This window comes from Cajanus cajan, chromosome 7 (assembly GCF_000230855.2).
Source record: "Cajanus cajan strain Asha chromosome 7, NIPB_CcT2T_4, whole genome shotgun sequence".
In the NCBI taxonomy this organism is placed as follows: Eukaryota; Viridiplantae; Streptophyta; class Magnoliopsida; order Fabales; family Fabaceae; genus Cajanus; species Cajanus cajan.
The window spans coordinates 36,808,927-36,880,754 of NC_138523.1; the positions used below are offsets into that span (position 1 = coordinate 36,808,927).

The 71,828-nt window shown below is 35.0% G+C and overlaps 5 protein-coding genes across 8 annotated transcripts; 2 read left to right on the forward strand and 3 right to left on the reverse strand.

Moving 5' to 3' along the window:
• Positions 1-27,575: 27,575 nt before the first annotated feature.
• On the reverse strand, positions 27,576-29,587 carry LOC145949991 (uncharacterized). Its single transcript, XM_083060902.1, has 2 exons — positions 29,143-29,587; positions 27,576-29,098 (listed from the first exon to the last, which is right to left on the reverse strand). The coding sequence occupies exons 1-2, from the start codon at positions 29,585-29,587 to the stop codon at positions 27,576-27,578; spliced, it is 1,968 nt and encodes a 655-aa protein (XP_082917028.1).
• Positions 29,588-35,409: 5,822 nt separating this feature from the next.
• LOC109790753 (Zinc finger C-x8-C-x5-C-x3-H type family protein) lies at positions 35,410-40,023 on the reverse strand. The gene is made up of 8 exons (XM_020349970.3): positions 39,616-40,023; positions 39,406-39,490; positions 39,144-39,284; positions 38,951-39,039; positions 38,541-38,729; positions 38,328-38,458; positions 38,012-38,114; positions 35,410-35,939 (listed from the first exon to the last, which is right to left on the reverse strand). Exons 1-8 carry the CDS (start codon positions 39,784-39,786, stop codon positions 35,772-35,774), a joined length of 1,077 nt encoding a protein of 358 aa, XP_020205559.1. The 5' UTR covers positions 39,787-40,023; the 3' UTR covers positions 35,410-35,771.
• A 4,677-nt stretch (positions 40,024-44,700) lies between these two features.
• RHL2 (Spo11/DNA topoisomerase VI, subunit A protein) lies at positions 44,701-47,138 on the reverse strand. Its single transcript, XM_020349969.3, has 2 exons — positions 46,574-47,138; positions 44,701-45,725 (listed from the first exon to the last, which is right to left on the reverse strand). Exons 1-2 carry the CDS (start codon positions 47,087-47,089, stop codon positions 44,979-44,981), a joined length of 1,263 nt encoding a protein of 420 aa, XP_020205558.1. The 5' UTR covers positions 47,090-47,138; the 3' UTR covers positions 44,701-44,978.
• A 6,929-nt stretch (positions 47,139-54,067) lies between these two features.
• Positions 54,068-57,692, forward strand: LOC109790754 (putative adenylate kinase 1, chloroplastic). The gene is made up of 4 exons (XM_020349971.3): positions 54,068-54,468; positions 55,982-56,122; positions 56,631-56,903; positions 57,144-57,692. The coding sequence occupies exons 1-4, from the start codon at positions 54,169-54,171 to the stop codon at positions 57,285-57,287; spliced, it is 858 nt and encodes a 285-aa protein (XP_020205560.1). The 5' UTR covers positions 54,068-54,168; the 3' UTR covers positions 57,288-57,692.
• Positions 57,693-64,209: 6,517 nt separating this feature from the next.
• On the forward strand, positions 64,210-67,004 carry LOC145949286 (putative alpha,alpha-trehalose-phosphate synthase [UDP-forming] 10). 4 transcript variants are annotated; one of them, XM_083059570.1, is made up of 5 exons: positions 64,225-64,486; positions 64,757-64,863; positions 65,842-65,876; positions 66,229-66,508; positions 66,584-67,004. In XM_083059570.1, the coding sequence occupies exons 3-5, from the start codon at positions 65,842-65,844 to the stop codon at positions 66,911-66,913; spliced, it is 645 nt and encodes a 214-aa protein (XP_082915696.1). In that variant the 5' UTR covers positions 64,225-64,486; positions 64,757-64,863; the 3' UTR covers positions 66,914-67,004. The 4 variants fall into 4 exon arrangements, with proteins under 4 accessions (XP_082915694.1, XP_082915695.1, XP_082915697.1 ...); XM_083059569.1 differs by having other exon boundaries at positions 64,215-64,486; positions 64,757-65,876; XM_083059571.1 differs by lacking the exon at positions 64,757-64,863 and having other exon boundaries at positions 64,220-64,486.
• Positions 67,005-71,828: the final 4,824 nt, after the last annotated feature.

Below are 71,828 nucleotides of genomic sequence, written 5' to 3' on the forward strand. Positions count from 1 at the left end.
GAAAAAAAGATAACTGGAGAGAAGAGAATCCTAGAGAGAGAAAGAGGAGAGAGAGAGAAAGAAAGAGAGGGGAGGAGAAAAGAAAAGAGGAGAGAGAAAGAGGAATCCAGTAGAGGAGGTTCTGCTAGGGGAGAGAAAAGAGGAGGGAGAGGAGGAGATTCTGCCCGAGTTTCGATCCTTGTTTAAGGAGAGAGGTGGAGATTCTGCCCGAGTTTCGGTTCTTGTTTAAGCAAGAAAGAGGAGAAGGTTCTGCCCGAGTTTCAGTTCAGGTTTATCCAACTAAGGGTAGTGCTTATAAAATTAATCTAGTACATATGAACATGATAGGAATAGTATAATTTTAATATGCTACTTTATGTGGAGATTTTCATTTCACATAGTATAATTTGGATCAATTGATGGTTGTTTTAAATATTTAATTATTTATATTATTATTATATTGACAAATTGGCATGGTTATGGTTATGTTTAATTATGGAATATGCTATGTGTATGTGGTTTGGAAAAGTAAATAGGACTTAAAGGAGTAAGGTTATGGTATGGATTGGATAGATCTCTTGGTGAGATCAGGATATAATCTTTGGAAAAATATGAAATTTGGGAATCCCATGGTGAGGATTCCAATGTGGAACTTTTCCAAAGGTTATATAATAAACCACTTCAGATGTTAGGTGGATTCTGAAGTACTCCTCTAAGTATTCTATTTGCTACCGGTATGGGTCTAGGCCGAGTCATACCAATGGATGAGGTGGCCCCACCAGGGTTACGTGACGACGTAATCCAACTGTATATTTTCCATGAGAGGTTAGGCGTGGGACATGGGTTGCTGACATGTTTCACCGTATCAACACTTGGTTTGGATGGTGTTGAGGCCAACATTTGGTTTGGATGTGTTGGTTACATCATGGATTATACAGTGGTGTGACTTTGTTTTGGATGTGGAATATGTATACATATGGTATGGATTGTATACATTGGTTATGGATTATTTTATTATCATAAAATATGTATACATTGGCATGGACGTGTATACATTATATTTTGGGTTGGTCTATATTTAGCTTGAAAATGACTTGTTGGTCTAGATAAATACTGTGGAAAAATATCTGTTTAATGATATTTTATTATGATGTACTATGATTGGTTTTATATGTGCTAACCCTTATATTTTCATGATGTGGACTGTGATGATCTCACTATGTGGGGGAGCAGATCAGGTATGAGGCTTTGGGATAGCAAGGAGTCTTTTGGATAGCTGCTTTGAGAAGTGGCTAGGTTTAGAGCTTGACCAGCACCTAGGGTATCTTATTTTGATGTTTTCATGACGTTGTAATTATATTATCTTTTTGGATTACTGTATAACTTTACTGAGGATGATGACTCTGTTATAAAAGATTATATTATATATTTTGGAAACAATTTATATGTTATTGTATATTTACACTCTAGCGTAGCTGGCTTTTGCTCTATTTTCTTTCTTTTATATTATTTTATTTTGGTTGGTTATTGATGTGACGGCCTAGGGTGGGTCGTTACAAATTTCAATTTAACTTAAATTTTTAACTATAATTCAAACACCCTACATATGTAACATGATGTTATAAGAGTGATAACTATAATTCAAACACACCACATATATAACATGATGTTATAAGAATGGAATCTACCATTGGCTCGGAAAAAAAGAAGAGAAATGAAAATGATAAAAGTAATGGTGGTCTTCTTTTCTCTTGAAATTTTGAATGTCATATAAACCAGAGAAATTAAATAAAACGGAAAGGGAAGTACATGATTATACATTCATCCAAAAGGTCACAGCTAATTTGTATTGTGATGAAGATCTTATAAGAAAGATGGTGTCTTCTCTTTATTTTCTTCACTTCAAATTGAATTCTCCCTATTTTGTGCCCTATTGTTGTTTTCTCTTTACGTGAGCTGGAATTCTAGGAGTTTATACTTGGATTGAAGAGTGCAAATGTGCCATTTAGTTGGATTGTCAGTGTGTTTGGATTAAAAATTTTAAAAATTTAAAATTATATTAATTTTAATTTTTTTATATCATTTTTTATATGTTTTGTTTGGATAAATCAATTTAAATTTTTAAAATTTTAAATTTACAGTTTAAAGACAATTTAATTTTTACCATGATAAAATTAATTTTAAATACACATATATATAATGACATTTTAAAAATAAATATTAGTCAATTTTTAAATATTTAATAGTTTAAAAAATTAATATTAAATGGTGTAAAAAATTAATATTATATAGGCTTAAATATATTTTTAGTCCCTCAAATTTAGGGTAAATTTTTTTGTCCTTCAAATTTAAAATTATTATTTTTAGTCCCTGTAAATTCAAAAAATTTATTTTAGTCCTTATATTTAAATTTTATTCAGAAATTTATCAAATATTATTACATAAAATCTATCTATTGGTGTCCCTATTAGTGAAAATATCACATTAAATCCGGTTGATATTGTATAACTGTCTTAATTAGTCACTTTCAAATATGTTACTGGTCAGCTAACGGACTAAAACAAAATTTTTAAAAATTATAGGGACTAAAAATAACAGTTTTAAATTTGAGGGACAAAAAACATATTTAAGCCTATTATATAATATTTAATAATTTAAAAATAATTTTGAATGTTTAATAATGAAAAAATTATTGATCTTTTACAAATTCTTACTTTTTTTTATAACTTTTATGGGAGAATTTAAAATTTAAAATTCTAAAAAATTGTACAAAATATTTGAATTTTAATTTTTTTTAATTCTCACGCAAATAAAACATTCCACTTCAAAATATTTGAAATTCTTAAAAAAATAAATTTTTTTTCTTCTTTTGTCCCCGTATTGTTATATGTTTGGATTCACTGTCTTCAATTTCTCACTCTGTTTTCAAATTGCTTTTTACGTATTAGTTTCTTTTTTATGTTTTGTTCCATTTTTCATATAATATTTTATATTATTTCACGACAACAATAATAACTTTGATTTTTTAAAATAAATTTCCCCACTTACATAGCTTCTTGGATCCATCACTATTACTTGCCACTTTCTTAGAAGGTTGATCCATTCTACTAAGAGAACCCTGTGTGGACTAGTCCCAGTTTCACTCTAGCGGGGCCATAAACCCTGAACTTCTATATAATGTTGTGTTCAGATACAATATTTGTCATATATACTCTGACACACGTATGACATTTTTTTATTCTCTCATAATTAAAAATTATTATTATTTCAATTCGAATTCTCCTTTGACACGTCTTGAATACGAGTTAAAATAATGAATTTATAATTGTATTTAGTTAAACAATTATTTAACATTTTTATTATAAATTTTTTTAAAAATAACTTATTTATAAACATTGCAAAGATCATAATATTTTATTTTATTTTTTTGGGTTGAAACTCGTTCTAGTGAGAATTACTTTATTTAACTTTCAAATATTGGATTTATCTTTTAAAAGTCATTATCATACATATATATATTTGTATATAAGAGATCAATTTATTTCAAGAGTAAATCTAGTGAGACTTATTTCACTTAATAATTCTTATTTTATATTAAATTTCAATTATTTAATTATTAAATTAAAATTTTTTAATTAATGTGTAAATCAAATTTGTAAAATTTTAAAAAAATTAAAAAATAAATTGATATTTTATTTTATTAATTTAAATTGATGGATACTCATAACATTATTTTATAAGTTGATTTAAATTAATAAAATTAAATATATTTTTTATTTTTTTTTTAAATTCATCTATACATTTTAATATTTAAATATTTAAAAATTGATGTATAATATCAATTATTAAAGGAAGTAAATTTAATAAATTTATTCTTAAAATAAGTAAAATGTTCCTCGTATATATACGCACAGGCATATAAATGTGATAAATGTGAGTCGGTGAAGTCTCACAATGAAAATAAAGATGTTAAATAACGTATGAAAACTAGGTCACGGATTCCTGGCAATTTGGAGGTCATGGGGCATTTTTCCTTGTATTCCCTAACAATCTTAAGTGTATGGAACATATGAACTAGACCATGTCTTAGCTTTGAATTGTTTTTCGAGAGAGAATCGAATTGTTGAAAATTAGTGAATGAATTTTAGTAAATCCATTTTTTCGTTAACCAAAATATCCAACTGGCTAATTTGGTCTGTGTTTTGTCCGAGTTTAAAATCTTAGGGTTACTGGTTCTTGACAATCCAATGTTCAACTCAGCAACTTAGGTGCAAGTGTGATAGAGATTCATTCATTAATCATTACCTGGGGTTTCTTAGTTCTCCTTATATTGATGCAAATATGGACTGGTTTACATGCATTACCTGTGATCATGTGATTGAGGGTGCACACTCCCTTGATCTTTTTCTAGGAGAAATAAGTGGGATACCGGATAATTATGAAGTGACGAACTATATAGCGCAGAACCAGTGTTTGATTTCTGCCGTGTAGAAATACATTGAACCAGTGATAGTTAATGCATATCAATTTTAATCAGCACATGGTGGATAAGTGATCTCAATTAGACCTGAATAAAGTGTATATTTTGTCAGTTTTAGGTTTGAAGAAGCTTTGTGAACATTCCGTTTTGGTTACAGACAATATCAATGTTTGTAGCTTGGAGCATAGTTACCCAATTATCTCAGTAACCTTGCATTCCGTCTACTGAATACTACATGGTATCACATGTTGCCTATCATATTCTCTTTAATGAAGCTTTATATAATAATAATGTAAGAAGTGACAAAATTGTGCCCCATATACCTAACACAGTTAGCTAAAGCCATGACATGAATGAACATTGTGTCCACCTTAAGCATTTTGGTCTTGATATATATATTAATTTCCCTTTCTATATTTTGATGACACGTATTGTTTCAGCTGACATTAATTCTCGCAAGAGAAGCACTTTGTTAGAGGTACAAACTAGAGTAGAAACTGAGCAACACAAGGACATCGACCATAAAGAGGCTTGAGTAAGAACTGAGAAGTGAGAACAAGGATATGTGGCATGTCTCAAGAATCAAGATTAAGGGTAGGCTAATCCACTATTTCCCTTGTTTGTAAGTGTTTACGAAATTCTCACTCAATGTTCAAGGAGAAAGGCCAGCACCAACCAAGACTGAAACTGTTTGTCAGGGTTCTAATTAAGCTACTGATCCTTGCATTGTGTGTATAGTGTGTTTCATGCCAGAACCTGACCCAAATGTCCTATGGCTTTATCATCAATGTTTACACATTTTTGTTGCCCTCTTCTCCAAAATAATATACACGTAAGGCTTGTCTACTTTTCTGAATTAGGTACCATAATGGGGTCCCTATCGTGGTAGACACCAAAAAAGTTCCAAGTCTACACATTGGTTGAGAATTCATTATCTTCAAGCTTGTCTGGTCATAAAAGCAAAGACTTGACTTAGTCTATAGTGTGTTATCCGACAGCCCCAGTTGTTGCATATCGTCTCTGGTCTGGTGTCATATTCAGCCTATTTTTCAGCACATAATAGTAATTAATATTGACATAAATTAATTGGAGGTCTCGATTAGTATGTGGAAAAAAAATGCTGCAAATGTGGAGTACAAATTTTGAATTTTGAATATCTACATTCTTAGTACTTTTCTAACTTTGAGATGAGAAATTATCTCCTGAAGTATAACAAATTAACAATATAGATCCTTATCTTTTTAGAGCACTATCTTTTTAGACTTGAGCAAGTTACACGTAATGGGTATGTTTAAAATATGGTCATTTTTGTATTAAATTATAATTTTAAAATCTCACACATGTTAGGCTGCTAGTATTTACTATTTGGTGTTCACCATAATGTTTCCCATCATATAGACTTATCATTATGCAGCTGGAAGATATAACCCACTAATCACTTTATGTTAATGGCAGAAAAACCTATTTATCACTTAATGACGATAAACTTTCAAGTTTCATCAATCAGCACTAGCAAAAAAGGTCTTCTTCCCACACTTTATTTTTGGGGGGCAAAGGGTACATGTAACAGAACTTTATGTCTCAACTCTTCAACTCTAACAATATAAATATGCTAGCTTCACCCTTTTGTCCTACGCAAACACTTGAATCTTGCTGTTTATTTCGTGATTTGTCCTCGGCATAAACTATCTACTGCTTCTGTTCTATACGTGTCATCACAAGTCATTCATTTGAAGCAATGCCAAAAACCAATGATAATGTTGATTCATCAGCTGCTAAGACCGTTAGAGTTCCTCCAAGACGAGGCCAAATCAAAGCCAAAATAGTGTCTAACTTTGTGAGAATGGTAGAAGACGTAGGAAGAGCAATGTGCAGCAATGAAAAGGTGGCAGAGGAATCACATGACTCTAGTCATGCTTAAGTCCAGAGTTATTAGCATTATGCTGCTTGGATAAACTACCAACTTCATAAAAATTCCAACTATGTCTCTGGATTCTTCAATAGATAATCCTTAGCTTCTGTATTATGTTTGGCAGCATAGCATTAGCATAGTAACTTGTAATCTTCTTTGTTACTTTATTTCTATGTCTCTATAACTTCCGTACCTCTGTTACTTGCATGTATCTCGCCTCAAACTATATGCTCGTGATTTCAAGCTTAAAAGTGAGTCATGCAAAATGTACTCTTTCATTATATGCCTCCTCTTGTATTAATGTTACTTCCTTTGTATAATCTATTTGCAAATTTGTTGCGGTAAAATAACCAAACGTTTTTGGTGCATGGACTTCTGTGCTGCATGGGTATGAAGCCAATAGCCACCAACTTAACAATTTGAGTAAATTTCTTAATATGTACTTCTAGGAGAAGAAATAGAAAAAATAAAAATTTAATTAAATTTCTTCATAAATTAAAATTAGTTTACATATAATTTTAAAAAAACTTCTACAAATTAGAAATTATTATGAAAAAACTTCTGCAAATTAATTTATACATAAGCTCTTACGAAGAAATTTATTTCAGTTTTTTTTCTTATTTTTTTATTATCATAAAGGTGTTTTCAAACAAATTTATTCAAACATATCTTAAATAAAATTTCATGAATATGTCAATTAAACTGTTGGACAAAATGATTTGATTTCTTCACATGGATGCCATATATTTAGGATGGTCTTTGATAAGAATGGAAATATATTCTTATGAGTCCTATCCATATTTTTTTTATAATTTGATGGCCTTGTTTCTAATCTTGTAACAATGGGCACTAAATGTAAATGAAATAAGTGAAAGTAGAAAAATGACATTACAAAATTTTAACATGGAAAATTCTCTAGATCAAAGACAATTCATGAAATCTATTTCAGTCAAATCTAGAGGATTATGACAACTATTTTGATACAAGGAAATCTTGCACACCTACAATCTCACTAAGTATGGTGCAGATACAATTCTATTGTTCTAGAAGAGGATTACAAATGTTAATTCTTACTATCATATGGGATAATACAAAGTTGTTTTTCAGACAATGCTTATTGTTTATGGTATTTCTTTCTTTCAAACAATAGTTTTGGTCTGAGATATCTCTCTCCTAATAATTAGGATTCAAACTTGTTATTTCATTTGTTCATTACTAGTTTCTATCTCATTTCCAATAGACTGGTCTTCTCTCTATTGGAGGCTTGTCCTTCTCATGTTAGTTGCGTGTATGAAATGGTTTTTCAAATGAAAATAACAAGAAAGGGTCAAAATAACGTTGTGAAGAATATCAATTTTTTGAAAAAATGAAGGGTCTATGCTCTAACCATACAGCAAGACAAGAATGTATTTGAAAAAGTATGTCTTTTGAATTCTGAAACCAGATAATGCTGTCCAACACCAAGTTCACCAACTTTCACAACAATCAATGTAAAATTTGTGCTTCATAATTCATTTCATATCATCTGAAATTTTTCAAATGAATTATTTAGTTGAATTTTTCACTTTTCCTACATTGTCTTTTAAAATATTTATTTTAAATGACATGCAACCTTTTTATTGGTGGGATAGATCCCAGAACACAATTAGGACATAGGTGATTTGGATCTCAGTGACAAGTGAACTCAGTCAAATTTTATCATCTTTATATCAATTTTAACTTTTTTTTTTTTTTTTAATCTCGTATCAAATTTTAACCTTACCTGAAAAATTCTATTATACATGTGTACATGGAGAAAAAATTGTTCCAATAATGATAGACAGATAATAAAGAGAATGTGCTGACTACTCAAAAGAAGTTATGCTATGGTACATGTTTGTCTTCTAGCTACTCATAATGAGAGAATTTTTTTATTTTATTACTAAAATTTATTATTGATTTAAAAAAGTTATGAAATTCATTAATGAATTAGAAACTTTTGGCAATTAATATACAAGAGAAAATGAATAGATATTAGATAAATTGTGTTATTTTAAATATTTATAAGATAGTTATAAGATGAATATAAAAAAGGTTTAGTATTTTAATTTACATTAAATTTAATTACTTATATATATATATATATATATATATAAAAGAATTGAAAATTTATATATATATATATATATACACAAATGTTAAATATAAATTTGAAACTAAATTTAATTAAATAAATGAGATATTTTAAAAGTAATTATGTAAGTATGTAACTGATGAAAAATTCAAGAAATATTAAATTGTAGAATTTCATTATACTATTTATTATGTTCAATAATTTAAAAATCACAAAATTTTGAATATTAAACACATTAAAAAAAATCGTGCCACATTAATATTAGAAAAGAATAATTCAATATATATTAATTTTCATACCTAGTGGTGGAAAGTTGAAATAACATACACAAAAAAATAATAATTTTTTTATAAATAATTTTGTTATATATTTATTTTAGACATGAAAATATATTAAAAATAATTTAAATATAGTTATTAAATATTTTCTTATAACCTATATATCTCATGTTTATAAAAAAAATTTAAAAATGAAAAATAAAATAAATCATTCAAGATATCAATTAATGTAGTTTTACCATATAATCATAATAGTATTGTGAGTGATTTTACTTCATATGATTGATATGAAACAAAATAAATATTACATAATCAAACATTTGAATTTCATGTTTTATCCATAGATTATTTTACATAAAAAATAATAAAAATATATAATCAATGTATCAATGATAATTTAAAATTTGTTTGTCTTAGCTTAAAATTAAAGTTAAACTACTTTACTTATATATCATAAATAAATTCACAAATTAAAACTTACATAATGATTCATTAGAAATTTATATTTAATACATTATATTAAATTAAGAGTTGCATTTTTATTGGTCAATTGACATATATGTGGCAATTAATATACATCAGTTTTAGGAAGAAAAAAATTGAATTTATACTAATATTCAAATAGTTGTGTTTTCACATTGATATTTTGTCTTGAATCAAAAAAAGAAGAATTTGGTGTATTAAAAAGCTTGTATCCATAGAACATTTGACGTAAGATAGACAATGAATAAATAGGAGTTAATATCATTCCAATTGCTGTTACAAAAGTTATTAGTATTTTTGTGATTAAAAGATATTTTTGACTGGTAATTATTCCCAATAACTATCAATTTTGCAACAAAATCGCTCATGCCCGGCAATGCAAGAGAAGCCATCGATAAGATAGTAAAAACTGTAAATATTTTTGGCATTGGGATAGCCATTCCACCCATTTCGTCGAGATATTTAAAGAGTTTTATAGATTCTTAAAATGAATGATATTTATCTATCTTAAAATGTGATAACCGTAATAGTTGTAAGTAATACATAAGATAATTATTTAACTTTTTATTTATTCAATTAAATGGCTCAATTTTGACACAAACTATTTTGAGGTCTTATATATATATATATTAGTACATTTATAATTTTTTATTGAATTGAATATTTAATCTTTAATAATTACTTTAATTGCAATAAAGGTTGTGTAACACAACGATAAATAAAAATTATTATAAAAATATTTATTATTGTAGTGAAAAATCATTTTAATTAGATGGTTCAATTTTTATACAAACTTTTTTTAGGTCTTAGTAGAACATTTTCATTATTGTATAAATAAACAATGTCTCTCATATCAACTTCATCATATAATCTTTTGAGTGTAGGTTTTCTACTTGTAGTTTCATCAATATTTTGTAGATAGAATGAACTTTGTTATTATTGTTGATATAGTTGTCTTGTGTTCCAGTCAAATCATCAAATAAGACCATAATATTTTATATCATTCGAGAAACATCTTATGGACAAATAATATAATTGACCTAACAATATGCCTTCTAACTTTTGTTGCAACAAAAATGTTAGAAAATGTCATGAAATCAAAGTGATTTTTTGGAATGATTTCTACTTCAAATTTAGAGCAAATTGTGTGATTGATGAATTGTAATTTGAAATTGTGATATATAATTTTAAATTTTAAATCTTTTTCAGCAATTAAAATGTTTTTCAATCACATAACAATGTCCTTGTTGAAGAACATTGTTGAATTTGTATACTAATTTTTTCTTGATATACACTTGAATCTTCTCACTCTGCAAAAAAATTACAATAAAAATTGAAGTTGTTAAAAAAATTCAAAGTAAATAATAAAATATATTAGTAAAATGCAATATAAATTATATTATATGATAAAAAAAACTTTTTGATTGATAAAAATATTTCAATACTATTAATTTTACCAAGATATTTAAACTCTGACAATGTCCACAAATAAATAACACAAACCTTTAACTTTCAACTAATATTTTTACGATAATGTCACGTATTATAGACATTTTTTTTAGTTATTATGAAAATAAGTAAAAATAGTAATATTAAACTTAAATATTTCAAGCCATAAAATTAACATTATCACACAGATATATATAAATATAAATATTGATAATAAAGAATATTAAGATTCAGATCTGGACAATGCTATTACGGGGTGAATGATATGTTTTCATTTTTAATCCAAATCAACGTGTGTGTGTGTGTATATATATATATATATATATATATATATATATATATATATATATATATATATATATATATATATATATATATATATATATATATATATATATATATATATATATATATATATATATGAAGAGGGTGTAAATGACATGGGTGTAACTTTTACTAAGTGTTATATCGTTTAATAATTTTAAATTAAATGTGAATTTTGTAAATCTAACCGTTAGATTGAAAATTTATATCACTTTATATGTGTATATCAAATTTTGTTAAAATTGAACAACAACTTGAAGATAATCAAAGTGTTCATATTTTAGTATATTTTGAAATGAATATATTACGTCAATTTTGTATTATAAAAATGAAGTATCAAATCATCTTGGATTAATATAAAATTTTGTATATATGATCTAAGAGATATGAACTTTCAATCTAACGGTTAAATTTATAAAATTCACATTTAATATAAAGTCATTGAACGATGTAACACTTAGTAAAAATTACACCGGTGTCGTTTAAATTCTCCTCATATATATATATATATATATATATATATATATATATATCATTTAATTTTATTTTTATTATATTATATCTGTTTTATTTTCATTGATTATTAATGTCTATATATGAATGTTACTATTTGATAAACTAAACAGCCACATTGAAGAGTCAGTATTTATAAACCTATTAAATCAATTATAAGAATAATAATTAATTTTTAAAAAAATTGATTTTCTTATTACAGAATTTATTACGTACAATTTTTTCAGAAATAATACAGGACTTTGTAATTTATAAATCTTAAAAATCAATTATAACAATATAATTAGTTTCTTGAAAAATTGTTTTTTTTATTGCAGAACATATTACATACATTTTTTTTCAGAATTAATGCAAAACTTTAAAAGTAGTTTTTTTTTATTGTAGAATTTATTACGTTTTTTTTTTTTGCAGAATCAATGCATAATTGGATAACACTATATAAAGATTCTAATTTTTATGAATAAAAAATTAAAAAAAAAATAGAAAAGGGCGATTAGATGTTCCACTATAGTTTGGTGTCCAAAAATTACTGTTTAATTTTCTTTACTAAAGAATTTTGAGGTAACTATAGCAGGAGAGGCCCAACCGTTTATTTGTACCCATTTTGAGTAGGCATGGCAATCTAACTCGTCCCCGTGGGTACCCGCCCGACCCGCCCTGATTTGGATGGAGAAAACCCATGTTTATTGGGTTCGGGTTCGGGTTTTCCCCGATTGATAAAATCGGGAGCGGGGGCGGGGGCGGGGAACGTAAAACCCGCCCCGCCCCGCCCCGTTCCTAATTTTGAGAAACATAACGGGCCCATACTGTTTTCCCATTTGTTACAGAAAAAGACACCTCTGTGGATGTGCACCACTAGTTCTGAAGGAATGGTGAGTGATGAGAACATCAAAATGGACACAACAATTTCTTTCAGTGCCATGTTTAACACGAATGCCACATTATGAGTGGAAACTTTCCATTTAAGTAATATTTCCACGCTTCATTTCTTCATAAAGTTTAAATAATCATAAATTAGAAGTTTAACTTTCAAAAATTATCCAAAAAGAGTGACATGCCTTATAATTCTAGTAGTGAGAATTGAGATAGTTTGCATAAGTTATATGGGTTTGAATATGTTGCTGTCATTGTAATTTCTGTGAATAATTCTTTTATATATATAATTTATGACCTCCGACAACAAGAAGTTAATTTAAAATAATTAGGTTAAGAAGAGATAATTCCTCATTATTTGTCTTTTGAATATTTGATAATGAAGGCCAATAACGAACCGATTTTATGTTCCAATTATTTGGGTTGAATTGAAACATGGAAAGCTTTATCTTGTTTACCCAAATGAACACTCGTGCGCAAAGCGATGGAATCTATTAAAAAGAAAAAAGAAAACAATGACACATAATAATTTATATAATGTCATTTTCTTTTTTGTATTTATCCGCCATTTCATTATTTATGATATTTTATTTTTTTTTAATTTTTTTTTCTTACTCACTTTTAAAATTTATTGTACAAGTATCATTATCAAAAAGATAAATAATTCCCCTAAAGTCCTAACAAGTTAACATGTCTTTCTAAGACAAAACATGGGAAGAGGAAGAGATCTTTTGGTTACCTTAATGGCATGCACCCTATTTTTAAACAGTTCATGTGAGTGTGACCCTATTCAATTCATAGATCCATTCTGGGTTACGTCTGCTCGCGGAACACGTTGAACAAAAACTTATCATACTGCTTCAAATTATTTGAGATTTTATGCTTGTTTGGATTTATTGATTGTGGAACCTAGTTAGTTCAAATGGGTATCCACTTTTGGCACAGCATTGGTGAATCATGTATTCGTGAAAAGATACGCAAAACAAAACAAGGAGAGAACTTAGAAAGCCTTACAATTGGTATATTCATAAGTATTTTCTATTGGTAATTAACAATCTTATGTGCATTAGATAGAACTACTATAAACGATAAAATTTTCTTTTTAAGTATTTAATACAATTATATGCATAGAGATTAAAGAAAAAAGTGTAGAATTTTCGTTTACTATTGTCCCTTAGTCGATGATATAGTACGATTCCTTCGATCAAGTTGCTTGTAAAGTGTTCTTTCTATTTTATATACGTTTCTTGCTGTTTGTTTGTCTTCGAATTAGTGAAGTACCTTTGCAGTTTCTATCTTTTTACCTCTCCTTCTGAGTTGTGGTCCATGATCCACTGGTTATCTTATTTTAGTTCTATTCTTAAGACAATTTCTACGAAAAACGTTACCAATATTATTTTTATATATGATCAAATAACACACAAATCAAACTAATAAAAAAACAACTATTTGTTCTTTTTTTTTATATATATATAATTTGTGAGAGATATCATATCACATCCTCAATTGCTTTCTTACAAATCAAAAAATAAAAATAAAAAATAAATCCTCAGATACAAAGGTCTTGTCATATTTGGAGTTTCTTTTGCCGAATTGTGTATTATTGCTGCAACACCTATCGCTCTTTCAAGGAATGGAATATAAAGGACAGAAAGAAAAAGTGATTCAAATAATTATTTAAAACTCAAGAAGGAAAATAGACCACCCCTCAACGTGTATGTGCTTCTATTGACGTTAAAGTCCTTTCAAACAGATCTTTAATTCAAAACAACAACTTATTTTATGTTTTTATGCATTGGAAAGTGGATTTTCCGGTTAGCATCTGTACCTGTCTGAAGGGCACACTAGTAATCTTCTCGTATTTGGTGGGTCGAACGAGAGTTCCGATCGAATATTCCGGTGAGGGGGGAGGTACCTGCAAAAGGCACTCCGACGCTCAAGTCAGGACAAAGCACAAATATCGATAGTAATTAATGAACAGTGACGTTACCTCGTGACATGAGCTATTTATACTGACATTTATGGGCCCGGATTCCCATGGGCCCTGCAACAGGATTACCGGATTAGGTAATGTGCCTCTAATCGGCTTATTGGTATGATTAACTCTTAATCCCTAATTAGGGGGAGTCCTTAACTCTTCATTAGTGGAGATCTGGATCTATGGATCATGTGGTGGCTAATCGGCCACCTGGTTCGGCCACTCGGGTGCCGATTGGGTGTCGGAGCCAGGTGGCCGAATAACCCTACTAGTACACTTGCCCCCTAGCCTTGTGAAAGGGAGACCTTTTGCAAGGGTATAGATGTGAGGTTAAGTGATGGGGCAGTCGAAAGGTTGGGATGATCTCTAGCGTTGGATCTTGAAAATTAGGCAGTTATACTTTTTCGAATTTTTGAAATTTTCCCGCCTTGTTTCTTTGCTATATATAGCGATGAGTGGTGGGGCCTTTTACACATATCGCTCTCAGCCGAATCGTGTTGCCCGAGCAAGTTTGAAGATTGAACTGCGCACCGAGTGACCATTGTGAATTCGCAGTCTTGGTAAGTCTGCTTTTATGACTACTTCATCTGAAAGCTCTTCGGCTAGTGAGGTTCGGTCATCATCATCCGAGGGGTCATCATTCAGTGATTCGGGACATTCGCCGAACGAAGATGGACGATCTACTGAGATTATGAGCGCATCCGAAGGGGCCTCGACTAGTGGAAGTGAGGGGGAGCCAATTAGGACTAGGCGTGTCTCAAATCGACAAAGATATGGGCCTTCCGAAGTGCCGGGGTATGAATGGGTGAATGGAGAGGTGACTTCATACTACTCGCGTTACCGAGATACCACAATGATTACCAACTTATTGGATTACACGAAATGTTTACATTTTGACGCAAAAGAGGAACCATACCCGATCGGGGTTCGAGCGTGCCGAAACAATGCGTTCCCTGATCCCGACACGGTCTGCTTACACAAGCAGGCCGAGAGGATGGCGTCTTTCTATATATATGACTGCCTTTTGAGAGATTTGAAAGTGACGCTGCCCTTTGATGAGTTTACAATGGGAGTTCTTCGGGTTTTGAATGTGGCGCCGACCCAGCTTCATCCGAATAGCTGGGCCCAGCTTCAAGGGTTCAAACATCTATGCCGATGTGTAAATATTAGGCCTTCTCCCTTGCTTTTTCTTTACTTTTATTCGTGTCGACCGTCTGACTTGGCGAAGTGGGTATCTCTTAACCGAGTGGGGACTCGGCAACTTCTAGATAGCTTAACGTCGTCCTATAAGAACTTCAAGGCTGGGTTCTTCCGAGTGACCATCCGGCCGAATGGACGTCGTTTCTTCTTTAGTGTGGACGACAGGAGTTTGTTTCCGTTGTACTGGACACGTGCCCCTCGGCCATATGATGAAGTGCCGGATGAGCTTCTCACAGCCGAAGAGCGACAAAACGTCCAATTTTTGCTTCAACTTCCTCGGCGTTTGCCGACGAGGTCGCTGATTAACTTGGTCGAGTCATCCCGATGGGATTATGATTTGATAGGTAAGTGACTTTCTAGTTTCAGACTTAAGCTAAATTCATATTGATGTTCACTTGGTTATTCGTGCAGGAATCATGGTGAAGAGTGGTGCAAACGAGTTCAACATTCGTGACCTCCTTGCCAGTCAGGTGCACCAGGTGAAAGCTTCCGGAGTTATGGGTAGTTCATCAATTGCTCCATCGCCTCGGCCAGAACAAGACAACCGGGCTCCTCCTTCACCGACCCGCAAGCACAAAAAGGGAAGAAAGGGAAGGAAGTGGCCGAAGAAAGACATAAGAGAAAAGCTGCCGAAGAGAGGCCTGAGAAAACCAAAAGGTCGAAACAAACCGTGTCTTCACCAGGCGGAACGGTAATTTGCGTCCCCCCGGGGTTGATGTCTAGGGCCTTTTGGGGTGAAGGTGTGTCTGTCGATTCACTCGTTCGGCCAGAGGGCTTCTCGGAGCAGGGCCGGGAGTTATTGAGTCAGATGGACGCCACGTCCAAGTGGAAATATTATTGCGAATTGCAGTCTCGGTCTCTCGCATTGGTGAACCAACTTGCCATGGGGCCGATAGGTGAATTGGTGCAGATGAGGCAGAGGTTGGAAGAGGCCGATAGAGCGGTGGCCGAGGCCCGTGCTACAACCCAAGGGGCCCTAGCTACGAACCGCCAACTTGCCGCTGAGCTAGACGTTCAAAGGCGTAATAATGATACTCTTCGGCTGGACCTTCAAAAAGCGGAGAACGAGGGGAAGCGTCTAGCCGAAGAGGCACAGGCCGAGCTGGAGAGTGTTAAGGAGTCGGCGAAGGATCAAATTGTGGCGCAGCATGAGGCCGGATTTCGCCACGCCATTCGGCAAGCAAAGTACTTCGGCCGTTTTCGCGAGGACTTTGAGTTTGACATGACCAAGGACTTTTACCAAGGGTCTTTGATGTCGTTTGCCGAAATGCCTGCGGGAGCTATGCCTGATAGTGATGGACCGGATGATACTCCCGAGGGGGAAGAGGCTCAAGGTGCTTCGGACGATGAAGCCAAGGATGATCAAGAAGGGCCGACCCACGAGCAAGAGGACGAGCCCGAAACTCAGGAGGGTGCCCCCACTCACCTTGATGAGTGACTGCCTTTTTGTACTTCGTAGAATATGAATAGTGTAGGATTTAATAGGCCGATAGAGCCTTTTTTGTATTTTTGCTCCAAGTAATGAAAGCTGACTTTTTACTTGCATTTCGTAAGCATCTGGCGTATTGTTGAATTGTTGAATCCGGAGTTCACGTAGAACCGTAAGTTAAATACCGCCGTCTTAATGAGAATCAATCTAAAGTTGGTCTTTTACTAAAACCGAACAAGGTCCGCTTAAACGAGTTAAAACCGAATGGACTCTTTAGGAATTATTTGTTCTTTGAATCAAGGCCGAATGGGTTCGTTTGGTCATGAAAAACTGGGAGAGTTCCCTCGGATTTGATTGAACTGAACCGAGTGGAGTCATTCGGACTTGATTGCTTTTGGACAAAAACCGAATGGGTTCTTCGGGATCAAGACCTTTTTTAGTCAAGGCCGAACGGAGTCACACGGAATTGTTGCCTGAATCATAACCGAATGGATTGATTCAGAGTTGATGTCTTTTGAGTTAAAACTGAGTGAGGTCATTCGGAATTGGAGCTTTTTAGGTCAAAACCGAATGAAGTCATTCGAAATTGGAGCCTTTCGAGTCAAAATCGAATGGAGTCATTCGGAGTTGATGCCTTTTTGAATTTAAACTGAATGAAGTCATTCGGAATTGGAGCTTTTTAGGTCAAAACCGAACGAAGTCATTCGAAATTGGAGCCTTTCGAGTCTAAACCGAATGGAGTCATTCGGAGTTGATGCCTTTTTGAATTTAAACTGAATGAAGTCATTCGGAATTGGAGCTTTTTAGGTCAAAACCGAACGAAGTCATTCGGAATTGGAGCCTTTTGAGTCAAAACCGAATGGAGTCATTCGGAGTTGATGCCTTTTGAGTTAAAACTGAATGAAGTCATTCGGAATTGGAGCTTTTTAGGTCAAAACCGAATGAAGTCATTCGGAATTGGAGCCTTTTGAGTCAAGACCGAACGACTTCATTCGAAATTGATGCTTTTTTAGAAGGTACATCCTTGGCCGAGTTGGTTACTCAGGAGGGAAACCTTGAGTGAGATTTGAAGGTACATCCTTGGCCGAGTTGGTTACTCGGGAGGGAAACCTTGGTTGGGATTTGAAGGTACATCCTTGGCCGAGTTGGTTACCCGGGAGGGAAACCTTGAGTGAGATTTGAAGGTACATCCTTGGCCGAGTTGGTTACTCGGGAGGGAAACCTTGGTTGGGATTTGAAGGTACATCCTTGGCCGAGTTGGTTACTCGGGAGGGAAACCTTGAGTGAGATTTGAAGGTACATGATGGGTTCCTTCTCCATGAAATGATGTAGAGATGAAGGAGAGGGAGCCTTGCCCTTGATCTAGGTTCAACAAGGAAGACAAAAGGAAGGTTTGTGGTGACAAAGGTGGAAGTTAGGCGTGAAGATGGTGTTTGGGCGGAAGCTTTTTAGGTGATGGTGTTTGGTGATTTAGGTTGGCTCACTCCAAGGTAGGTGGAGGCCACTCTAGGTTTCCTACTCTCCAAGGGTGGAGATAGGAGGAGGCTAGCCGAACTAACCTAGGGACTAAGGAAAGGATTTGAGGCAAAAATGCTCTCTCAAATTCATATAATCCAAAGTATTTACAAGTGGTGGGGTGTTGGGTATTTATAGGAGGGGAGGCATCTAGGGTTGCATTTGGAGCAATGCATGGCCGAAATTCACAAGGCAAATGCACTCCAAATGCAATGCCAAATGAACCCTAGATGCTACTTGGTGGCCAAGGATGGAATCTAAGGGGTTAGATTGGCTACAACTAGGTGCATGATAAGTCCATGCAACCTTTGCCCTCCACTTGGGCCTAAGCCTTTCTAACACCAAAAATAGATCCAAAAACCACCAAAATAGGCGTCACCTCCTAATGGAATACCCTAGCCCAAAATAAAAACCCTAATCATCTAAAGCACCCCATAATACAAGGGTAAAATAGGAAATACAAAGAAAATAAATCCTATGACTAAAATACCCCAAAATACAAGGGTAAAATTGGAATAAACCAAATAAATCCTACACTACTCAAAATTAGTCATAGCATTGGACCATGTGATGGGTTTCACATGAAGTACCATGGATGGTCCTCCATCATACCCTCCTTCTTGAGAAGGATTTGACCACAAATCTTCAAGTTCGTCCATTCCATTGATCCTTCAAAAGAAGTGAAACCACAATTAGGGGAGTAAAATATTAAAACTTAACTATGCAATCCTTAAGTACATAATTTGTTGAATGAAGGTGCTTAGGGCAAAAGGGAAGAGCCAAAGAGGCATCACCATTTAAAATTTATTGACCCATGCAATTCATTCACCAAATCATCTAACTTAGGATTGGGTGCCTTTTATTCAATGATGGCTTTTAAAAAGGTGCTCATCCTCCATTGCCATCTTTCTTTGGCACCAAAAAAAGGAGGATGGCACAAGGGTTAAGGTTCTTTTGAACCTAGCCCTTTGTCTTCAAAGGAAAAATTCTTTTTTTCTTTTCTTTTCTTTTTGTTTTTGTTTTTGCTTTTCTCTTCATCATCTTTCTTAGCCTTTAGTTTGAGTTGGTCCTCATTCACTTGAGAGGGTGATAGAGGATACCACACAAACTTCTTACCTAAGTGTTGGAAACTTATTTTATTGGTGAGGCCATCATGGATTATGTGCTTGTCAAATTGCCATGGCCTTCCAAGCAAGACATGACTAACCTCTAATGGCACTATGTCACACAAAACATTTTCTTTATAGTTGCCAATAGAGATTGGTATGCTTGCTTGTTGGTTAACTACAACACCTCTATCCTCATTGATCCATTGCATTTTGTAAGGTTTAGGATGAGGTTTTGTAGTCAAGGCTAACTTATCAACCAATCTAGTACTACAACAATTTGAAGTAGACCCACTATCTACAATGAGAGAACAAGTATTTTCTAGAATTTTGCATTTTGTTTGAAACAAGTTCTCTCTTTGAGATTGTTCAATGTCACTAGGTTGATTGTTAAGAAGCCTTCTAACCAATAGTAAGTCTCCTTCACAAGGTAAAATTTCTTCCTCGGAGTCTATGGCTTCTTCTTCACTAGAGGAAGATGAAGTAGCTTCATCAAGGCTACTATAGTGATCTTGGGCTTTCAAAACCATGGTTTTCTTTGTAGGACATTGAGAAGCAATATGTCCTCTTCCAAGACACTTAAAGCACTTGATTTCACTTGACTTAGACTCTTTGGAAGGTGCTTTAAAAGATGAATTTTCTTTTTCTTTTTCTTCTTTGGGATAAGGTAGGGAAGAGTGGCCCTCCTTCTTAAAACTCTTGGAATAAGAGGGAGTGGAGTCTTTTCGAAAAGGTTTTCTTGTAAGTTGATGCTCCACTCTTGAGCAAAGTTGAACAAGTTCATTCAAATCCCTATAAGGTAGAAGTTCAACTTTGTCTCTTATCTCAAGATTAAGACCACTTTGAAATCTAGAGATTGTGGTCCTCTCTTCCTCCCTAATCCCAGCCCTCATCATGAGTAACTCCATAGATTGCCTATATTCTTCCACACTAGAGGACCCTTGTTTTAATCTTTGAAGCTTATCCATAAGCTCTCGGTCATAGTATGGAGGAATATGCCTCCTTCTTAAGGCACTACGGAGCTCATTCCAATATTGAATTGGAGGCTCATGGTTTATTCTTTTTTCTTTTTCTAAGGAGGTCCACCAATACATAGCATGCCCTTGGAAGCTAAGGGTTGCTAAAGAAACCTTTCTATCCTCACTTATTCCATGGCAAGAGAAAAGTTGCTCCACTTTCATTTCCCAATCTAGATAAGTTTCAACATTATCTTTGCCATGAAATGAGGGAAGATTGATGTTGGGTTCCCTATTGGAAGACTCCCTATTTCTATGATGCCTTGGGGGTCTTTGATAGTAACCATCATTGTGATGGCTACTAATGAAGGTATCACTTAGAGGTTGGGTGTGATGCCCTTCCTCCTCATGATCACTTGCATACATATGCCCCTTACCTCTTGAGGGTTGAGGAGAAGTGACTTTTGGTCTTGAACCACTAGCCTCTCCTCCCACAACTAACCTTTCTAGCAATCTTTTTATTTCATCATTATTCTTTTCCAACCCTTTTTCTTTTCTTCTTAATTCTTCTTCTCTTTTTATATTTTCCTCTTCTTTTTTTCTTAGGTACTCTTTCAATTCCCTAAGTTCATCCCTAACACTAGACCTAGTACTACGAGAATTATGACCATGGACACTAGAATGATCACTCATCTTTGATCAAGAAAAGGTTTTCACAAATTGTTTTCAAAAAGGGATTGAAAAAAATGGTTTTCACAAAGAGTGAGTGATAAAAGGTTTTCACAAAAAGGTTTTCAAGGTGCAAGATAGGTAGGAAAGGCCTAAGTGCACAAAGTGAACTTTCAAGGGGAGGTGGACTACAATGAATCACTTAATAACCAAGCCCTATCAAGTAAAAATCACTAAGCCTTTTGCTACTTTTCTTACAAAACAATTAGCACAAGCAATAAGTGAGTGTGTGCACGTTACCCCTAGTAGGCAAAACAAGCCTTCTAAACGTAATTGCACAAAGATAAAGTCCTAAGCAATTATACTACTAAAAGCTTTAAAACATGCAAAAGGAAAGCACTTAAAATATGTTCTAGTCGAGGTCCTAGGTGAAGGTTTTCAAATCACCTTCAACTACACGAACTAAAACCAAGTTGAAGAGGTTTAATAATGGCCAAATTACAAACCAAATAATGAGACTAAGGCCAAAAACAACAAAGAGGCCGAGAGAGAAAATTAAGCAAAAATTAGACAAAAACAAGGATTTAAGTCTTCAAACTCCTCCACTTGGGTTCCTTCACAATGAGCAAACTTGTTAGTCCTCTCCAAGTGTTTGTTCACTCCTTTATGTGTGGTGTAAGTCCCTCCAAAGGCTAGGCTTGGATTCGGTTCACCCCTCCACTCAAATCCACCAAAGGTGTGAAAATTGACTAGAGTGGGTTTTGACCTACAATGAAATTAAAACCAACCCAAAGCAAGAGTCCAAGAAATAAAAACTGAAAAGCACAATTAAGAAAGGCTAAACTCAAAGAGAATTTAAGATGACAAAACAAAAGAGGCCAAGAAAGACAAGCTAAAAATTAAGACTCAATCAAAGAAAGGAAGCACACAAAGAGAATAATCCTAGAAAAGCACTAGAATGAATAAGTGTTTAAGCTCACTTGATTAAGTCCTTTATATGTTTCGGTCCAGCCAAAGGTAAGGTCCCAAATTAAGGTCAAAATGTCATAAGTCCAACTCCCAAATGCATAGGTAATTGTCCAAGTCCACAAGTCTAGCAACAAGTCCTTTTTGGTCCAAGAATTTTTTTTTTTTGTTCTAGTCTTTTTCTTTGTTGCTCACGGCATTCTTTCTTTTATATGTCTTGGGTCCGAATTTTTTTTGTTAAATTAAGCCCAATTGTTGCTTAGGTTTTGCACTTGTGGATGGTCAAAAATTAGGTTAAACTTTTAGGAGAGGAGGTGATGACAAGTGGCGTGAATTTAGAGGTCCAAAGGGAATCTTTTTAGTGGAATTGGTTTTGTACTATTTTGGACAAGTAGTTTTGCACAAAAAAATTCAGCACACCTCTTAGATTCTTTTAGGGTTTCATTAGGCATACAATAGACTAAATCAAGTGAGAAATGCAAGGAAGTGGGGCGGCAATGCATGTGCAAGAAGGCATTTACACATGGATGACAAAAATCACTTAGAACATGCTAGAACTAAATAGCATGCATGGATGACTCCTAGATGGTTCATGTATGGCACGCCCACTATGTAATGCAAAATGGCATATTTTGTTGATTTGTTTCATGCAAAGTGTTTGGCACATACATGGAATTTATGTAGACAAAAATATAGGAAACAAAAAAATGACAAAACTATAGGTGGATTCAAAAATCAAAAAGCATGTTCATCATGTTCATGTGAAACTCAAGAAAATGAAAATCATGGCAAAACCTAATCATGGAAACCTAAAATTGCATGGAAGGCTCACAAAGAACAAGGTGTGAACCCTAAAGCTATTCGGCCACACAAAGAAAGCAAGGAGTAGGGAAGTGACCGAAAGCAAAAAGACTCAAAAAGACTCAAAGAGACTCAAAAGGATTAGATGTTACCCTTGTAGAACCTTGGCTCTTGATACCACTTGATGGGTTCCTTCTCCATGAAATGATGTAGAGATGAAGGAGAGGGAGCCTTGCCCTTGATCTAGGTTCAACAAGGAAGACAAAAGGAAGGTTTGTGGTGACAAAGGTGGAAGTTAGGCGTGAAGATGGTGTTTGGGCGGAAGCTTTTTAGGTGATGGTGTTTGGTGATTTAGGTTGGCTCACTCCAAGGTAGGTGGAGGCCACTCTAGGTTTCCTACTCTCCAAGGGTGGAGATAGGAGGAGGCTAGCCGAACTAACCTAGGGACTAAGGAAAGGATTTGAGGCAAAAATGCTCTCTCAAATTCATATAATCCAAAGTATTTACAAGTGGTGGGGTGTTGGGTATTTATAGGAGGGGAGGCATCTAGGGTTGCATTTGGAGCAATGCATGGCCGAAATTCACAAGGCAAATGCACTCCAAATGCAATGCCAAATGAACCCTAGATGCTACTTGGTGGCCAAGGATGGAATCTAAGGGGTTAGATTGGCTACAACTAGGTGCATGATAAGTCCATGCAACCTTTGCCCTCCACTTGGGCCTAAGCCTTTCTAACACCAAAAATAGATCCAAAAACCACCAAAATAGGCGTCACCTCCTAATGGAATACCCTAGCCAAAATAAAAACCCTAATCATCTAAAGCACCCCATAATACAAGGGTAAAATAGGAAATACAAAGAAAATAAATCCTATGACTAAAATACCCCAAAATACAAGGGTAAAATTGGAATAAACCAAATAAATCCTACACTACTCAAAATTAGTCATAGCATTGGACCATGTGATGAGTTTCACATGAAGTACCATGGATGGTCCTCCATCAGTACATCCTTGGCCGAGTTGGTTACTCGGGAGGGAAGCCCTTTTTCGAGTGCAGCTTTAAGTAACGAATGATAAGACTGAGCTGGAACTTTCATTTCATTGATATGTGCCTCGTTAAAAACCTTGTCGGCCAAAACCTCTTTTCACTTTTTTCTAAGAGGAGAAAAGACCGATCAAGGAAAAGAGTGCACTCTGTATGTATACATGGATCACGATCTTTACACAGAAAATTGCTAACTAAAATAAGCCTTCAAGTGAGTTGAGTTCCACGTTCTTGGGATGATCTTTCCCGAAAGCTCCTCAAGCTTGTAGGCACCATTATCTAGAGTGTGACGGATTCTGAATGGGCCGTCCCAGTTAGCTGCCAATTTTCCTTCGCGGGGGTTGCGCCTTGCCGATCCTTGTACACGCCATACTAGGTCACCCTCCTTGAAACATCGCTTCGAAAGGGTGGAGTTGAAGCGCCGGGTCATTCTTTGCTTGCATGCTTCCGCCATTATACGCGCCTTGTCTCGGATCTCGTCTATGACATCAACTTCAACCCGAAGAGATGCATCATTGCCTGCTTCGTCAAAATGTAAACGGCGGAAGGAAGGTTCACCTACTTCCACCGGAATCATGGCCTCAGTACCATATGTCAATCGGAACGGTGTTTCCTTTGTTGTGGATTGAGGCGTACATCTATAAGCCCACAAAACTTCTACTAGTTCTTTGACCCAGGTGCCCTTAGAATCTCCCAGGCGCTTTTTCAACTCTGTTAAGATGACTTTATTTGCCGCCTCGGCTTGTCTGTTCGATTGAGGATGTTCAACCGATGTGAATCGATGCCGTATGCCTAAGTCTTGGATGAACTTGTTCAACTTTTGATCTGTGAATTGGAGACCATTGTCGGTTACAATGGCATATGGTATACCGAAGCGCGTGACAATGTTCTTCCACAAAAACTTCTACACCATACCAGCTGTGATCGTTGCTAACGGTTCGGCCTCGATCCACTTTGTAAAGTAGTCTATGGCAACCAACAAAAATTTGCATTGGCCCTTGGCTATAGGGAACGGTCCGAGCAAGTCCATCCCCCATAAAGCAAATGGCCAAGGGGAGCTGATGCTATGCAGCTGTTCTGCCGATGCATGGATTAGGTTGCCATGTTTTTGACATTGAATGCATCGCTTAACAAATTGTGCGCAATCACTCTTGAGAGTTGGCCAATAATAACCTGCCCTTAATACTTTTACCGCAAGAGTCCGTCCGCCCGAATGTGACCCACAGATGCCTTGGTGAATTTCTCTCATCACATAATCGGCCTGCGCCGAGTCTAGGCATTTCAGCAATGGGGTTGAGAAACCCCTTCTATACAATTCACCCCCGATGACAGAGTATCTAGCAGCTTGGGCTCGTAAATTTTTGGCAGACGAGGGCTCGACCGGTTCTTTGCCATGAAGAATGAATTCAAGAAGTTCCGTTATCCACGTTGCATTGGATGCCGCCAAACTTGATTCTTCCACTACCAAGTTTTCAGCTGTGGCTATGCTCGGGGTAGGTAACTCAAAATGTAGAGTGGTTCTGAGCTGGCCTGGTTTCCGAGCACTGCTTGCCAATCGGGCTAGTTGGTCGGCTCGTTCATTGTTTTCTCTCGGCGTGTGTCGTACTTGAACTTCCTCGAAGTTGGAGCACATGTTATGGAATAGGTGATAGTAACGTAGCAAATTTGGATCTTTCACCTGGAAATGATCATTAACTTGTTCCGATACGATCTGGGAGTCTGTCCAACAAATTAATCTTCGGACCCCAATGTCACCTGCCAGTCTTAGTCCCGCTAAAAGTGCCTCGTACTCGGCCTGGTTGTTAGAGGCTCGAAATCCGAAATGCATGGATTGTTCAAGGACTACCCCCATCGGCCCTTCGAGTATTATTCCTGCCCCGCTGCCTGTATTGTTTGAAGAGCCGTCCACATGCATTGTCCATTGGTCGCTCTGAAAGTGACCGTTGGGATGTAGCTCATTGACGAATTCAGCCCAGTGTTGCGACTTAATCGGCCCGCGCGGTTCGAATGATATGTCGAATTCTGAGAGCTTAATGGACCACGCCATCATTCGTCCCGCCAGTTCGGGTTTCCGCAGGACTTTAGCAATGGGACAATCCGTCCGAACTACAATCTTGTGCCCCTGGAAGTATTGCCGAAGCCTTTGAGCTGTATGAACAAGTCCGAGTGCTACTTTTTCCAGCAACTGATATCTAGTTTCCGCTTCTTGCAGCATGCGACTAATGAAATAAATAGGTAGTTGTGTGTCCCTCTCTTGGACCAAGACAGAACTGATGGCCTCATTTGAAACGCACATGTATATTATGATGGCCGATAAGGGATCGGGCTTTGAGAGGATTGGAGGCGTTCCGAGACGCAACTTTAATGTTTGAAAGGCCGTTTCACACTCTTCGGCCCATGCGAATTTGTTAGTTTTTCTCAACAACCCCAATATTGGTTTGGCCACCTCTGTGAGGCATGGAAGAAACCTTGATAATGCAGTGAGACGGCCAGCCAGTCGTTGCACTTCTTTAACATTATGGGGACTTCTCATGTCGATTATTGCTCGGCATTTGTCAGGGTTGGCTTCAATACCCCTAGTCGAAAGCATGAAGCCGAGAAACTTGCCGCTTGCTACCCCGAAGACACACTTTTCCGGATTGAGCCGCATGTCGTGCCGTCGAACCTGGTGGAAAATCTCAATTAAGTCCGAGATATGATTATGAAGGTCATTTGACTTAACAACCATATCGTCCACATAAACCTCCATATTCTTGCCGATTTGATTTTGAAATATTTTATTCATGAGTCGCTGATATGTGGCGCCGACATTCTTGAGTCCGAAGGGCATTACCCGATAACAATAGTTAGCCGAATCAGTAATGAAAGCAGTCTTCTCCTCATCTTGTGGATGCATTTGAATCTGATTGTATCCTGAATAGGCATCAAGAAATGTCAACATGTTGTGCCCCGAAGCACCATCAACTAGTCGATCGATATTGGGCATTGGGTAGGCATCCTTTGGGCAGGCTTTGTTCAAATTTGTGTAATCCGTGCACATTCGCCATTTCCCACTCGTCTTCTTGACCATAACTACATTTGCAAGCCATGTTGTATATTGTATTTCCCGGATGAACTCCGCTTCAAGTAGTTTGGCCACTTCTGTTTCGACCGCCTGTTTCCTTTCGGTACCCATCTTCCTCTTCCGTTGTGCTATCGGTCTAGCCTCCCGACAAACAGACAATTTGTGACACATAACCTTTGGATCTATACCTGGCATATCCGAGGGTACCCAAGCAAAAAGATCTTTATTTTTCTGAATGACCTTGCTCAATGCATGGCGATCTGCCTCAGGCAATCCCGCCCCCAAGTATGTAACTTGCAGAGTTCCCTGGCCGACCTAGATTGCAACCTTCTCCTCGACTGCTTCCATCCGTTCATCTTCATTCATTCTTGGATCTAAATCCCATGTCTGGGATTTATCTGATACTGGAGGGTTTACCACATGAACTCTCCTTGACTTTGATTACTTTTCTTCCACAGGGGTTACTCCTAAACTGGCAAAGTAACACTCTCGGGCAGCCTTCTGATCAGCATGTATTGTAAGAATTTTGCCTTTGTCAGATGGAAACTTCATTGCTAGGTGTGGCGTTGAGACAATAACTCCCAACATATTCAACGATGGCTGACCCAGAAGAATATTGTAAGAAGTGTTAGCATGTACTACTATGTACTTCACTTGGATTTCCTTGTATTCCTGCTCGTCAACACAGAAACGAGTAAAAAGCTTAATGTATCCCTTAGTGCTGACTCTTTCTCCCGAGAAACCAACTAGAGGGTCATCGTATGGAACGAGCTCCTTTTCCGAGATGCCCAACTGCTTGAAGGTGTTCCAGTACAAAATGTCGGCCGAACTACCCTGATCCACCAACGTTTTCTTCACTATGCAGTTGTGGATTTCAACACTAATTACCATTGGATCATCTTGCACAGGGTCAATTCCTTGAAAATCAGCATCAGTGAATGTTATAGCTGGTAACCTCCGAACGGGTTGTCTATCGACCGAATTGACCGAACGAACGGCGCGCAAATGCCTCTTTTGTGCCGAAGAAGTTGAGCCTCCACCGGCAAACCCCCCGGCGATGGTGTTGATGACTCGCCTATGGGAAGCTGTAGGCTCATCTTTCCTTTCGCGTGACCGGCTTCGGTCGTGGCGAGGTCTATCAGCCCGGTCTTGTCGAGGTCGGTCGTGTCTAGGTTGATACTGGCGCGATCGATGCGAATCGGGCCGATCAACGAAATTATGAAGCTGGCCTTGCTTGATTAAATCCTCGATTCTGTCTCGGAGGGCCGCGCACTCCTCGGTAGAGTGCCCCCTATTGCGGTGATACCGACAAGATTTGCTAGTATCGGCGCGCGGTGGCGTGGCAGCTCTTTTTGGGACGGCCAACACCTCTGATGCTAGAGCTTGTTCAAGCACCGCAGCTCGGCTTGCATTGAGGGGAGTATAATGAGTGTATTTCGGACCCCGCGTTGGTCGGTCACGAAGAGTTATCTCCTTATTTCGCCCCCGATAGGATGGTTCTACTGGCTTGTCAGACTTTCCCGATGGTTCAGCTCGGGCTTGATTTCGGAACTCAGCCAACTCCTCCATCTGCATATATTTATCGGCTCGTCTTCGAAGTTCATTCATGTCTGAAGGGGGTTTTTTGCACAGGCTATTGACGAATGGCCCGAGCTTCAAAGCTGTCGTCAGATGATGGAGTGCCACTGTGGGATTAAGATCCCGAACTTCTAAAGCGGTTTTGTTAAAACGATTCATGAAAGCCCGGAGAGTCTCCTTCTTATCCTGCCAAATACTAACCAACGACAGAGATGTCAAACTGTGAGGCCGACTCGTTGCAAATTGAACCGTGAACTGAGAAGATAGGGTGTTGAACGAGTCAATAGAGTTGGGGGGAGCCGAGTGAACCAGCTCAAAGCTCAGCCTTTTAACGATGTGGGAAAAATCTGACATAGAGCAGCATCGTCCGTTGTGCTTAATGTTACCTGCGTAAGAAAAACATCAAGATGTTCGTCAGGATCCGAAGTACCATCATATTTATCAATCGGCAGCGATTTCCAGTTATCCATTAAAGGCAACTGCATGATAGAAGGTGTAAAAGGATGCCGGTGTGATCCCACTGTTGCTACATCGGTGGGACGTCCAACTGTAGGCAGGGCCGATTGAAATTTTTGTGGTGCCGCAGCCGAGGCATGGATAGCCGAGGTAAGGATATCAAGGGATTGGTAAGATCCGTGTGTTTGAGTGTTAGTAGGCTGGGTAGGTTTCCATGAGGAGTCTTGACTCTTTACCGCCTCATTTTCGGCTCTCAAAGCCGAAAGTTCCTTTGCATCCTTCTCTCGCTGCTGTTTCATTGCAGCCATCTCCTGCTTGAGCAAGCGCACGGTCTCGGTGAGATCAGTTTCGTCCTCAACTTGAACGTGCTCTTCCTCGGTTTGGTGATTTTCCGTGTTCATTCTCCTTGTCTTCGTCATAGCCTTGTTAAGTCTTCAAGTCTTTCTCGGTTCGGCCCCACGGTGGGCGCCAAAATGTACCTGTCTGAAGGGCACACTAGTAATCTTCTCGTATTTGGTGGACCGAACGAGAGTTCCGATCGAATATTCCGGTGAGGGGGGAGGTACCTGCAAAAGGCACTCCGACGCTCAAGTCAGGACAAAGCACAAATATCGATAATAATTAATGAACAGTGACGTTACCTCGTGACATGAGCTATTTATACTGACATTTATGGGCCCGGATTCCCATGGGGCCTGCAACAGGATTACCGGATTAGGTAATGTGCCTCTAATCGGCTTATTGGTATGATTAACTCTTAATCCCTAATTAGGGGGAGTCCTTAACTCTTCATTAGTGGAGATCTGGATCTATGGATCATGTGGTGGCTAATCGGCCACCTGGTTCGGCCACTCGGGTGCCGATTGGGTGTCGGAGCCAAGTGGCCGAATAACCCTACTAGTACAGTATCAATGCAAACAGTTTTCCAAACATATCAAAAATATTTCACCGAATAGAGTAGACAATAAAAAAAAATTAAATTAAAAACTATTGAATTTTGACTTTTTTTTAAAATAATTGTTTTCAATTAAACTAAGATACAAAAATAATTTAGACTTTTTCTCATTATCTTCTTTTGTTTTGTAATCCTAATTAAAAAAATGTGAGTCATTTGAAATGGTGTTACATGTGATAAAATATGAACCACTCCAAGTATTATTTTCATTTTCATTGTACTTATTTCTTCTCTTTTCTTTCAACTTTAAAACTTCGGGGCATATATAATGGTAATTGACGTACCCAAGAAGACATGGGCACAGTGATATTTTTTTACGTTATGTTCGAATTTCATGAAATGAAATTAAAATAAGATAAAATAAAGGATGTATTTGGACTTTTTTTTTAAATATATTGTTTTTTTTATTTAAATAACCTGGGCTTAAGATTATTTATCTAAATAATTGATTTTTTTCAAAGGGTTTTTTTAAAAGAAATTAAAAAAACCCTATGAGAAATCGGTTACCCAATAATAGATTTCTTTATTTAGTTTTTTTTTCTTTCATTTTTTGGTTTTTTTTTTTTATAGATTTTTCGGTTTTTTTTCTTTTCATTTTTTGTTTTTTTCCATATTTTTATATTTCTTTTTTATTTTTTCAATTTTTAATTTTCAGATTTTAAAAAAATTATAGTATTTTTAAAAAAATTTATTTAGTTAATTTTTTAGAATAAGATTAAATAATTAAATAAATATTAAATAAAATTGTAAAAAAGACAATATTTTTATATAAAATAATAGAAAACAAAGTACAACATTTAAAATTACAAAACATTTTAAGCTTGTTGACTTGAAGTGACCTACATTCCTGTAGAGAGAACATCTTTTTGGTTGTCCTGGTTCAACCATATCCATTTCAGCGCGTATTTTGGATGACTTTGGACAACCCTTTTTATTTCTAATCTTTTCCAGATTTGGTATGATTTGCGGTTCTTCACAATCCGGCCAATAAGATTCATTGGGCAGTTCACCAAATAATTTGTTGTACACATTTTAAACATACTCTAATGTGTATACCTGATCTATGTGAGATTTGTAATTGTGGTGAACATGCTTACATGCGGCAACAACATGGGAGCATGGCATGTGTAGCTTCTAGAATTTCCCACAGTCACACCACTTGTCATGTAGTTTAACCGGGAAATTTCCAGTAGGTCATGTGTCCCTTGGGTTAATGGTCTCTTGCACCAGAAAACGTGTACTGTGACGATCAAATTCGAGGACATGATGACTATTAGCCTTTGATTCTGCATCTCTCATGGCCCTATTGATTATTTCAGTATAAACTTGGTCAGCCCTAAGTTTAGCATCGACTTCCTTCCCCCTTTGGATGAATAAGGCATTACATCTCCTATAAGTCGACATGATAATTGCAGAAATTGGCAAATTTCTTGTTTTTTTTAAGAATGGAGTTAATTGCCTCAACTAAGTTGGTAGTCATGTGTCCCCATCGTCGGTCACCGTCCCATGCAAGAGTCCATTGTTCTTTTGGTATGGTGTTGAGCCATTCAATTATACCTTCGGTTTCTGGTTCGCTCCTTAGTGTGTTGTAGTAGTAATTGAATCTTGGCTCAGTCATCCCATAAGCTGTGAAATGAGAATAGCAAAAAATGAACAATTTAGTATTGTTGAAATATGGTCAAACAAATAAAAGTAATTAATGATAAGAAGTACATGCCCATATTGATGATTAACTTTTTTCATTCTGTATTCTTGAAATGCCTCATGAAGTTTTGGGCAATATGGCGAATACAGAACACATGCACTAAATTCTCGTGTGTCCAACCACTGCTTTGTCTAGCATAGGCATTTTTATGGACTCGTGCCTGTCCGAAATTAAGCAAAGGCCATCTTGAGGGCAAACATGTCTTTTGAGATAATGTAGAAAGAAAAACCATGCATCTGCTATTTCACCATCGACAATTGCAAAGGCAATTGGAAAGATTTTGTTGTTACCGTCTTGAGCCACGGCCACAAAGAGAGTTCCTTTGTATTTTCCATACAAGAATGTGTCATCAACTTGAACAATGGGCTTGCAGTATTTGAACCCATCGATACAAGGTTTAAATGTCCAAAATACTCAATGGAATTGAACATAATGATGAACCATCTCACCTTGTTGGTTGTATAGTGGCCTTGTTTACTTCTCAACAACAAATCCATTAAGAAATCCACTCATGGCATTGAGCAACTTGGGTAAATATGGTAAGATTATTCCCAGTTGTCATGTAAGTCTTCAATTTCCTTTAGCTTTGCCATCCATGCTTTGCAGTATGAGATTGTGTACCCTTCAATACTTTTGATGTGTGCTATTATTGTTGGAATTGAAATCGATGGATCACTCTCCACCAAAGCAAGAATACTTTTGTTGATATATACACAACAAAGGTTAACATGATCTTGTGTGATAATAGGGGATGAACAAGAATGTTCACCTGATAGCTTATGAAGCTCCCATTTTTGGCTTCTAGTAATAAAAGCCGCTCTGCACCTCCAATCACATGTAATGTTAACACAACGTGCAACAATTAATGTTGGTGACGATTTCTCCACCCTGTAATACAGACCTTTCTTTATATGGTATGCATTTAAAACATGTTGGACTTCCTCCTTTGTGTTGAAAGTCATGCCTTGAAATAGGTTGTCAGGACGTCAACATGGTCAAGTGTATGTTTATACTCTGGGTCGGTGAAATCTGTTTGTAAATCAACATTATGCATGTGTGATGGGAAATTGAATGTGCTTACGTGCTGAGATTGTTGTAGAAGACGATCTTGTTCGTCTTGTTGGAGTCTTGCATCGACTTTCCCCTCACTAAAAGGACCAACTTCTTCTTCAAAAACTGGAGGTTGGTAAAGGATCCATGTGTATGAAATTCGTCTAACGAAGGTTGGTTTTCATAATAAAAGGGTTGGTTTTGATGGGAAGAAGGTAGGTTTTGATAGGAAGAAGGTTGGTTTTGATAGGAAGAAGGTTGGTTTTGATAGGAAGAAGGTTGGTTTTTATAGGAAGAAGGTTGGTTTTCATAGGAAGAATGTTGGTTTTCAAAAGAAGAATTTATTGGTGTGAGATCTGCATATAGTTGAGCAAAAATAAGATGTTTAAAGGAATGAACCATTTGAATCATACCATGAACATCTTCATCATCGATAAGCTTGACAACCTGGAAATTAAGCATTCCTCCGCCTACCACTTGTGGATATCGAAAGTAAAGTTGATCAACTGAATGTGGTTGTGGTAAGTTGAGTTTTCTTTGGATCTTAGCTTTCAACGCATCAAGTGTAATACGTGAACTAACTAATAAAAACATTGGGTTAGAGGATACAAAAGTATCCCCTTCGTTTTTTTGAGTGATTTCACCATTAAAGAAGACTAACACACGGAAAAAAGAGGAAGATATTGTTGTAGACAAAGACTAACACACGAAAACAAGAAAACTTGGCTCAATTGTACTCTACATTTGAACCCAAGAATGGCCTCATTTAAATAGAAGGTGGAGATAGGCTTCAATCAATTACACTCATCAACCCTAAACATTGCATCAATGACACTCTGAAACCCCAAGCACTGCATCAATGACACACTACATTAATGACATAGTCATTAATGACACATTGCATCAATGACAATCATCACTAAAGCATTTGATTTCTAACGCACGTAAATCAATGTCATTCTTAATTAACATATTTATAATTTTAACAATTGATTTACTAAATTATAATATTAATTTTTATATATTTAAAAATTTTGAATTTCATATTAAAATATATTTTTTAATACATATTTTATTTGACAATTTTTAATTAAATTATCTCTATTTTTTAATTATATTTATTTTTTAATCAAAACAATTTTTAAAAAATATTTGAGTTTAAATAAAAAATATATTTTTTATATTTTAATAACTAAACTTAATATTTTTTTTAAAATATTAATTATAATTTTTTATAAATTCTAGAGAAAAACGAAAAAAGAAATATAAAAATCTGGAAAAAAATAACTAAAAATTTGGAGAAAAAAAATCCAATAGAGAATTCAGTTACTGGGTAACTGATTTCTCAAAAAAAAATTAAATTTTTTTTAACAAACTTCTTTGAGAAATTGGCTGGACCTAAAAAATGGGTTATTTAAATAAATAATCTTGGGTCCAGGTTATTTAAATAAATTAAAAATATATATTTTAAAAAAAAAGTCGAGTATGAAAATAAATGAAATAAAATATCTATAAGCTAAGATTAAATTATACATAAGTTAAAAATAAGTTTTTAAATAAATTAAGAAAAAAATTGTAAATAAACTTATATATAACTTATTTTAATTCAGAGAAAAATTAATTTCCTTTTTTTCTTATTTTTTTTTTGAAAGAGTTTTAAGGCATAAAAGCTTTGTTATATTTTTGGTTTATTCAAAATACACGAGAAATAGAGTAGATGGACGAATGAAAGAAAAAGAAAAAGAAATAAAATAAATTATATTATTAAAAAATTTTCTTATTTTCAATATTCATTTTATCCTTTATTTTGTGATATTTTCATATCTTATTTTAAAACTTTTTTTTTATATAATTGTTATCAAAATGCATAAAATATTTCAATTCTACTAATGAATATAATAATAACTAAGTGAAAAATAAATTTCACGAAGAATTAAAAAATAATTTTAATTTTAACTTTTAATTTTCAATTTTCAATTACTAGTTAAACTCATTTTCATGCAATTTCTATCATTCTTATCATTTTCATAAGTTTTTTTTATACAAACATTTGTTGGTTGAATAGTTTTCAAATATGTAAATTTAACAAAATAAATCTTATATCTTAAACTAAAAAAAATAATTTAAAATTAAGTTCCAAAATTAAAGATGACCACTATTACCTTGAGATTTTTTCAAAACAAGGTAAACAAAACACTTATTAACTCTTAAACTTATAAGTTACAATTTATAGGGATATTTCTAAAATAAAAAAATAAAATACTTATTCAAATATATTTATTTATAAACATTTATAAAATACTAAATTTATCCATAAAGTAAAATTAATTCATAGGTGAATTATAAAAAATGAAAAAACTGATATCTGAAAATTTCTGTAAACTAACTTAAAAGATAAATTAATTTTAATTTTAAAAAACTTATTTTATTTTTCCTTTTTTTTCTAAATATATTTTTGAAAATCTTTATCCAAACATGCGAAAGCCAAAATCCAAGTATACCCTACGGTATCTATCTAGCTATATAATCCATAACACAACAAATACCACTTTATGCTTTGATGGTCTCAAAATCCCAAGCACAAGAACAGTTGAAGACCCCTTTTCGACATAGAGGAAACTCATGTACAGTCTGCACAAGACTACTCGTTTTAAATAACAAAAATGTCTGTCATAGGTCCAATGAGAGATCTAACAAAACACGAAACTGGATTATACCAAACTGCCATTATTCATACCGAATGCGATGCAGCAAATAGTAATTTCATTATCACCACAGCCTTCATTCAAAAACCTTCCTTGAAAGCAAGGAGAGCGAGTGGCTACAGGCAAATGCTCTATTGCTCAGCAAAGGCATAAAAATATCACGTGAAGATTACGACTAATTCTCAGGATTAAGCTTCAGCTCCTGTTTCCTTTATTTGGATCGATGTCTTGGATAAGCTTGCTTCCAGTTCATTTAACTCATCCATGTCCAACTCATCGTCATCATCAACATCTATGTCATCATCACCAGCTGTTGCTGAGGTGCTGGGTCCATCTTCAGCAGCATTCCCATTCCCCTGAAGTTGGATCCAACAATTAGAAAAATCGAAATATACAGTTGATGTAGAAAAAGGCACCACATTTAATACTTAAATCACACGTTTTAACTGCATATTGAATATAGGAAGAAATGAGTTAAGAGACTAGTGCTAGAGGCCAATAATCTCCTCTTAAAACAAAGTATAATAATGGTGAAGAAAGACGACTTCAAACTGGCTACAATTCATTGTTCATGGCAGAGCTCCATGACAAAAGTAAAACACAATCGTCATTTGATAAGATTATTTTACTTTAAAAAGGCTAACCACATCAGCAACCTAGGTGCAAGCATTAATAAAGGCACAATTTTTTGTCAAGAACTTCTGCTTACTATTTTTGGAACTCATTTCAGATACATTAAGTCAGGTTTGGATAAACTTCTACACAAACACTTAGATGAACAAAATAGAAAATAAAATGAATTGAGCTGCTTCCATAAGTCAAAATCAACTTATGTACCTAACTTTTACAAAAACTCTCTCATCTAACTTTTCCAAAAGTTAAGATGTGTAAGTTGATTTTACGGGAGAAGTGCAATTTATTTTACCTTCTTATTTTCTTCTACCACAAGTAACATGACATATCTTATTCTATGGGCTTTTAGAAAGAAGCATGACTTGTGCACTTAATACAAAACAAAGTCCAAGTCCTCGAGTTAATTTGGCAATACACATTTGAACTACTTTACAAACCAAGTGAGCTTCTTGCTAAAATGCAATGAACAATCCATACAAAATCAAATCAGAACACTATTTATTACAAGGTGTCATCTCAATTAGAGCCTGGGGATGATACATTGCATTACACCACAATAGTCACATGTGAACCCTGAACCCGGGTGCAAAATTTACAGCTCAAAACACGGGAGAACAATTTCCTAAAAGCCAAGCTGATGAGTGGAGATCTAGCACCTTAAATCAGAGTTTTATGTCCTCATCAATTTGATGAGGCACGCATGCTCATGACCACATGCATCATATCACCAACTTGACACTAACTAAGAGATCATCAAATTTCCCAACGGGACAGCCAAATGGTTAAACATTGAATACTTCAACTTGGACGTCTAAATGTTATTTTAAAAAGAAACGCTCTTGTAGTTCAAAACATGTTTTAAAAAAATTAACAATAATTAGTCAAGGTTTTTGAGAAAAAAAATTTATAAGAAAATATTCTTTATTTTCAGCAAGAAAACTCTCAAAATGCTTTTAGTTTGTATCCAAACAAGCTTATAGGGTTCTTCTCAAAAGCTAAAAATATTATTTTAGCAAAGAAAAAATATATAAAAAGGTTATATCATAATAGTGCCTTTTTCTAAAACCTAACCAAATGCACCTTAACCTAATGTTTGGATGGATAGAAAAATAGGGAGGAAAGAAAAAATTATAATTTTGAAAAATTTAATTGTTTGGTTGAAGAGAAACACGTTGCTTTTAAGTAACAAAAATTTTAAATTTTTTTCTCAATGTTTTCTCTCCAATTCAAATTTCATTTTTTTCCTTATATGAATAAAGGGTATTCTCAGTTGATATCAAATATGGTGGGGTATATGGAGGAGCAGGAACAAGTTAGAACTCCACTCTGATGTGTAACCCACGTTCAAATGGATCTTCAAGTGAAGCTTGAAAATACACTAGTGTATAAAACTCCAAAAACATAATCAATTTATTCAAAATTTATATTTAGAGAAGGGCATAGATATCGTGATTTTAAAGTACTGTTGCACTCATAGTCACTCGCAGATACTGTAGTTCACTCATCACGACTACAGTAATGCAATTGTAGCCAATTGGGCCATAATTTTATTTTTTTTTAATGTTTGTAAGTATCAATTTTTTATTTTGAGAGTTTTCTTGCTGAAAATAAAGAATATTTTCTTATAAAGTTATAACATTCCAGTAATTGTGGTTGCACTGCAGCTTATATGTGAATGAAAATCATCCAGCAGCATTTATCTCAGATTTGCATTCACCAGTTGGGTTATCACTCTTCAGAATTGAAACTAAATCAAATCAAATTATCCACATACGAACATGAATAAAAAACTTACATTCTGTTCAGTTTCATCAGATTCTGGTTCTCTCTGGTACTTTTCATATGCCTCTGCATCATCCACAAACAAGCTAGCATTCGACAAAAATAGCTCCCGACCACTGCATTGGAGGAGAAAATAATGTAACCAGATTAGCAGGGTAAATTTATAATATTGTCCACCTTCATAACCACTTGTATTTTTATTTTTATTTTTAAAAAGTAAAAACACATTCAAGAATAGGCAGTTCCCTCACTTCTTCACATTTTTTAATAGGTACCAGAGAGAGGGGGCCATATACATACATTTATATGTGAATAAATAGTGGATGTACCTCATACGGTCATTCTTAGCCCTCTCTGCCTGTTGTGCAGCTAAATTGGCATCTCTTTCTTCTATCTTCTTCTTCTTCCATTCAGAAAATAACTCAGGAGTCATAGGAGTTGTAGTTGTCACTTTGGCACGCTAAACCAAGTTAAATATTGTTAGATAACCAGATACAATACTGAATGGCATATAGCTTGTTATAAGGGGGAAAACAATGCACCTGATTTTCAATCTCCTCTTCGATTGATATTTTTTCACTTTCTTCCTCTAACAAAGCCTTCATTTGAGATTTCAAAATATAACCAGGTGGAAGAGCATGTCTATAATGGCAATTCTTGCCACCATTGGGGCAGTCCCAAAACCAACCATATTGCTTCTTTTCTACGGCATCCAAAAAGTATTTACAGACCTAGACATAGTACCGAAATAAATTACAAGCAGTCATTTCAAGTGGCACAAGCCAAATGACAAATACAATTTGAAAATAACAAATGCCATCAAACATCCGATATAAACCCCACAATTAACCAAAAACCATAGTGAACCACAAAAAACAAAAATGCGTATCAAATCAAACAAATGAATATAACAGCTCCAATTCCAAGTTCCAACAAATCTAACAAAACGTACTATGTCAGTTGGTTTATTCTGGTTATACTCGGTTTTCTTCGACTCCACCACCTTCTCCAAGGTCTCTTGATCCCAATCCTCCATCGTGCCTGACAACAAAAGAACCAAACCATAGAGTTAAATACAGATAAAAGCCATCAAAACCAAAACGATATGCAACAATCAACCATCATCATTGAACTTTATGCAATACCCTGGTCACGCTTATCGCTGTAAATGTCAATCTTTTCCCCTTTCCTCTGAACATTCAAATCATGCGAGAACTTGCATTTAAATCCCTTGGCACACTGCCCCACTTTATAAAACTCACATAGTATGGACTTGGGATCAACACCTGACCAAATCCAGATATATTAGTCTCCACTTACCAGCAACACTAATAAAAAAGTTATAAATAAAAAAAACATCTGTATAAAAATAAATACAAAAAAGTAATTACAAATAAGACTGATTACCAACTGGAACTTTAGGCTGAGTAACAGCGATTTTGAACAAATCATTCAGCTCCTTCTCCTTGGCCTTCTCCTCCTCCTTCTTTTTCTGTCATCACCACCACAAATTTTTTCATGTTACAAAACACAAACCCTAACGGATTAATGATTACAAGTAACCAAATTTACAATCAAAAAAAAAAAAAAAAAAAAACAGAGGCCTATGTTGAAAACCTTTGCATCGACTTTGGTGGGATCGGGTCTGGGCTGCACGGACTGCTTGAGATTCTGGACGTATTTCTGGACATTTTTGCTCTTGTTTTTGTTCTTGAGGCCGAAGGTTTTGTCCTCTACAATCTTCTGCTTCTTCGCTAAATCAGCTTTTGATTGCTGCTTAGGCGGCATTTTTTATCGGCATCAAAAATTAAAAAAAAAACGAATAATTATTATTGGTTCAGTGAAATTGGGGAACAATGGAATTAGGGGAAGATGCGAAGGAAGCGAAGAAGATGTGTTTGGTTGGGTTGGGTTGGGTTAAGTTAGGGTTCGGAGATTGGAACGTAGAGGCGAGAGGTGGTGTAGATTCCAGAACTTTACGATGAATCCCAATTCCCGAACTACCCCTCTCAAAATGCACACTGCTTAGGTTTCCCTTTTTTTTTTATTTAAAAAACGTGCGAGCAAATAAACGGGCCGAACCCACGAGTCCACAATTGGATTTCATAGAACTGATAAAAGATAAGGGCTAAACAATTTTTTTCCTCCATTTTTTTAAATCTGTCAAACTTTACATTTCTTAATTAATATTGTCTACTTTTGATTTTACATTTTTTAAAATATGTCCAAATTTATCTCTTAATTAATACAGTTAACCTAATTTAATGAGTATCATATCGACATTAAAATTCATTTTCCTTGATTGTTTAAAGTAAAGAAATGTTAAACACTAATATTATAAGAATCAAACTACTATAGAATCTGATTAAGAAAATCGTATGTGAATAAAAATTCAAATATGAAAAGCAATGGAAAGTTATTTTTCTGGAATTTAAAATATTATATATGAACCTTAGACCACTTAAGCATACATAGATCTAAGAACACACATGTGATAACATATATTTTATCAACTAGGATAATCGTTAAATTAGATTAACAGAGTTAACGAGAAAGGTAAATTTTGACGCATTTTAAAAAATGAAAGGTTAAAAGGTAGACATTTTAAAATTGAGAAACGACAAATGAACATGCACATATTTAGGAAAACCAAAAAGATATTTAACCCAAAAGATAATGACTTAAATGGACTTCATATGATTTTGATTTATGACTTAAAATATTACTTTATCTTTTTAAAACTATCACATTATTTTTTGTGTAAAATGAGTAAATTTTAATTTTAATTTTCATAGAATCTATTTTTTATCTCTCTAAAATCTAAAATCATTATTTTTTATCTTAATGATAATTTTAATATAGATAAATAATATTTATTATAAAATTTTATAAGAAATTTTAGAGATGTCACTTATTGACATAATATGACGAATATGAGATAATCACTTAACATTTTAATAGTTAAATAAGTAGTTAAACATTATAACATAATAATAGAAAAATAATAGTTCTAATTTTTTTAGGAATGGGAAAAAAAATTGAGGAATGACAAAAAAAAAATTACAGGAAACAAAATCAAAACTTGTTAATTTTACAAAATTAAAAATATATTTTAAGTCTTCTTTATATATGCACCAAGGAAAATAGTGACTCTTATTTTTTTTATCATTGAAGTTATAATAAAGGTAACAAAGTTTAAACTTAAGATCTTATGTATATTATTTCAACCTCTACCACTAATTTAATTCTAGTTTAGAAAAGGAAAAAGTGACTTTGTACTTGAGTGCCTCGATATTTTTTTTTTAAAGAAGAAATAAATAATGAAGTGGGTGATTAGCAATAAATTAAGTGTTTTGATTAGAGAGTGATAAAATAGAGAGAATTAAAGAAGATAATAAAAACTAGACTAAATTGTAATTTTAATCTTCTTATAATATGTAATTTGTAATTTTGATCTCTTGAATTCTATATTCTCCAATTTTGCAAAAATCATAATTTTGATTCTTTTATTGAATTTTTCATATGTTGATCATTAAGTTTGTAACATTTATTATGATTTGACATTAAATAAATGACATGATAATTAATTTTTAAGTATATATATACTGGATTTCACTTTTATTTTTATTTTTATCATATATAATAGTATAATGAAATAAGAACTAAGAACTAAAAGAGCAATTTAACCTAAATATTATTAAATAATAATCATTATGTCATCTAACTCATATCAGGTCATGATCAACGTTATAATTTAAATAATAACAAATAAAATTTTAACAAAATGATCAAAAATTATAATTTTAAAATCGAGGGATTAAAATTGTAGAATTATAAATTAGAGAACCAAAATTACAAATTTCATATAATAAAGAAACTAAAAGAGAAATTTAACCAAATTTTTTTTAAATTAGGTTAAAATACTTTATTAATCCATATAATTTTATTTACTTTACTTTTTAATTTCCATAGTTTAAAATATATATTTGTAATCCTTATACTTATCTTTTTTAGCTTTTATAGTTTAATATAGATCCTTTTAGTCTATATACTAATAGTTTTAAAAAAAAAATTAGTCTCTTATGTTAATTTTTTTTGTAATGTTATTTTTTTTTCTCGTGTTAATGTAACAAAAGTATTAATTAAACTTTTTAAGTCTAATGTCAAATTTATGTACTAGAGTTATTCTAAATTAGATTTTTCAATACTTCATGGCTCTTTTATACTTTTACCTACAATGTCTATTATTGAGATATTTTTTGTATCCTCACAAATTGAAAACATCTATCACATTAATACAAAACATACAATGTTACAAAAAAAAAAAATAGAGAGTAAAAGATTAAAAAACTAAAAATATAGAGATTAAAAAAACTATCTTAAATTTATATTTTATATCAAATTTATAATCTATCTGCGAATTAAAAGATTTTAATGCATAGACCATATTTGTAATTTTAAAAAAATGAAAACTATTTTTTATGTGTGTGTCTGTATATATGTATATATATATATATATATATATATATATATATATATATATATAAGGAATTTTCAAATAAATTAATAAAAAAATTTAATTGAACAATTAAATTATTAAAATTTAATATAGAACATAAATTATATTGAGTGAAGTAGATTTAGAAAAATTTACTCTCCTCATATGTGTGTGTGTTGTGGACATATCTAATACTTTTTTTGAGACCAATCTTTTCATCCGCTCAAATTTTTTGAAGTTGAAAAGAAAAAGAAAAAAAAAGGTTAAAATTGTTTCCCTTTAGATTATTATAACTTAAAACAACATCATCATAAAATAATTCTATTTAAATTGTAGGATGCATGTTGTTTCTCAAATGATAAAATATATTGTGATTTTCTTATCTGACGATTTGATTGGAACATAAAAGATGATTATATCAAATCTAATAATGTCATCAAAAATTAATGTTTTATCATTTTGTTATGTTTAATCTACCTTATTTTCATTCAATTTAATATATTTATGTATAAATTTTAATGAATTTAATATTCAAAATATCATGATTCTTAAATATTAAACACGACAAATAGTCCAATGAAGTTCTAGCATTTAATATTATATAATTATTTTTAAAAATAATTACAAATCCTACCACCATATTTTCACTACTATCATTTACTTTTTGTAGGAAAAATATTGAACGCAACTTTTTCATTTATTTATTTTTTAATTTTAGCCTTTATTTTGAAAATGTTTCCATATAAAATAATTTCTAAATCTATACAAATAAAAAATATATATATATATATATATATATATATATATTCTTAATTCCATCCCCCCCCCCCCCCCCTCCTCTCCCCCATTGATAAATTTTCTTTAAAAGTTTAGTTTTAAAAAAGTCTATGGGATTGCAAAACTTTTACCATTAGCTTTACTACTTCAACATAACAGTTAAAAAAAATACTTTTACTAGAAGAATTTATTATCAGGGGAAGAAAACAAAAGGAGCATCAAAAAGGGCCGTTAAAGAATGGAATAAATTCGAAGAATAAAATATTAACCGAAAGGACTCTCCAATCTTAAACTATGAGCAGGTTTGAATGAATTTCATTTTATTAGCTTATAGAGATGCAAATTGGTCCTAAATATCATTCTTTGCTATTTTAAATTAAGAGTTGTTACTTTTAATTGGCTTGATCAATCATTAGTCGGAAACTATTTCTTTTTTTAAACATAGAGATCATTAAAATAAATTTTGTATCTCTCAACAAAATTTTCTCCATCCGGATAGACAGAGAATCAATCCCCTATCCACATGCTATATCACCAATGTTTATTTTGACAATACATGATTCTACTCTCCTGCTTTCGAATGAGCCAGACCTGTGGATGAAATAACAGTACGAGTTTCTTACCCATACAATAGTATTATGCTCTCCAGCAGATTTTTAATTCTAAACTGTTTCCTTCTAGTAATTATATACAGACAAGCTAACCAAATCTATAAATATCTGATGAGTCAGATGATTTTGTCATTGCATTACCCTGGAGCACAGTAACACAGGTGTATATAAGGCCATAATCCTTTTTGATAGATGAGTTTTTACCTCAGCCAAGTTTAGCCAAACCAAAGTCAGATGATATCCTTCACCAAGAAAAATGTTGAAGCACTTTAAATCTCGGTCAAGGAGGGGTAGCTTTTGAGTATCTTTTTTCCAAGCAGCACTATCACTAACCAGACAATTGCTAGAGAACTACAATGCTTTCAGTGCAGAATTAGGAGCAAGATCAAGGGAAACTCAAGCAATTCTAATGCACTCAACTTTTACAATTTAATAAACTTGATCCCTCGTTTACTGATGGAAGAACAAGAAGAAAATAATAAGACAGAAAATTATAAACTCAATCAGAATAAAAATGGATCATCAACATAATTCTGGAACAATTTTTCACAGAAGGATACTTAAAAATTCATCCACGTTCCAGTGTAAATTGGGGGAAATGCTACAGCAGGACAAAGCTGTTGGGACTAGTGGCATAACCCAATTAAATTCTTAGATATTGCTACATTACTCACACTCAGGTCACATCCAATCCTAGTGGCTACTGCTGCAATTTCAAGGGCAAATAAACTTGTACTAATAGCAATTGGAAACAATTGCTAGAAACCTATAATGCTTTCAGTCCAGAATTAGAAGCAAGATAATAGGAAACTCAAATGATTCAAAAGCGCTAGGGTTTTATAATTTAATAAATTTGGTCCCCTATTATCTGATGCAAGAAGAAGAAAACAGTAAGAAAACCATAAACTCAGTCTGAAAAAACATAGACCATCAACATGATTTTTGAACAATTTTTCAATGAAGCATACTTAAAAACATCCACATTCCGGTATAAATTCCGCAGAGATGCTACCGCATGACTAAGCTGTTGGAACAAGTATTGGCATAACATAACCACCATTTTAATTCTTAGATATTACTACATTACTCACAGGTCACAGCCAATCCTTCTGCTGCAACTTCAAGGGCAAATAAACTTCTGACAGGTACTGAAAACCAAAGGTGCTCAAAGCCTGTATTTCAGCCTTCTGCTTAGTTTTGACCATCAAGGACAACTCCTCCACCCAACCAGGGTTCTTCTTGACAAAATCCTCCTCCAACAAGTCCTTGCCAGTCTTAATATCCTGCTCAGTCATTGGCAACCTACACTGCTCAGGTATCTTGTACTTGTCCAAATCACTAGGCCTAACCCCAAGCCACTTGATATCAGGGGTAGTCAAGTTGGCACTGTCATAGGACATGTTCTTTGATCCACACCCATAAACCGACAGAATCTTCAACCCATAAGGATCACTGTCAACAAGAGCCAGCACAGGCAGCTTCAACTCTGTCTTCATCTTCCTCAAGAACAGCCTAGTGGAAACATCCGGCTGCCCCTTTGCAGTCACAATTATGCATGGAAAGCGGTTGTAGAACCTATCCTCAGCCAATCTCATGTAAGCAGCATCCTTCTCCACCAACAGAATGAACAAAGCATCGCTCTGCATATCCCCAACTCGATCAATATTCGGTGGAATTGCCTTCCCTCCCATCCCCATTTTGGTGCAATCAATCATATCCCCATTGTCACTGAAAATCAACCTCCCAACTACCACCCCTTTTTCTGCAGCCACAACATTGAGGCTGGATCGAGTGCACCCCAGCATGCAGGAAACATCATCCAGAACAGCATCAGATTGGATCTGATTCACGCAAATTTGGTCAATTGCTTACTTTTGTAAAACAAAAGCATTAGAAAATTGATGAATGATTATTTATTTATAGATAAAATACAGTTTAGATCCCTCAATTTTTTATTAAAATTTTAGTCTCTACTCTCTATACTTTAAAAACAAAAACTTTGGTTCTCATATTGTTTTATAAATGATTAATTTTGTTCCTCACAGTAATATCCTTATACTCCATAAAGAGAGACGGATTTCACCACTTATAAAAAAATCGAATACCAAAATCATCATTTTTAAAATAGAGACTAAGACAAATTTTGACAGTAAATTGGAAAACTTAAAACACATTTTACCCACACATATTTTAGGTAACTCAATTTTCGGTCAGAATTAATCATAATTCCTATACTTTAAAAACGACGATTTTCGTAATTTCATCCTACTATTTTTTGTAATTGATGAATTTAGTCACTCTTTATTTAACTTAGGATACTATTACTAGGAATGAGAGATCGAATTCACCAATTATGAAAAAATATTAGAACCAAATTCACCAATTATAAAAAATATATTCGTACCAAAATCATTGTTTTTAAAATATAAGAACTATGACCAAATTTAGAGAGCAAAGCACATTTTAGCCTTTATCTTGGTGAGAAAAGGGCCTAACTATTACTAGCACTGAGATCTATTTAAGGGCTTGACTACTACTAAGTACTAAAAGATGTTTTTGCATACACAGAACCAAACGATCAAACTAAAACAAATTGTACCCTTTATTTATCTAACTAAAACACAATTACGCCAATACTTATTTATAGATGAAAAAAGGGGGGAATAATATGAATAGTATAGACACATACCTGGTCTTGGAAGAGTTTGACGTCAGTGTAGAAGAGGTCACGCTTGGTGACGTGGATGCCCTTGATGCAGAGCTGGTGTATGAGTTGTAGAATCCGAGAAGTGATGGCGGACTTGCGCACGGTGGAGATGTTGGCGAAGGGGCGAAGAGAAGACTTGTCTTTGAGCACAATGCGATCGAGTTCGGGAACGTAGAGCTGGTTGGCGGCGGAGCGGGAGGGGACGTCGAAGGAGAAGCCGTGGCCGGAGAGGATGGAGTGGGCGATCCGGAGGATGAGGGACTCGATGTTGGACTGGACGGAGGAGAGGGAGAGGTCGGCCACCTCGCGACAGCGGAAGGGGAGAGGGAGGTCCTGGAGGGTTAGGGTTTGGGCGGCGGAGGAGGAGGAGGCGGAGGCCGTGGAGAAGTCCTTTAGGGTTTTCAGGATGTCGGAGTCCGACTTCAGGCTGTTCTTGAAGGGGAGCTCGTCGCCGGTGGGCTCCTTTCGCCGCCGTTTCTTGTTGTCGGCCATGGGCATGAAATGGCGCGGAGGAGTTTGCGTTTTGGGGGCTTGGACTGGGTTTTGACTTTTGAGTGTAAGAAAAACCTGAATTTATATTTCTGCATGTTTTTGTCAAAATAATGACTTTGCTTTATTAATTTAGTTATTACTTGTTTAAATATTAAACAAAAGCAATGGTGTGCAATGAGGTGAACAAAGTTTAAATTTAGGATATTGTATAAAATATCTCAACCTAATTAATTACTCTTTCAATGTATTCCAGTTATATATATTTGTATAATTTATTTATTTTTAAAATATACTTGCTTAAAATATAATATTATTTATATTTAAATATAGTATTTATTATGGATATTTGATTGTATATTTTAGTTCTATATTTAAAGTAAAATTATTTTTAACGTCTCAAATTTAAATTTGATCTTTTAGTCCTATAATTTTAAAAAAAAATATATTTTAGACCTTATATTCAAATTTTATTAGAAAATTTGATAAATGTTGTCACATGAAAATTCACCTATTGTAACACTATTGATTTTGTGTGGTTTAATTAAATCATGAGTGATTGCATGATTATGGTTGATTAGTTGTTAGTGGTGGTTGAGGACTATAAAGTCAATGAACTCTAGGAGTTGAGTTGTTTTTTAGAGAAAATCTCAGATGTAGTTAAGCTGAGTCAACTTAGAAAAGACATATAAAGGATTTCTTAAGATGTGAGTCTCATAAACTTATGTTTCAAGAAAATCTAGAGAGAAGTAGAGATAAGCTCTCTGAAATAAACTATTTCCTCTCCATCTTCTCTCATCGAAAATCTTTCATCCTTCCTTCCTTGTAGTTGGAGCACTTGACTAAGAGGGAATTCAAAGCTTGTAGAACTTATAATCTCAAATTTAGAGGTTGTACAGAGCTTGTTCTTCTTCACTTATCCCTCCAATTCTAGTTAATTAGAGGTAAGGGAAGTTTGTGTTGATTGTTAGAATTGCATGTTGATTATTGTTGTTGGATTTCATTTACTGTTGATTTTTTAATTGGTTGGAGAAAAAAAATGAGTTGTTGTGTTTTTGGTTTTCTCTTAAAGTCACTACGAGTTAAATATGTTGATTCTTGATCAATAATGAATGTATGTTGTTTTTGATGGTGTAAATGTGTTGTATAGATATGGTATAATGTAATGCATGTTGGAAATTTTTTGATTTCCAACTGATTTGGGCAAATTCAGTTTCTACATGAGTGTAAAAACTAATGTCATGTTGGGCGCGACTTCAACCAGAAGGTTCTTTGTTGCTTATGTAAGGCGTGAGATTGGTGGCGTCGGGCATAAAGAAAGAGAATTGTCTCAAGTTGGAATCCGCTGGATGCAATTTGAATGACATCGAACGCGAGGAGTGAAAATCATCTCATGTTGAAATCACATTGGTGTCAAAGGAGTGACGTTGGGTGTAAATCAGTTTGAAGTTATCTGACTGATTAGGCCAAGCACGAGCTTTTGCCACGCCAAGCACGAAAGAGTGGAAGACTCACTACCTCAACTACATCGAATACAAGTAGTTTGACATCAAGTGTGGACGAGACAAGAAACTCCTTTATCTTAATGTTGTCAGGCATGCATGGGATGGTGTTGTGTGCTAATTCCATGTTTTAAATATGATATTCTCTGGTTGTTTATGGTAAAAGATGTTGATTGAGTTGTAAGATTAAAATAATATGATTATGGTGTATTATGGTGTAAGTTGTTATGTTGTATAATGATGCTTATGTTGTAAAGTTGTAAGTTGATAAATGTTTAAGCTGTGAAATTGTTTGATGTAAAGTTGACTAAGTTGTTAAATTGTTAGGCATGTGGTATATAGACATATCTTTACTAAGATACATAAAAATTAAAGGAGATTAAGAGTTGATTTAAAAATTAAATATCCCATTTGTGTAATATATGTTGTGGTGCTTTGAGAGTCTAGGTTGAAACCCTTCGGTGAGTAAGTTGGCTTCTGAATGGGTAGTTTCTTTAAGTTGTCTCCTCTAGATTTTATGTGGTATTTGTATGTGGGTAAGGTTTAGACATATGTGTATAAAATGACCTATCATGTAAAGTACAAAGTAACTTACCCATTAAGAGAGTATCAAAAAGGCATAATATTTGAAGGATAGTCGATGAGCTAATCTCATCAGTGACTTAGTGTTGCAGGCTAATGTCATAGTAGGCTTATACCTAAGTTGTTTTACCTTAATGGTAGTACTGAACTTCTTAGTTTAAGTGGTAAAATCTAATAAGTCAAGTGGAGTTGTTAATTAACCTATTTGAGATGGGTCATCATTGTGGTTTAGTAGGGTCTAACCACTTAAACTATTTATCAATATTATAGGAGATTTTCATAGTTGATATGCATAACGATACATTAGTTGTGTATTGTTGATTGTGTTTGTTTTTGTTGCTAAGATGAAATTGATATATTAATATAAGTTTTGAGTTACATGAAATGGTCTTGTTGATAAAGTTATATGTTTTTTAAAGTTAATCATGTTGTAGTTGTTCTAAATTGTTCAACTTTGAATTATATGTTAATTGTTTTCACAAGATTACCCTTTTTTCTTGTGATTAGAACTGTTATAATTATAGTTGATATGAGAGTAAGGTAGGATTAATAAGATAATTGACCAGATGTACGAAGGATGTTTTACTGTGGCTGACTTTTGGTGGTGTCACTCTAACGTGACATGTGAATTGTTTAGTCGCTCGATCGACAAGTAGGATTATTGTACACAGTTGTATATATTTATTTTGTTTAGATAGTATGTATGTACAATATGCATTTTTTAAATATTATTTTTTATACATATATCTATATGCATGAGATAAGGTACCTGTCGTATGATAACCTTAGATTAATTGATATTTGTTGATTTTATTTCACTGCGTTGTAGTTGAATTATAGTAACTGTAGTGACTTGTTGGGTCATTACATCCACTAGTGTCTTTGTCAGTGAAACTATCACATTAAAGGTAATTGGTGTTGCATAACTGTCTCAACCTATCACTTTTAAATATGTTATTGGTAATGTGACAGACTGAAATAATATTCTTAAAAATTATAAGAACTAAGAAAATAATTTTTAATTTGAGAGATTAAAAATAAATTTACTTTAAATTTAAAAGACTAAAATTATATTTATTTATTTATTTTTTACTTTATATATAATTTTTCTTTATTCTCTTTACATTTTTTTTACTTACTTCATTGTTCTACATTTTTTTTCTTTTTCAATTAAATATATTGTCAAAGAAAATATATAAGGCAAAATGACTTGCCATCGCCAATCTTGGCAACTGGAAGCTTACATTTGTAAAATATGAATTATCATAAATTGAGTGAGGTTGGAGTTATTGTTATCTAAATTTAAATCGATTTTTTATTGAGTTATTTTTTAAAATTTAAATTTAATATGTTAATATTTAAAAAACATATGAAATAAGGTCATATCAACATGACTTTTACACTATATTAATTTTAACAGTATATATGTTAAATTGTAAAATAAGAAAATAAATTTAAATTAAATTATATTTTATAATATACATTTTAAAGTAATAATTTTATGATATATAATATCATGTTATGACAAATGTTAATAATTATATATATATATATATATATTTAATTATTTATTATTAATGCATTATAATTCAATAACACCCATGTTTTTAAGAGAATATTACATATTAAATTAGATTAAAATGACCTAAATATAAATAAAGTCTATCTTAAAAATGTTTCAAGTCTAATTCCAAAATTTAAGTGTGTTAAAATTAATCTAAAATCGAACTAGATTAGCAAATCAATTGGTTATGCCCACTCATAATCTGAAATATGATTAAGTTTGATTGTTTGAATAATAATTATTTGATTCAATATCTTAATTTTTGTTTTTCATTTTTTCATAACCAATTGAAAAAAAATGTTAAATTATTTTTCACACAAATTTTTTTTTTTTATACAACTGTTTGTTTGAGTTTGATTTGCTCTGGATACACATGTGAATATTGGATCAAATGAGTCGAGGGAGCCTATGTTAACTAGGCGTAAACACAAGAGGAAAAAACTCAATATGGTTAATTGGTTGTAAGTTATCGAGTCTTTGCTCCTTTTTTTTTTTTTTTTTTTTTTTTACAGGATTGAGTCTTTGTCTTTAAAAAATAAAAGTTTACTATATTTTTTTAATTAAAATTTATATTTATACTTTTTTGTTAAGCTCTTTGCCATGTGGCAATGGATCCGCTTGTTGCAGGCATTATTTTCAGCTACACTATATGTTAAAGAAAAAGAAAAATGCTGGAAGTTCCGACTGAATCCATGAATCGTGTTTCAAATTATTAAAAAAATAATTTAAATAATAAAATATTAAATTAAATAATTATTTGATAATAAATTTATGGTTAAATACCTCTTTTGGTCCTTGATAACAATTTTTTGTTTCAATTTAATCCCACTTTAATTTTAGGTCTCAATTTGATCCTCAACAATTTAAATCATTGCAATTTAGAACTTCCGTCCAAATGATTTAAACGAGGTTAATTTCTGCTGACGTGGATGTCAGGTGGATGCCACGTAGATGCATAGGTGGATGCCAAATGACATGAATACACCTGGAACCAGAACAGGCCGTTCTGAAACCAGAACGCCCGTTCTGCATGCACGTGTTATGTGTTAATTTTGCAAATGGAACGGGCCGTTCCAAATGCAAATTTAACACAACATGAGTGCAGCAGAACAGGCCGTTCTGAAACCAGAACAGGCTGTTCTGCTGTTAGAACGGACTGTTCTGAATTCAGAACGGCCCGTTCCAGAACGTGCTTTTATTATATATTTTTTTATTATATCTATATTAATAAAAATATAATAAATAAAAATACAATAAATTAATATTTATTTATGAATAAAACTAAAGAAAAAAAGAATCAAATAAGATAAGACCTTCCAAAATCCTTCTTTGATTTGAACTTATCTAGTTCAAAATCTTGACTAAAATGCTGCAATGTGATTCAAAATTTGAAAATAAAAATTCATAATATATCATAAATTCAAAGACAGAAACATGGTTCAGAAACTGAAAACAAAAATTCAGAACATAACATATACTAAAAAGTTCAAAGAAATTATTTCACTTTAGTTTGACTAACAATGAAATAAAACTTGTTACCATTGTCCTTAGTGATATACTGCATTATCCTTAATGATACACTGTATAGCCCAAATGTTTAGCAATTGAAGTTATCAATCCCCATTAACAATAGACTTAAATATGTTTTTAGTAATTCAAATTTAGGGTAAATCTGTTTTTTGTCCCTCAAGTTTAAAATTGTTTTTAGTCCCTGTAATTTCAAAAAATCTTATTTTAGTCCTTATATTCAAATTTTGTTAAGAAATTTATCAAATATTATTGCATAAAATCTACCTATTGATGTCCCTATTAGTGAAAATATCACATTAAATCCAGTTGATATTGCATAATTGTCTTAATTAGTCACTTTCAAATATGTTATTGGTGACCTAAGGGATTAAAACAAGATTTTTGAAAATTACAGGGACTAAAAACAACAGTTTTAAATTTGAGGGACCAAAAACAAATATCTTAAATTTGAGGGACTAAAAACATATTTAAGCCTTAACAATATTACCAAATCTAGTGTTTGAAATACTTTGTACGGTATTTTTTTGTGCACGAAATTCTGGAACCAGAACGGCCCGTTCTGAAACCAGAACGACCCGTTCTAGTTACACTGTTGGTGTGTTAATTTTGCAACTAGAACGGCCCGTTTCAGGTACAAAATTTACACACCATTAGTGTAACCAGAATGGACCGTTCTGGTTTCAGAACGGACCGTTCTGGTTCCAGGTGTCTTCAAGTATTTTGAGATCCACCTATGTGGCATCTACGTGGCATCCACGTGGCCACCAGTTAACTCCGTTTAAATCATTTAGACGGAAGTCCCAAATTGCAATGATTTAAATTATTGGAGACTAAATTGAGACCTAAAATTAAAATAGGACTAAATTGAAACAAAAAATTGTTATCAGGGACCAAAAGAGGTATTTAACCTAAATTTATTAAAAATATTAATATTTTAATTATTTAGAGGATGATTCGAAATCTCGTTCAGAGACTATAGCAATTCTCTAAAAAAAAATGAAACTTTATTTATTTGTTTTGCTTATAGGATCTAAAAGAAGAAAAAAAAAACCAGAAAGAAAAGTAGTAAATAAAAAAGTAGCGATTAGTTTCAATGGAAATGAAACTTTAATTTAACACAACAGATTAAAAATACCAGCAATAAAATAAAATAAAATCCGAGTAGAAGAAAAACAACATCAGCAAAAAATAAACCTGAGTAGTGCTACTGCTAACAGATTAATGGACTACAATAAAATCGCAAACCTTAAGTACGCAATTCTCAAATCCTTAAAATAATTTATCTCTAACAGTTATTTTTCCATTTAGTATTTTTATTTCTAATATAAAAATTTAAATTAAGAAAAATAATTTTCCATTTTCAGGAAAAGAAAAGATTGAAATCCCCCCACAAAGTCGTAGTAGACGTAGAAGAAATAGTAAGAATATCCCGAGAATAAATGTTCCATCAATCATCATCCAATTCCAATACATTAAAAACTCTATTTTTAAGAGACCATAGTCCATATATATCTTTTATGAAAAATAAAGTTAGATGGAATTATTATCTATATTTAAAACTTATCATTAGATTGAAATGACCTTTATTAAAACCCTAATTATTTCAAATTGTATTTATTAATGAGTAAACGTGTAAAATTATTGTCCACTTATATTTAATTTTCGAATATTTTACACGTACGGCTTGTTGCTTTTAAAATTTTCAATTTCTTCCACGTGCTTTTATATAGCATATATATATATATGCTGACGTGTAAAATCTAAGTTGATATTTATATTGTTTACATAACAGAAACAAATCTAGTATAAATAAATTGAGACAGCGAAGAATTCACATTTAACAGAGTAATCAAAAATCCATCGTCGACGTTGTTGATCATTCGGCGCAAGTCTCGCTCCTGAAAGTTCCCATGGCGGCCATCATAACCCGCCTCGCGAAGCGCGCCTCCACCGCGCCTCTCTCTCCCCTCGCCAGGAGATGCCTGATTTCGTGCCAAGTCAACTCTCACGCGCCGCCGCACGCCGCCGCGCGGTTTCCCACGCGCGAGGATCCGAGCGACAGGCGCGTGCAGTGGGTGTTCCTGGGCTGCCCCGGCGTCGGCAAAGGCACGTACGCTAGTCGCCTCTCCAGCCTCCTCGGAGTGCCTCACATCGCCACCGGCGATCTCGTTCGCGACGAACTCGCTTCCTCTGGCCCCCTTTCTTCTCAGGTTTTATTCGTTTTTTTTTTTTTTTTTTTTTTTTTTGTTTCTTCGTGCTTTTTGTTCAGTTTTAATTTGCTTGGTTAATTTGTAGTTTGATATAATTTTTAATTCTATAAACGCAAATTTGGTCAAGGTTATTGAAATTCACGGCGCAGAGGTAAAATAAAATGGGAGCATAATTAGCTAAAAGAAAATGGGAGCATAATTATCATTGTTATATTATAAGATGTTAAAAATATATAATATTATCGACAAAGTCCAACGAAGTTAATTGGTAAATAACGGAATTCCTTAAGCGTGCTGGCAATGGTTCTGATTCTTTGCTTTGCCCATGCATATGGAAAAAAATAAATTAGAAAGACATAACTGGTCTGTGCGTTTCAAAAAGAATTAGTATTGGAATAGCAGTGGTAAAATATCCTTGGTTCAAATAAGATTTTTTTTTTTGACTATCATCTAATCACATATTTAAGTATGCTAACAAAGGTTGTTATTCCCTGGCCATGCTTACAAAAAAAAAAAAAGACAATTTATTCCAATGATCTGTAAATTTCGAGCAGAATTAATTTTGGGCTATTAGTTGAAAAATATTTCGTTGACCGCTACATTAAAATATCCTTTTTATTTATTTATTATGATTCAATTAATTATGATTTTTGATTAATTTATGGTCTATACAAATTAATCTCTTTAAGTATATGTTATTAGAACTTGCAGGTGCTAGTTTTATTGGTGAGTTTGATGACTTCGTGTGTATCGTTATCCCACTTTGCACAAGAATGCCTGTTCGGCTTTTTGTCATTTTGTGAGCAGACTTTTGGACTCAACTCCCCTGCATGGGAATTATTCAATTAAATGATCGTTAACTGGATTGTCCCAAGTCGATGTGGGGAGAGGGTGGGGGCCCTGGGCGCTCTTTAAAAAATATAAAATAGAATAAAATAAGCTGTATGTTTAAGTATCGGCTTCTTAAAATATTGAAGGTGTCTGTGTTGGCTGCCATGCCACGGACATGACGGATCTGGGTGGGGCGACCTGTTTAGTCATCATTGTCACCTTGATTTGATAGCTCTAGTCTCATGTTTGGTTGTGTTGTGGCATCCATGTGTGTGTAACTGGATATTAAGGTCTTCAATTTGGTGATGTAGGAAACTTTGACATCTTAATGGTTAATTCTTTGGTTTTTGTTGGACTGGCATACCTCACTGGTAATCAAAACGGTGTCACTCACACCAGTTGTTTTGTGTAATTTTCATCAAACCAAATTAGTGAAATGAGATCTTGATTCTCTTTTTCAACTTTCCATTTTTAAGTGATCAAGTCATTGGATGTTTTACTATTCTTGACTTCGTAAAGATCAGTTGAGTGAAAATATATATGAGCTTGGTTAATACCTTATGGTATTTCAATGTCACATATTGTGGCCTAATTAACGTCTCTTTGTTGGGGTACGATGTCTGTTTTATGTCCATATGAGCATTTCTTCTACTTTTGATTTGTAACTTTTGGTTTCTTACAGCTATCAGAAATTGTAAAACAAGGTCAATTGGTGTCAGATGAAATAATTATAAATTTATTATCAAAGAGACTTGTTGCTGCCGAAGCTAAAGGCGAATTGGGATTTATTCTTGATGGTTTTCCTCGAACAATAAAGCAAGCAGTGAGTTTCTTCACTTTGGTAAAGTGTATTTTATTATAGGTACTCCTCATTTTGTTTACTAAACCTTTACATAAATACAAGGAGAAAAAATATTGATAGGGGGTTTTGATACCTGAAAATGTAATTTCTAATTAAAAGTGAAGAATTTTTTTCTGTAAGGATAATATGATGACTTCGTCAGACAACCTACCTTATCTATTTTTTTCCCCATCTAATCAGCCACTACATCCCGTCATTATTTTTGGGGATACCTTTCCACCATTGTTAAGTATACCAAGGCCTTACCTGCTGATCTTTCAAGCAATATTTCGTATCTCATCTTGTGATGTTTACCCAGATACTTGCTGACCATCCAAGCAGCTCTAATTTCTCTCTGCTTCTGCTTATTCATCCCTCTTATGCTATCTGTTGGAGTTGCAATGATTCTGTTGCATTGCTTTTCATAGAAGCAGTTTAAAACTTTAAATAATAGAATACTCATTTCAGATTGTGTGTTTTTTCCTTGCAGGAAATATTGGAAGGGGTAACTGACATTGACTTGGTAATCAATCTGAAGCTCCGAGAAGATGTTCTGCTTGAGAAATGCCTTGGTAGGAGAATTTGCAACCAGTGTGGGGGTAACTTTAATGTTGCTTCCATTGACATCAAGGCTGAGAATGGGAGCCCTGGAATGGTTATGGCTCCACTTCTTCCTCCTGTGAATTGTATGTCAAAGCTCATTACTCGATCAGATGATACTGAAGCAGTGGTCAAAGAAAGGCTTCGAATATACAATGAAATGGTATTGCTCACATTATATTATATTATTTTGGGTGGACTTCAGGAAGAACAGTTGCTTGAGTGGCTTCTTGTATGTAGTTGTATATTTATTTTTTTATGAGGAGTTTATAAAAGATCCGAGCACATTTGTTGAGAAGATGATGATTCTAATACCCTATTGCTTATGGTTACAATTTTGTGAATGATTTTAACTTCCCTCTCTACTTGGTTTAAAAAGACTTGTTTTCTGTCATGATTGCAGACTCAGCCTGTGGAGGAATTTTACCGTAGAAGAGGGAAATTATTGGAGTTTAACCTGCCTGGAGGAATCCCGGAATCTTGGCCTAAGTTGCTACGAGCTCTTAATCTTGATGATTGTGAGGACAAGCGATCTGCTGCAGCTTAAAGATATATTAATGTATCTATCATAACAGTAAGTATTTCATTCTTTGCGTGCATATATTGCATGCTTCGCAATTTTGCAGGACAGAGAACCAAAGAAAGAGAACTTCTCTGCTAGTATTATTTTGGACCAATAAAAATGTTGTAACATGAAAAAACTTAGTGTTGAGTTTTCAGTTTAATTTGTTTATATGGGAGGGTTTCCCAGCATATAGTATTATTGTGTATATCACATTGCTACATAGATTGTTGGTCAGGAATCAGCTTCAATAGGAACGTATTGTTGTAAATTAAATGTGGATGAACTTATTTTTTGCATCATCACATGCTCGGGATTTAGGGAGTAACTTCCAGGAAAACCTATTTCATGATGCTTCATGTTATTTGAATAAGTCTTTTGATTTCACAATACTCTTGAATGACTCCTTTTCTTTGAATATTCCTATTGCTTTAACAATGTTTATGTTGCTTCAATGAATAGAACAAGAATTCTCTATTTTATTACTGGAATGGCCTGGATATTATCTTTATCCGGTAGGAGTTTTTATTTTCGTTGAATATTAGTGGATTCTTCTACAATTCAATATTCTTCCGCAAGTTTTTATTCTCTATACCGGTAAGTAGATTCTTCTACAATTCAATATTCTGTCAAATTAGCCATCCTGCAAGATGGCAGATAGAGTTTTTGTATTGCTTAAATATGTTTTTAATTCATCAAAATTTGGGATAAATTTATTTTTGTTTTCTCAATTTTTTTTTCCTGGTACCTGTTCTTTGGTGGGGGGTTGGAATTTGTGAATAGTTGTTTTCTCGATTGCAGCTGGCCGAGCTGGTTGGCTTAATATTTGCTAACCAGTAAGTTTAAGCAGCTGCTAACATTAGACAGGGCCCAGTACCAGCTCATGACCTCAAGTTTGCGTGGTACAAGATAGATTGTGCCGTATATTTCTGTCTCAGCAAGTTCCCCGGTGGGGTAGGGGGGATTTATCGCTTGTTTGTTTAGCACTTGACAGCGAGAAAATACGGTGCAAAGCCATTCCCCAATATTTTGTTTGCCAAGTGAAATAGAGAAAAACAAAAAGAATAATAAAATAGGAAATATATGTTGTTTAGATGGATAGAATTGAGAAGAAAAAAAAAAGTGAAGGAATTTTCATGGAATGAGTTGTTGTAAACTCTCAGTATCGACTTAAAATTTCATGGATAAGAAAAAGAAAAAAATGATGATATAATTGCTATTTTGGACACAACATAACACATGTTGGAATGAGTCCTATTTTACCTTTCATTTCTTTGTTGTCCTTTTTATTTTAACTAGTTTTAAAATAATGGTAAAAAATATACCCTCTTTAATAATAGATAAATAAGAATATGTGAGCACGATACTTTATAAATTTCTCGAAAAGCTGGTCAAAACCAAGAAATTCAGAGTATGGATTTTTCCCAACCTAAACTTATAAAATGTTTGGATAACATGGTCAATTTTTCACATAAAAAATGAAGGAGAATTGAGAACGCTAAATCTATACGCAAAAACTTTGGCCGGATGTGGATCCGTTGCATCATAAGGCGGTTAGTTAACTCTATGTCTAACACAAAAGTTACTCCTTATAGCTTTCAAATTTCATGTATTTTACGAAAGTTTCAGGTGGCAAAACTTAACATTAGTCAAGTTGCCTCTGCCAAACCTTAACTTCATTTTACGAATGAAATACGATCGCCTAACTGGTGTGTAGAGTTTTAAATTTAAACTTTGTTGTGATGATTATAATTTTATGTAAATAAAAAATATTTACATATTTCAGGGTCAAACTAAAAGACAACCACCCTTTTCTCCTTTTTTTTTTGTCTAGTTGCGAAAAACATGTGAAAAAAGTGAGCTCATGAACAATTTCATAAGAGTTGTGTTACATCCTCCGAATTTTCGTTTGAAATATTGTCCGAATCTTTAAAATATTAATATTTTTTAATAAATTTATTATTAAATAATTATTTAATTTAATATTTTATAATTTAAGTTAATATTTTAATCTTTTGGAATGTTTTTCGGAACAAGAATTTGGACACTATCATTTTTCATTTCATAATTAGCATTTACTATAATTTAAGAAAATTTCCTTCTTTATTTTGTCCCACGTGATTTATCGAGCTTTATAGGTAAGCTTCCTTCTTTATTTTTTTCAACATAAATATATAAGCTTCATCATAATTGTTCCTGTTAAGAACAGTCCTCCTCTCCTCCTTCTTGATTAGTCTTCTGAGTTCGAAATACAAGCTAAGTCCTGTCTCCAAATGGTGGGGAGGGTACCTGCAAAGGCACATCGACGGTCAAGTAAGTATTCGGTACTGAGCAATAAAGGCTGTTGTATTAAATAATCATACCTGTTTCTGTCCCATCACCCACGTATTTATAATGACCTGTTTGAGCCTGATGAGCCTTCTATCTTGGGATATGGGTAATTGGGGATTGATGTTCTTTAATTAGTTTTAAGTATTGATTAGTCAGAGGGGTCCTCTATGGCCGTACCCTGACCTTTGTCGGTCGGGTTTATGGCCGAAGGGATGTTCGGCTTCCCCTTTGGCCGAAGGGGTGTTCGACTTCCTCCTTGGCCGAAGGGGTGTTCGGCTTCATCCTTGGTCGAAGGGGTGTTCGTCCTCCTTGTTAGCTGAAGGGGTATTCGGCGTCCTTGTTAGACTAATTAGTCAGATGGGCATACCCTGGCCTTCGTTGGACAAGCTTATGGCCGAAGGGGTGTTCGGCTTCTTTCTTGGCCAGAGGGGTATCCGAATCTTTAAAATATTAATATTTTTTAATAAATTTATTATTAAATAATTATTTAATTTAATATTTTATAATTTAAGTTAATATTTTAATCTTTTGGAATGTTTTTCGGAACAAGAATTCGGACACTATCATTTTTCATTTCATAATTAGCATTTACTATAATTTAAGAAATTTTCCTTCTTTATTTTGTCCCACGTGATTTATCGAGCTTTATAGGTAAGCTTCCTTCTTTATTTTTTTCAACATAAATATGTAAGCTTCATCATAATTGTTCCTGTTAAGAACAGTCCTCCTCTCCTCCTTCTTGATTAGTCTTCTGAGTTCGAAATACAAGCTAAGTCTTGTCTCCAAATGGTGGGGAGGGTACCTGCAAAGGCACATCGACGGTCAAGTAAGTATTCGGTACTGAGCAATAAAGGCTGTTGTATTAAATAATCATACCTGTTTCTGTCCCATCACCCACGTATTTATAATGACCTGTTTGAGCCTGATGAGCCTTCTATCTTGGGATATGGGTAATTGGGGATTGATGTTCTTTAATTAGTTTTAAGTATTGATTAGTCAGAGGGGTCCTCTATGGCCGTACCCTGACCTTTGTCGGTCGGGTTTATGGCCGAAGGGATGTTCGGCTTCCCCTTTGGCCGAAGGGGTGTTCAACTTCCTCCTTGGCCGAAGGGGTGTTCGGCTTCATCCTTGGTCGAAGGGGTGTTCGTCCTCCTTGTTAGCTGAAGGGGTATTCGGCGTCCTTGTTAGACTAATTAGTCAGATGGGCATACCCTGGCCTTCGTTGGACAAGCTTATGGCCGAAGGGGTGTTCGGCTTCTTTCTTGGCCAGAGGGGTATTCGAATCTTTAAAATATTAATATTTTTTAATAAATTTATTATTAAATAATTATTTAATTTAATATTTTATAATTTAAGTTAATATTTTAATCTTTTGGAATGTTTTTCGGAACAAGAATTCGGACACTATCATTTTTCATTTCATAATTAGCATTTACTATAATTTAAGAAATTTTCCTTCTTTATTTTGTCCCACGTGATTTATCGAGCTTTATAGGTAAGCTTCCTTCTTTATTTTTTTCAACATAAATATGTAAGCTTCATCATAATTGTTCCTGTTAAGAACAGTCCTCCTCTCCTCCTTCTTGATTAGTCTTCTGAGTTCGAAATACAAGCTAAGTCCTGTCTCCAAATGGTGGGGAGGGTACCTGCAAAGGCACATCGACGGTCAAGTAAGTATTCGGTACTGAGCAATAAAGGCTGTTGTATTAAATAATCATACATGTTTCTGTCCCATCACCCACGTATTTATAATGACCTGTTTGAGCCTGATGAGCCTTCTATCTTGGGATATGGGTAATTGGGGATTGATGTTCTTTAATTAGTTTTAAGTATTGATTAGTTAGAGGGGTCCTCTGTGGCCGTACCCTGACCTTTGTCGGTCGGGTTTATGGCCGAAGGGATGTTCGGCTTCCCCTTTGGCCGAAGGGGTGTTCGACTTCCTCCTTGGCCGAAGGGGTGTTCGGCTTCATCCTTGGTTGAAGGGGTGTTCGTCCTCCTTGTTAGCTGAAGGGGTATTCGACGTCCTTGTTAGACTAATTAGTCAGATGGGCATTCCCTGGCCTTCGTTGGACAAGCTTATGGCCGAAGGGGTGTTCGGCTTCTTTCTTGGCCAGAGGGGTATCCGACTTTCCTATTAGCCAAAGGGGTGTTCGGCTCCTTTCTTGGCCGAAGGGGTATTCGACTTTCCTATTAGCCGAAGGGGTGTTCCCGGTACACTGCCCCCCCAAGCCCAAGGATTGATGACGAAGGGGTTTGATTTTGGCGACACGTCATGTGGAAGGTATGTAGGTCAGGCGCGTGAGTTGGGTTCTCGAGAGTCGCATCCCTTCGCTGGTGTGACCGTTGCATGTTGCGCCGCCCTAGGGATGCGTACTTAAGTGTACAGGTGTGGCTGGTGGCTTTTCATATCCAAGGGCATTTATGAGAGGTGTTTCGTGTTCCCCTTGGCTTCTATATATATGGGAGTGGTGTGTGGGTCTTCTGCGTGCCCTTATTACCAATATTTTTCTACCCCGAAGTCCTTATCCCGGCTGTAATCTGAGTACTCGTCAAGGTAGGCTTAGTTCATTCGGTCAAATCCTGTGGTTAAATGGCCGGTGAAGAGATAGTTTTGTCTTCAGGGTCTTCGACTGGTACTAGTGGGTCGGCGCCTAATGCCGATATCGGGTTATCCGAGGATTCGTCCAAGCGATTGAGGGCTTCAATTAGTGGGGTTTTTTCGAGGGATTCATCCGGCTCGGACCTTCCTGATGCCGAGATGGATCCCCGAGATTACAGGAAAAAATTCCCTCCTTGTGAGATACAAGGATATGAGTGGGTGGATGGCGAGGTTGCGGCCTACTTATCGCGTTTTTATGAGAGGGTCGTCGTGGAGCGCCTCTTGGGGGTCTGTCAACTAGCCCGGTGGGAAGACAACGATTCCTATCCGGTCATGCTTCGTCGGTGCTGGGCTGAAGGTCTTGGGGAGACCGACTTGGTTTTTCTCGCGAAGTGAGGAGATCAGTGGGATTTCTTTTATGTGTATGAGCGCTTTTTTAAAGAGCTTGGCATGTCTCTACCCTTTGATGATTTTCAGATGGGTGTACTTCATGTGCTAAATGTCGCGCTGACGCAATTGCACCCGAATGGGTGGGTGACTGTGCAAGCTTTTCGTGTACTTTGTAAATATCACTACATAGAGCCTAGTGTCGGTCTGCTTTTACACTTTTTTTGTACTCGTCCTTCCCATAAAATGGTCAAATGGTTATCCCTAGTTAGGCACCCGAACCGGCCCCTTCTAAAACCGTTCACCTCGTCCTTCAAAGGGTTCAAGGCCGACTTTTTGAAAGTCATCATAGACCCTGTTGTCGGCCGCAACTACTTTTATGATTCCGAAGGGCCCCCTCTGTTCCCATTCTATTGGACCTAGGTGCCTCGAAAGTATGATGAGTACCCGGTCGAGATGCTGACCGAGGCAAAGTGTCGGCCTTGGAGTACTTAAACAGTCTACCCCGGGGGATTCTGGCCCGATTACTCATTCTTTTGCCAAAATCACCTCGACCCCGTTTTGAATTGGATGGTATGTGTTTGCTTTTCTCGTTCGGTGTTCTTGTTAAGTTGATGTGTGACTGTTTGTTGCTTGCAGGTTGGATGGCTCAGCAAGGACTCAACCTCTCGTACCGTGAGGCCCTACGAAACTGGGCCCCCGTAGGGACTACGGTCGAGGATCACTGTAGTGTGGTCGTTGACTAAGTTCCCGGGCTTACCGAGCCTCAGCCTCCCCCACGAGTCGTGGAGTTGCCCGACCCAACGGTAAGAAGAGGAAAGACAATGGAAAAAGAAAGGCTGATGTTGCCGCATCTGACGCGCCTCGGCCTAAGCATCGGCGACTCGAGGGATCGTCAGATTTGGTCGTCCCGTCAGCCATTGTGGCTAAGGATTTTCTGTCCGAGGAGATTTAACCTTCTCGGATGATGTTGTTCGATCTTCTTTCTGAACAGGGGCATCGCATGTTGGATTCAACTGCCCCCTCGGCCCAATGGGCTATGGCCTGAGAATTACAAGTGCAGGCCACCGCTATCCTTTGGAAGCTTGCCCTGGAGCCCATGGCCGATATCCATAACCTCCGGAAGAGTTTGGAGGAGACAAAGGCGGCCTTCCAGGAATCGGTGGAGGCGCATGAGGCAACTTCAAACGAGAAGTTGCAACTGGAGGCCGAGGTGGCTCGTTTGAAGGAGGCCCTCGGTGATATGGAAGGCCTGGCAATAGCGGTCGAGGGTGCCGAGAGGATGAGGGTACAAGATATGCAAGAGGTCTTAGCTCGGGAGGCTCGAAGTAAAGCTGATGCTGAGGTTTCGTTGGCCGCTTTTCGGACCGACTGCGAGAACAAGATCATCAAGGAGCATGAAGCAAGCTTTATGCATGTGGTCCGATAGGCTACCCACTTTTGCTCCCTTCCCCCCCCCCCCCCCGCTTTTCATTCGAGTTACTACAAAAAAAATGATAAATAGTGGAGGTTATTTTGCGGAGGTTTTAAAAATCTCTTGATGTTATTAAATTAGGTGAAAACACTACAATTTTTTTATTTTATTTAAGGAGGTTTATAACCTCTTTTAATTAAATTATATTTTCCCTCTTAAATTCTAATTTTTTTCTAAAATAAATTTTTTTTCCACTAAATCTACCTGCGCGCCTCCTATTTGTCTGAAGAGTGAAGAAAAATCAGAATCCCCTTTTTCAAAGAAATGAGAAAACCCTAAACCCATGCGTTCTTGCGTTTCTCCGTCGTCATCGGCAATGGCTTCCCCTCTTCCGAGAATAACAGCATCGGTTTGCTCCGCGCCCTTGGCATCTCCCACAACCACCTCCTATACGTACGTTTTTCTTTTTCGTTCTCAATTTTCTAACTAACTTTCTCTCTTTCTCATTCTTCTCTTTGATGCGTTGGAAATAATGAATGTGATTGATATTCTCATTCTTCTCTTTGTTTTTCTTGTGTTCTTGTGATTATGCACAATTTGATGAATCTGAGTTAGAACTCAAAAATGTATGATTCTGGGATGTGAAATGACAGTTTGTGGTTTATTGATGCTGCATGGTTTTCTCTTGGGCATTATTTGTTTATTTTGTTCTTTGAAATGCAGGAGTCTTCTTTCTTGTTTGGCCTTGGGTACATTGTTGCAGCTGTGTCTCTTTATGATGAATACAACAATGATATTCTTGACTTGAAAAAAGGATCCTGCTTCCCAAGGTTTCATTCTGCAATGCTTTCTATTGTTGACTTCTAACTCTGTTGCGGTATCAGATTAGGACTTGCTATATTTTTGGTCTATTTGAGAGTTTTTGGTTTTCTTACTAGACATAATTTTGGCCCTTGCATCCATCTAATTCTAGGTTTCATTTGGTATGCCTACATGCTTTTACCTGCAAATTTACTTGTACTTTGGTAATGTGCCCTGAGATGTTGATTTGATAGATTTCAGTTCCAGCTCTTGGGAACTGAAACTCTGTTTGGCTTGTGGGAATAGAAAATATTAATGCAGTCATGTTTGTGATTCGGCTTTGTCAATGAGAAGTATTTTGGGAGGATAGTTTAATGCATAAATATTAGTGTTAATTGCAAGGATTTCTTGATTTAAAGGATGGAGGTTTAGCATATATACATGTTTTAGCTTTGAAGTAACTAATGTTCTGTATTTTGTGTGGAGTGAAAACATTAAACATATTGTTGGATAAGTGGTCGTATTAATTAAAAAATTACTTAAGCCGGGTTTTTCTTATAGCAAGCAACCTTGCTCATCTAGGATCAAGTGAACATTGACAAAGTAACTAGTAAATAGAAAACAAAGAGGAGCTAGTGCTTTGAATTCTTACTTTTCTGGAATCGTGCTGGTGTGTTTCACCCAACTCACCAAAACACATGGTTAGTTAAAATAACAGGGACATGTTCATTCTTTAATCTTGTTTGTTGCTAGAGGCATGTGTGAGAAGATTGAGGTTCCGTTTTGATTATTGGGGCATTTTGTTCCTTGTTGCAAGCGGGCACTTTGAATTTATTTGATTGGAGATGTTTAGTTTGGTACTAATGTTAATATGTGCATTTTGATGGAAGCGATCAGTTTTGTTTAGAGGATATTGGATACAGGGAGGTTATTGTATATGTGTAAACCCAACGTACTTAGTTTGGTACTAATGCTGTGCATTTTAATGAATGCTTTGGTTTGTGCAGATGGCAGTTAATGAATGCTTTGGTTTATGCATCAGGTAGTCATTCCATTACACGAGCTAAAATCAGTGAATCCTTCATCAAATTTTAACTTGAAATTTCATTGCTAAGCCTAAATTAAAATGTAGACAATGCTAATCGAAGGTTACAGTGAAATTTTCACAGCAATATTTGTTTTATCCACTTCTCTAGTTGGCTCTGGAAGTCCTCTTAGGCACAATGAACTAAATATGCGTTCTACTTCGGGAATGAGGAATTTAGCTAGGGTCATGGGACCTTGGCATGTAGATATGGGAACATTGATGAAAGTTTTGCTTCTTCTCTGCGTATGTTACTCTTATTATGTACTTAAGATCATTTGTCATATAATAATAACCTTCTATGTGACAGAGGGTATTGGAGTCCACAGTCAACTTGGGAAAAAAATAATATAAGTACCAATTTTTCTGGGAAAGAAATTGTTGAACCTGTGATGAGAATGTATACTGAGGCAACAGATGGCTCTTATATAGAGACCAAAGAGAGTGCCTTGGTATGGCACTACTATAATGCTGATCCTGATTTTGGATCTTGGCAAGCCAAGGCGCTATTGGATTATCTTGAAATTTTTTTTGCAAATGAACCCTTTGTTGTAAAGAAGGGAAAACATATTATTGAAGTCAAGTCACAGGTACATATCTATCTCTTCATTTCTCAACATATGACTATTCTCATGTGTTTTAATATTGGTTAATCAACATTGCAGGGGATTACTAAAGGGCTAATTGTAGAGGACATCCTGTCCCAGATGACCAAGAAAGGGAAATCCCCATATTTTGTACTGTGCATAGGGGATGATAGATCTGACGAGGATATGTTTGAGAGCTTACTAACCAAAGCTTACGGTGGAACCTCTTCTCCTGCACCAGAAATCTTTTCATGCACTGTTGGTCAGAAACCAAGTAAAGCTAAGTACTACTTAAATGATACTGAGGATGTGATGGGGTTGCTTCAAGCTCTTGGTACCATTTCAGGGCCCAAATCATCATTTCCTGAAGAATTACTTGTATACCTTATAGTTGTCCATTTTATTTAGGAAGAATTATGAAAAATAGGACATTCAGTAATATAAATCTTTGAACTATATGTTGTGTTTTTGGTTATTAGTAATGGAATTTCTTCATCCATTTTATGTGTATTTTTTTCATTAAGTTTCTTATAAATATCAAAAGTGAAAATGGGAAATTGTAATACATGTAGATTATGCAATTAAAATGAGTATAAATTATTATACACAGGAAAATAGGGAGGATTAGAAACTCCACAAAAATATATTGATTAATGATTATAATAGTTAATTTACTTTAAAACTTCCACTAAATAATCTTTACTGTTATTCCACTTTAAAGCCTCCAGTAAAAAAATCCTCCTTTAAAAAATCGCTGCAGCTAGCATAACTTTAAAACCTCCTTTAAAAAACCTCCACTATTAGTGTAGGTTTAAAACCTCCTTTAAAAAATTACCATAGCTTTAAAACCTCCTTTAAAAAACCTCCACTATTAGTGTAGGTTTAAAACCTCCTTTAAAAAAACGCCGCTAAACACTCACAATACCAGAGGTTTCTTAAAAACGTCGCTAATTGCTTGCGGCGAATGTAACTGCGGAAGTTTTTAGAAACCTCTGCGATTTATTTTGCGGAGGGTAAAAACCTCCACTAAACGTAAAAATAACCTCCATTGTTTAGCTCATTTATTGTAGTGGCAAGGACTTCTATCGGGGGGTCTACATGGATTTTGCTGTCATGCCGGATGATGCCGAGCCGGATGAAGTGGCCCCGCCCCGTTCTGCTGCCCTTGAAGACCCCGAGACTACTATGAATGAGGACGAGACTCAAGGTGGGGACGAGCGAACCGCCAGTGCCGAGTAGGGGGTTCGACCTTGTTGTTTTTTTTGGATGTACATCTATTTTGGTTATGACGTATATGTTTTAGGGCATATTTTTTGTTGTTGGGTCGATTTTCGGCCATTTTGTGTTTTTTGTGACTTGTCCTCATACCCTTGTACCTTTGGCCGATAGTGCCTTTTTAAGTGTTTTCTTAATGAAATTAGTATTATACTTTTCTTTCCTCTTGTGTTCGTCCTTTGACTTTGTTCAACGTTCTTTTAAGCTTTCTTTTCAGGTGCGCGGGGTTGGCTCGCTTTATGTGCTATCCGGGCATTTGGGTTAATATAGGTGGGTTTAAGTTATGTCTTGGCCGAGTGCATGCATTTAGACCGAATCAACATATTTCACCCTTGGCCGAGTGCATGTGCTCGGGAGGTTTCAAGATATGTCGTCCTTGGCCGAACGTAAATACTCGGTATTGAACCGCTTTTTCGTCCTTAGCCGAGTGGAGGTACTCGGGATTGAATTACGTATTCTTCCTTGACCAAGTTGACACTTGGGAGGGAATTAACTTTCTTGACCGAATAGGGGTACTCGGGAGGGAATCATTTTTAGTCCTCAGCTGAGTGGAGGCACTCGGGAGGGGGTTGATGTTCAACTTTGGCTTAGTGTATGGACTCGAGAGGGATTGGTGTGTTCAACCTTGGCCGAGTGTATGGACTCGGGAGGGAGTTGTTTTCAACCATTGGTCGAGTGTATAAACTTGGGAGGGATGAGTATTTTCAACCTTGGCCGAGTGCATGGATTCGGGAGGGATTGGTATTTTCAACCTTGGCCGAGTGCATGGTCTCGGGAGAGATTGGTATTTTCAACCTTGGCCGAGTGTATGGACTCGGGAGGGAATGGTATTTTCAACCTTGGCCGAGTGTATGGACTCGGGAGGGATTGGTATTTTCAACCTTGGCCGAGTGCATGGACTTGGCCGAGTGTATGGACTCGGGAGGGAATGGTATTTTCAACCTTGGCCGAGTGTATGGACTCGGGAAGGAATGGTGTTTTCAACCTTGGCCGAGTGTATGAACTCGGGAAGGAGTTTATATTCGTTTTAATGAGGAAAAAACCTTTCCTAGTAAAACCTCGTACATTTTCTTATGAGGAAAAAACCTAGGGAAGGAAAATAGTACACCGAAACAATTATACATGGTGTGTTAACTGAAATAGTGCTTTAAGTGTGTGACGTTCTAGGTTCGTGGAATGGTTTTTCCATTGAGCTCTTCAAGTTTATAGGCACCGTTGTTGAGATTGTGCCTTACTCGGAAGGGGCCATCCTAGTTGGCGGCTAACTTTCCCTGCATCTTGTTTTTTCTTGCCTCTCCGGCGACTCTCCAGACAAGGTCGCCTGGGCAGAACTCTTGTGGCCTAACCTTCGTTCTGTATTTTCGGGATACCCTAGCTCTGCATGCTTCCATGTTGACGAGTGCATGATCTTGGGCTTCATCGACCAAGTCAAGTTCTACGTTGAGTACTTCGACATTGGCCTCTATGTTGAATTCTTGTCGTCTTAGAGAGGGTTCTGCTATCTGATGGAAGCACTTGGAGAAGATTGATGTTCTTCCAAGTTTCCATGCAAGGACCGAAGATGCTATTTGAGGTTGACACGTTTTGAACTTGGAAATCTCCTTTGAAGAAGCTTCAATGGAGGAGAAGCTCTTGAAGAAGGTTCGATTACTCCTTAGCTTGTGAAGGAAGCTTGAGGAACCAAGGCAAAGTTGGAAGAACTTTGATAGAAACCTTAGAGAGAAAATTTTCTACGATTTTTAGGGACTCTTGAGTGAGAGAAATCTGAAGTTTTATTTCTCAAAATGTTCAAAAGTGAATACAAGCAAAGAAATTACAAATATATAGGGAGAGGTAGCTTGTAGTGTAAACTAACCTTAACCATGGTTCACTAGGAAACATGGTAAGGTGTAGCTAACCATCCATAGTTTCTAAAACTTGTAGGAGAAGCTAACCTTGACCTTGGTTCACTTAAGAACCATGGTAAGGTCAGCCAAACCTACTAAGGTTTAGAAGCTTGGAAGGCAAGCTTCAAAGCTTGTAGGAGAAGCTAGAAATTTCGGCCAAGAACAAAAGGAATGAGCTAGGCGACCAAGGCTCAAAAATGCTCCATGATTTATTTCAAAAATATTTGATTTGGTTTAGTTAGGTTCATCATATGATGATGAGACCTAGCTAAATCAAATCTATGAAAAATTAGGAGCAAAACGAGTCTAATATGCAAAATTTTGCCTAGGCCCAGTTCTGGCTCAATTACTAGTCACACCCTCAAGCATTGCTAAATGCCATCCCTTTTTTCCTACTGAAAAAATATAAAATGAATGTATCAACAAAGGAGGTTAAATGGAGGTAAACTCTCCAAGTAGCCTACCCTAAAATCAATATACAAACACTAGTTAAAAGCAAGTAAAGTGCCTCACAAATACAAAGGCAAAAATAAGCCTATACAAAAAAACTACTATATGTACAAACATATGAAAAGGTTTTTAAGATCATCCCATTCCTGTTGGTTCTTTTAAGATATCACCTCTTGGGTTCCTTGGCCTTGACCATAGTCTATCAACCCCCCCTCTTGAAAAGGATTTGACCTCAAATCTCGAGGGTCTTCATGATTATTGGCCACACCTACAAATATATAATAAAATTCATTAGAGGTGATATTCTCAACAAATAAATGTGAAAGGTATATCCTAGAAGGAATCCTTTCATGGAACCTAAAGAAATCTATGATACTAGACCTTTTAATATAATGAATAGGATCCTCCCCCTAAACATAGACTAGGTATATTACTAAATCCTAAAAATGTGCTAAAACTAAAACTATACAGCACACTAAAGACTTAATCCTAAAAACTAAAACATCTTGCCTAAAGTACCCTATGTGGTAACCTAGGCATTTCCTAGAAAATAAGGAAAATACTACTAAGAAATTTCCTAAACAATTTTGGATCATATTATTTGTTGGATAGTTATGAAAAGAATTTGTCATAAGGAACCTTGAAGGTTCATATTTTATATCCAACAAATAATATATTCCATAAATTGGGTGCATTATTGAAACAACTAAGGTAGGAAAAGTCCTACACAAAGAAAAACTATCTACCTTGGGCACCACCAAGGAAGTAGCATGAGAAGTGGAACTAAGTGAAGTCCACTTTTCCTTCACCAAATCTTGAAGATGAGATTCTTTTTCTTTAAAAATAATGGATTTGTGAACCTCTTTTTCAAGACTAGTGGCAGTGTGAGGGTAAGAGTTAAGGTCTTTATGAATAAAGAGAATAGTTTTCATAGGTTCTCTAGTGATAAATAAATTCTCTTTAGACATAACTCCCTTAGAGGATATTTCTTCCTCTTTACTCTTCCCTACTTTTTATCTTTTTCTTTTGTTTTTCATTTGTGCTTGATCCTTAGCCACTTGTTGAGGTGATAGAGGATAAAGTACAAATTTCGTTTCCTTATGAGTGAAAGTGATTTCATTAGTAAGACCATTATGTATATTTTTCTTTTCAAATTGCCATGGTCTTCCTAACAAAATATGACAAGCTTCCATTGGTACTATATCACATAAAGCTTGGTCCTCATACTTCCCAATGGAAAACTTAACCTTCACTTGTTGGTCAACTACTATGTCACCATCCTTATTAAGCCATTGCAAATGATAAGGTTGAGGATGTGGCATAGTAATTAAACTCAACTTTTTAACTAACCTAGTGCTACAACAGTTGCACCATGAACCACTATCAACAATGAGAGAACAAGCATTATTTAAAACATTACATCTTGTATGAAAGATGTTCTCTCTTTGTGATAGGGTACCACTAGGTTGATTATGAAAGATTCTCCTAAGCATTAGGAGCTCTCCTTCATAAGGATAAACTGGCTCCACTTTGGACCTTTGAAGCTTTGTTTCAACGTCACTCTCACTAGAAGAGGAGGTAGTAGTCTCTTCTTGACTACTATAAGTGTCATGCCCCCTTAAGATCATGACTTTCTTTGTAGGGCATTGAGAAGCAATGTGGCCTCTCCCTAGACACTTAAAACATTTAATATCACTAGTCTTTGTGCTAGT

What these genes read in the sequence shown, in the direction of transcription:
- LOC145949991 (XM_083060902.1), bottom strand. Translation starts at nt 29,587, where the DNA reads ATGACGAAGACAAGGAGAATGAACACGGAAAATCACCAAACCGAGGAA. An exon ending in GCCGATTGATAAATATGATG is followed by an intron (nt 29,099 to 29,142) that starts GTACTTCGGATC and finishes TTTCTTACGCAG; the next exon opens with GTAACATTAAGCACAACGGA.
- LOC145949286 (XM_083059568.1), top strand. Translation starts at nt 64,377, where the DNA reads ATGCGTTCTTGCGTTTCTCCGTCGTCATCGGCAATGGCTTCCCCTCTT. An exon ending in CCCACAACCACCTCCTATAC is followed by an intron (nt 64,487 to 66,228) that starts GTACGTTTTTCT and finishes TCTATGTGACAG; the next exon opens with AGGGTATTGGAGTCCACAGT. An exon ending in TTATTGAAGTCAAGTCACAG is followed by an intron (nt 66,509 to 66,583) that starts GTACATATCTAT and finishes TCAACATTGCAG; the next exon opens with GGGATTACTAAAGGGCTAAT.
- RHL2 (XM_020349969.3), bottom strand. Translation starts at nt 47,089, where the DNA reads ATGCCCATGGCCGACAACAAGAAACGGCGGCGAAAGGAGCCCACCGGC. An exon ending in TCAAACTCTTCCAAGACCAG is followed by an intron (nt 45,726 to 46,573) that starts GTATGTGTCTAT and finishes TGCGTGAATCAG; the next exon opens with ATCCAATCTGATGCTGTTCT.
- LOC109790753 (XM_020349970.3), bottom strand. Translation starts at nt 39,786, where the DNA reads ATGCCGCCTAAGCAGCAATCAAAAGCTGATTTAGCGAAGAAGCAGAAG. An exon ending in AGAATAAACCAACTGACATA is followed by an intron (nt 38,730 to 38,950) that starts GTACGTTTTGTT and finishes TACTATGTCTAG; the next exon opens with GTCTGTAAATACTTTTTGGA. An exon ending in CTGATGAAACTGAACAGAAT is followed by an intron (nt 35,940 to 38,011) that starts GTAAGTTTTTTA and finishes ATCCAACTTCAG; the next exon opens with GGGAATGGGAATGCTGCTGA.
- LOC109790754 (XM_020349971.3), top strand. Translation starts at nt 54,169, where the DNA reads ATGGCGGCCATCATAACCCGCCTCGCGAAGCGCGCCTCCACCGCGCCT. An exon ending in CTCGAACAATAAAGCAAGCA is followed by an intron (nt 56,123 to 56,630) that starts GTGAGTTTCTTC and finishes TTTTCCTTGCAG; the next exon opens with GAAATATTGGAAGGGGTAAC. An exon ending in TTCGAATATACAATGAAATG is followed by an intron (nt 56,904 to 57,143) that starts GTATTGCTCACA and finishes TCATGATTGCAG; the next exon opens with ACTCAGCCTGTGGAGGAATT.